Genomic DNA, 70,231 nt, shown 5'->3' on the forward strand with positions numbered 1-70,231 from the left:
TAGAACCTCGAGTGCAAAGGTAAATATTTTTAACTACTTGAACTACAAGCTCTTTTTATTAACTATATTTTTAAATTTATGATTCAAATGTAGTACAATTTTGTTTAAGTAATTTGATGCAGGATGGATGGGAGTCAAATATTTTGGCTTTGAAAGTGCATTGAATTATTGTTGTTATTCTATTTGTCTTAAATCACTTTTATTATGTTTAGGTGCAAATGTCATGCAAAAGCACGTATGCTTTCCAAATCGACAGCATGGGTTTTAACTTTTGACATGTTGTAAACTTTAGACATGGTTTGGGTACAAATTCTTGTTAGCTTTCCGGCTGCACTTTGGTTTTGGATAATTTGTACGGAATTTAATCAGTCCAAGTCAAAAATCTTCATGTTATTTTCAAAAGTAATTCACATTTTAAATTCATCGTGCCTTGCCTCAGATAAAATTCATTGAAAAATAAAGTGGTTATTTTTTTTGACTTTTTGTCAAAGTTTGAAAGGAATGGATGAGAAAAGTGATATTGAAGTTCGAACCTGAAACTATAGATATTCATACATACATGTTTTGACCACTGAACCATTGGGTCATAGACCCGTTATCGAAAATAAAGCGGTTGTTAGCATTACACAAGTCTTTGGGGATTTGTGAAATGGAAGTTATTTGTCAATGCCCAGATGCTATAGTTGGGTCACACACACAAAAAAAGTTAGGCCCAATTCTAGCTCAGTCTATAACCCTCTTTTTTATACAAGTTGGTCTCGCCTTCAAAGTCATGCTGCTAAAATGGTCTTGAAAATGTAACAAAATAATAAAATTTTCTATCACCTTCTAATGTATATAACCAAATAATAAAACAATTACATTAAGCCACCTCTGAATCTGATTGTATCCTAAGAGAGAGAGAGAGAGAGAGAGAGATATATATATATATATATATATATAATTTACAGCAGAGCTCGTTAATTCACACCTATTTTATACACCATTCATTCCTCATCAACAGAAAAATCAGGTTCTGCTGGCTTCTGCAATGAGGTTACAACCCCAGAATCTGACCCAGAATGCTTATTGGCACCTCTCCTAGTGCTTGCGGCCAGCCTTGCGGCATAAGTAACCAAGCTGGACACAGGTGGAGGTTTTGCAGGCTCAGCGGCTTTGTAGTTTTCTTTAGCCTTGAGTTCAGCTGCTTCCCTTCGTTTCTTACAGCGGCGCCATGCTGCCTGTATGAAACATGCAGACCATAATCTCCATTGGTGTGAATAGAACCGGAACTTATGTCTAAGTTGCTTGCTGTGAAGTCTTCTGAATTGGGATGCTACAAATTTCAAGTCCTCGGCTACTAGAGCAAATGCTTCTACTTCAGAAATGGATTTGACAGTGCGCGTTGAAGATGGCAGGATGACACTTGGACGAGGGTCCAAGGCCCATGTCAGCAGTTCCTCCCCGCAGAAGTCACCCGGGCCAATATGGCAAGAGTTGAAGAATCCAGTGCGGCCACCATTCGTGGTGTATGAATCAAGGTGGCCTCGAATTATGAAGAGCATTTCATTAACTGGGTCTCCTTCACGCACTAGATATGTGCCTTCGGTACACAGGGCTGGTTTAAGCCTCTCACATATTGCATCTAGCATCCTTTCATCCATTTGATCAAACAAAGGAACCTGTCCATTTAGTGACAAAAACAATGCACAAATTTAATAATAAGCATACCTTGCCACAAGTTAGGAACATCAGAAGTAGTATCAAAGTTATCTAATTGTAGTAACAGATTATTAAGTCATCCTCTTTATCCTTTACTAATATCCCCTGGACTGGTTACTGAACCAACCAAAAGAATTAACTATTGAAACTACAATATAGTTTCTGATAACTTACCCGACGAACAAGGTCAAGGCAAAGGTGACGCTTGATGTCTCTTCGAAGATCCATAGGTAGGCCTTTAAGAAGAGTTTCCTCATCAACTCCTCGTGTAGCCAACCATTTATATTGATCATACTTCCGCACAGAGAGTCTCAATTCCGGTGGCAACTGCCTATGACTCATCCATTCTTCTGTATCAGTTCTCTTAATCCTCCACTCTTCTAGTCTGACAGTTGTCGACTGCAAGTATGTCTGCCATTGTAATGTGTGATCAGAATTTAGAATTATATACTTTGGAACAATTCCAACCGCACAAACATGAGTCGGGTTTTCACTGCATAATTCTTCTGGATCTATGTTTTGGAAAGCAAAAATAATAATACAATAGTTGCAGGTAGAACTAGGATGATTGGTTGGCGTGCGAAACACAAAACAGGCCCCCACTTAGCTTGAACCTCATAAACTATGGCTTGAGGCGGAACCTAGCTAAAACACATTTCCTTATGGGAAATTTGTTCTTCAGGCTATCTAGTTGCTCATATTATAGATGCATGTAAAAGCCAATTTAAAGCATTGAGATGCTACTGATGGAGGACTTACTTGCATATTTCCAATCAGCAATGCGAAGAGAACCAGCCCAAGAGTCGCAATAATTATGGCAAACATTATTTCTCCAACGTAAGTGCTTGTTGAAAGATTTTGTCCTAAGGAACTGCAGACAGTATTCAGTGAATGAGTATGGCAGAGGATTCTTCAATGGAAACGAGATAGATCAAAAGCTTTTTCTTTTCCTTCTCACAGAAAACATCAAATTAAATTACTTTTCATGCGCTAAACATTGTTAGCCCAAAAAGTAAAAGATACAGAAGAAAAAAAATTGAGAAGATTTCAAAAACTTTACAGAAAGTTGTTCAAAATTCTACAAAGAAGAGAAGAAGGTAATCTTAAATTTTCATTCACAATGTGTAAATGCACATCATAAATGGATATTTGAAGAAACTAATTAGCTTACCTGAGGTTTCGTAGACCCCACCAGAGGCAGTAAAAGTATCTGTTGAAGAACGATGAGGTTGTAACATCGTATGTTACAGCATCGCCATACATACCAAACTGATAAGAGCTTTTATCTGGATTACATAGATTTGTGACATTACTTGACTGGAACCAGGAATTCCTTTTAGGGTCTCGACTCTGGTGACAATCAAAGTAATCATACTCGCAAAATGTCTTCTCAAGATCACACACACTTCTCCAGCATGCTTCTTGCCGCTCAATTGAAAGAAGGTACCAGCAAGCTCCTAAAACCTTTTCACAAGAAAAAATAAAAACTGAGCAAGGGGTTTACATTTGGTCTGACTGACACACTTGATTGTTAGAAGGATACAAAAGATGTGAAAAAATAAGCCATCAAATGTATATCAGATAGTTAGAAGATGAACAGAACAGTTAATAGGAACTGAGGAATTTTGATTTTGGTCATTATATGTCATGACAGATCATTGCTTCTTCAGGTTCTATTAACAAACTAAAACATTGATTGAAAAGACAGGTGCTCTTACGAAGGAAATGAATCTTCAGAGGAAGTTTTGCAGGTTTCAACTAAATAAATCTTAGACCAACAAAAGACTAAAATTCGTAAATTAATAAGGGTCAAAGAAATCCATGCATGAATTTCTGACAACTGAAAATAACTTGTCTTTTGTTAGGTTCAGTCCATGCGTTAGCTTCTAGCCCATTCTTAATCCAGCAAAGATTCACAGTCAATTACCCAACTTGGATGGATAGTCAATTTGCTATTAGTTATTGCCATGCATTCACCAAGAAAAAAAAAAGTATACACAATATGCCATAAAGTGTTATTCATGATCAAGCTGTAGCTGCACAATTATCTATCTTATTCAAAGTTCCAAAAGAAAAAGAAACAACAGTTTGCTTGTACTTACATGACTGGCCAACATGTATAGCATCAGATTGTATGCAGCCCCTGCCCATGCTGTCTCTGTCACAACACCAGTGGCCTTGACTATTTGTGATGAGAGTGGATATATAAGAAAGAGCCTTGGTATGTACTGAAAGATTATGATGAACCGAAGGACGTTTTTTGTGTTTGTCATTGTTGAACCCCCAAGTCTGGGGATTACGATCCAAATCAACACCTGAAAGGAAGAGGAAATGTAAGAACTAAGATTAGTGAATATTAGCTTTATCTCAATTGGCCCAGAGCAAGAAGATTCAAGTAGCATACCTGAGGAAGGGGCAGGGCAGCAATGAGGTCTATCCAGAAATCCAAGCGTAGATACCTCAATGAGATCTTTGAAGGTTCTATTACAAGCTCTCCTCTCCCAAATACACGAGAAGAAGGTGCAATATAAGCTTTACGAAATCTAATAAAAATTTGAATTATGTAAAATACATCAGCCACTGATCGAACAATTGTAAGAATGACTTCAAGTGGTTTTCCAATATCAATGCACAATTCATCTCTGACCGCTGGCAAGTAAAAGAATAGAGGGTCCACAAACAAAGAAACTAAACAAGTTATTAAGAAAATCTTGTTCCATCGTCGAATAGTAGGTCCTCGAGGATCTAATATCTTCTTCTGCACTCTCTCATAGTCCTCAGAAAAGACTCTGGACAGTACTTTAGCTCTTAAGGACTTTCCAGTCTTCCCAGGCACCTCCTTCTCACAAGACTCTGGTACTTGTGAACCATCAATCTTGTACTTAAACTTAACAACACCACCTCCATTGATTGTAGGTAGCTTTGCTAATTCAACATCATCCGGGAATCTGAAATACCATATGTGAATGCAAAATTTAGATTCACCTTATCATATCAAGCTCTATGATTAGACAACAAACTCTTAACATAAAATACGGTTCGATATATTGAAATATAAACTATGACAGCAGATATATTGTTTGAAATCAAAACAGAACTTAGAAAGGAGATATACCTTACAGATCTTGAATTATGATAACCCATGGCAATCTTCAAAAACAACCACTTTGTCTTCAGTTAACAGAACTGGTCTGTAGTAAAATAACACTGAATAATCGAACATATATTAGGCCATGAATCAACTGTATGTAAATATCAAGGCTCTTCAAAATACAACTGACAGTGACCCGGGATGAGTTCAAAGCCACAAGAGCCGGGAAGATCTTGCAGCCATGGTTTCATTCACCAGGATTCATGTGAACATGTGAAATAAAGATGACAGCAACTTGGGGATGAAGCTGTAAAGTCTCTGCCCCCTTCTAAGGCCCCAAAGTGCAAGTCAAACATGTGACCTGAACTGCATTCAGATTTTGAGTATGTAGCTTCAGGAAAAGAAAAATAAAACTTTTCTTTTAGTACATAATTACAATTAAATAAAGAAAGAAAGAAATCCCAAAAATCCCTATATAAATTTTCTTTGAAAGAATTGAATGTGTCAAAACTTTATGGCGCGTAGAATCTGAAAATCGTGACTCTTTCTCCCTTATCATGGATGGAACAATTGCCCAAATGAAACTGACCATTCACAGCATTAAGAAATTGGGTCGAGGCAAAGCATAAATAGAAGAATTGAACAAAAAGAATTAAAATAAACATTACAGTTGAAAACTGAATGCCATATCAATATTAAAATGAAGATTGAATAAATAAATGTAACAGATTCAGCATTCTGGCTCATGGGTTTTGTTTAAGCACAAGCAAGAGATTCCAACAATGAAAAAAAAAACAGCAGAGAGAGGAACTCACAAGCATTTCTCAGCCAAGTTTCACCAAACTCTGAACTCACCCTCTCTGGTTTCTGACTGATTTCAGCTCAAATCCCAATGACTAAAACTAAAAAAGAAGAGTAAAAAAAATTTGTGGGCTAATGAAATAATAAGAAATTAGTTGAGATTGGAAAATCAGTTATATGGGTGAGAAAAGCAATGCTCTGTTTCAGTACTTGAAGAGACGCTGCATTGTTCTTGTCGTCTAAAACATGGTACGAATTTTGAATTTTGAGAAAATGACTGAAATATTAACCTATTTAAGGAAATAAATACTTATTTTAATTTTGATTGGCATATTCCAAAATATAAAAAATATGGTTAGTAGTTATGTATATATCAATCTATCTATCCAATTGTCATTGATACCAAGAAAGACAGAGAGACAGAGCCACAAGAGTCTGTCCAAAACTTGCAAAGAAGAGAGAGAGGTAGAGAAGGTTTACAAAAAACAGACAGGAAGATGCTTCTGTTGCCTTGTTTGTTCAGGTTTTATTAGTCTACTTTCTTTCTTTTTTCCTCTTTTTGGAAGGGTCAGATGTTATTTATTTTACTTTTATTTATTTATTTAAAGATCCAAGGAGGAGTTGACTACGCTAGATATGCATGCCTTTGGAATCTTGACACGTGTTCTTTCTTTGTTTAATAGCGTGAAGTAGGGATTGAGTAGAGTAAATTTTATCTTCTTAGAAATGATAATCTAAACTACACAGGGGAAAGAGGTTTTTCACATGCACTATCATAGTGTTATGAAGATTAAGGTCACTTGTTTGTAAGTCAATGCCTTTTTTTAGCGGACTGAATCTCATTAACCTCATTAGATAATTTCATGTGTTATTAGATTGTCAATTTGAATGAAATTATTTATTTACATAGAGGTATGGAATCCAAATATCAGTTAACAATTTGTCCCAGTCAGCTTTAAAATTTAAAAATTGATATGAAAACATTAAAATTAAAAGTTTATAAAGCTTGCACGATTACAACAACAAAGAAGAAATATGTAGCAAGGGTGAAACTAGTGCACCATTTGTCAAGAATCTTTGATTTTAAGCATGTTTGTATAGCTAAGCAGTGACGGACCAAGGAGTTTGCCCACATGAAGGCGTGGTGGATTGTGAGCTCAATTACTGAAATCATTTTTTACTATTCTATACGAGACAAAATGGGGATTGAGACTGTTGAACAATTATTATGTTTGGCCGAATTGGTTATATATAAATTTGACAATTTTTAATTACGGAGAATTATGGAATTGTATTTATAATTCAGCAAGAAAAGTCACTAGTCACAAAGGGTCATTACAATAACGAAACGATCTGACATCAAAATTAAGACTTAAAAAAATTAGAATATAAATTTGACAATTAAAACTTAACAAAATTAAGGAAGTGTGAGCATATGTGGTTAGCATGGGTCCGCCAATGTAACTAAAAAATCAATTGGTTATTAGATTAGTGGTATTCTTCTTTTGATCATATGGTGCCTTAAATTCGAAGCTTTCTTTCTCTTCCATAAATAAATAAACTCTCGATGACTAATAATAGTGACTACTTAAAGACCTCACGGATGTCTCACCATACCATAGTCTTTAGGAAAGAGAATTTATGGTTCAAATTTAGTGTCTAAATACATTCTACGCTCATAATTATATCCAAGAATAACACCAAATTTGCCATCTTTTTCATTCAAAGTTGCGTCAGTCTATCTTCTTCTCCCCAAAGCCAAGACCCACACGCGACACTCGGAGCATTATGTACGGCACCGAAATATTTAAGAATCATTATGGGCTCAACATATGGCACTTTAACTTTGACCCCCTTGACGGTGACCCATTTGTTGACTTTTTTTGCCCTAATATGGCTTTCTAGAGAGAACGACCAACGAAAAGTTTAACAGCTTCAACTTGGACGAAATCAAATGAAGAAGACTACCTTCCACTTTGTGAGTAAAAAAAGGAAGAAAAGCAAGGCTTGGAATTGAACGGCCGTGTCCTGAGTGTCGTATTTATATGTGCCAAACACCTAACAAACTTGACTTTTGTGGTCGTATATATGTTATATTATATGTCTGTCTTTCTTTCTGCTTCCTGGCTGGAATTAACTGGACGGCAGCTCCAGTTGTGGATTCTCTTCAAAATTTGGTCGTAGGGTTTTGTGTGTAAAGTTCAACAAAGGAAAACTAGATTGACTCTCACGGTGTCTCACTCTTGATAAGATTATGTTTGAGTCTTTCTAGGGCACAAGTACTTCACAAGCCTCTATCAAATTACATTAACAATATATCGTTATATAATCCAGCTACCAAACAAATCCTAAATAAGGAGTTGAAGGCTAGCTAGTAATTTTTAGATAAATCATGTGAGCTAATACATCGAAAAGAAAAGAAAAGGAAAGAGTTACATGAAAAATTCAGTAGTATGTGGATAACAAATATTTTAAGGTAAATTTAATATACCTAAGATATACCACATTACATATCGAGCAAATTCAAGTGTTTTTGAACTTATAATTAAAGATCTGAATTTAGAACGTCTGAATTTACAGCTCATCTGATCATTTAATAATTGAATCATTCATGTCCTGTTAGTTTTATTCTCAAGTTTTTATTTCTCTCTCACATATGTACACTAGACACTAACAAAAATTCTCATAAGTTTCATCATGGTTTTGTGTGATTAAGATATAATTAAGTTAATATCTATACTTTTCCAGACAATTACGTACCAAATAATCTATATTTTCATTCTTTGAACTACATATTCAACTAAGAATTCACATAATCAATCATATTCAGATAAACAATATGACAAGAATATAACATTTTCCTTCTACAGTACATATCATTTGTATATATTTGACAACAACAAAAAAAACCTTTCAATATCATGTCTCCATTTCCCAGGAAAGAATACTACTTATCATATCCATGCAGTGCAGGCCATACAACTTGATGTGATGTGAAAATAGATTATTATAAAAGCTGAAAAAATTAAAAAAAGTATTGGGTAGTTAAAATATGAAATTTAAAGAGCTTAGTCGTCTTCAAGTTTTTGAAGTCACCACAGCATATACCGATCTATTTTATTTAAAACCTGGCCTGCCTACAACTTGACCACGTCTTGTTGTCCCTGGGAACTATTATACATGCTGCCGGTGGGACATATTCATAAATTCAAACAACTCTATGGGCTAATTTAAAAAAAAAAAACAGAAAATATTTGTTTAATTATGGATGATCAGAATTACCTAATCAGAAAAATTAGGTTATCAATTCAAGTTCAAGACTAATCCGACAAGCCAGCCAGATCTCGACCCGCACCAGAGACTGGCATGTAGTTAAGGCCTTGCACCATGCCACCCAACATGGAAATTAAACATGCCTTTTATTTTTAATTAAGTTTTATTTAATTAATTTTTACTTTTAATTTCATGTTGTATTTCTATAGATTTTATAGATGAGCACTGAAAGTACTGTGCGTACGAATTTGTAAAAACAGTTTGTCCTATAATGAAGTAAGCTATGTCATCTTTTAATTTAATTATTTTGAGATAATTAATGCATGATTTGTTTAGTTTTTTGGGATGGATGAGAGTAAGATATTGTTTCGCATATGTTTGGGAAGGGTGCTCGAAATAATGTATAGCATTGAGCATGCCAAATTTGCTAATAAGAGGGGAAAATCACATGCAGCTATATGGAAGTGTCGTGAAAGTACCAAAAAATGGTATTAGTAATCCGCGTCGAGGAATTTTGTGAATGGTTTTACTACTAATAATCTCAAATCGAGATATTTAGGTAACCTAAACTCTTGCTTTGTAATCCATATGATATAGCGAGCAGGGCATCTCAGTTGACTCCTGCTCGAAAGTCCATTTTAGTGGTATAGGGAGAATCAACCAATAACCATAATCATTCATGAAATGATGACGAGCCATGGATGCACTAAATTAGACAACAAGTGGGACTTATTAATTGTATACATATATTGTATACATATATTTAATACAAAGTGTAGATACATTGGCCAACTAATAATATATTCCAATTACCCTACATGCTTTCACATCACTTAATAAGAATTATTCCCCTCCGTAAGGAGATGTGTTGAGAGTATTCACATCGAATGATAAAAGGTTAGTTTTAATGTTTTAAAAGATATTAGAATTCTGCACCCATAATCAAGTGAGAACCAATTAATTTTGAATTGAACGGTCACATTCTAATTAGAAAATGTACCAAATTCGAATCTCAAATAAAAAGACCTGTGTAGTGTAGTGCAAAAATGATGAACAGTCCTTGTGCTAGTATTAATCATTCATAACTGGTAACTACTCAATGGTTGTGGATCATGTCCTTGGTGTTGGAATTATTAATACAGATTGGCTAGCAACACAGACTGGAACTCAACAACAACAATAATAGGAGGCACCAACAGGATTGAGAGGATGATCTCCGCTGCACGTGTGCATGACCCACTGGAAATTAGTACATATATAATTAAAACATGCACGGTTTAACATTTGTCTTCTGCTGGCACAAAAGCATTTCAACCCAATAATATCTTTAAACTTTTTCAATGGTGGCAAAAGATTTGTACCAAATTATTGCATTATTTTTACGAGAAGCCATGTTCATGCATGATTAAATCCCTCACACAAGTTATATATTACACGCACGAGGGGCACAAGAGAATATGACCTCATCCATTTACCTCACAATCGAACAATGCCTTCCAAAGTTGCTTCTTCCTCCTCTAGCTAGCACCCCTTGCTAATTCTCAACCAATATCTTGGCATCAGATTGAAGGAGTACACCAGTTTCTCTTAGCTAGGTGTTGAGGATATGAGAATGAAACTTACAACAAAAGTAAAAGGATATGAGAAATTTGGAATCTATCAAGGGCCAACCATCTTCACAACTAGATTTACTAGATTGAGTTTGATTGGTTTGTCGACTGAGGGATGAACTGTAAACTCAAACAGTAGTCAGTCAATTTTGTTGAGCCTACGGAACCTTGAATTAACCAATGCACGAATTGTGGGTCACATTGGTGTGCCTAGAGTTTTGCCTAGAGTTTTCCCTCGAGTTCAAGGTTACTTCAAGGCATAAGGTGCAGAGTAACTTCAGAGTTACTAGATTGAGTTATTTCCTCTCTTATACCAACTTCAAGGTTACTGAGGGTGCAGAGTAAGAAGAGAGGAGTTATCATTGATATGAACACAAAAGAAACTTCACCATTAGATAATAACATTTCAGTACACAACAGTAATATGGGAGAAAGAAAAAGGATGGCCAAAGAAGAGGATCCTATACGATGTCATTGTGCAGTTATAAAAGGAGGGGCCTAATCAAATCAGGAAGTGCTGCTATATGATGTGATGTACCATGGACTGCCAATCAAAGTTGGAAAAACAGCTAAATTTAAGACTAGATGAAGTAATATACAAGAAAAATCTGGCCCAACACTAACAAAAAGCTCTCAGATAACTCAGGATTAAATCTTTCTCCTATATAGTCAAAATTTGATTCATGTAATACAAAAATAATGATAATACCTAATCAACATTACTATCCTCTTCTTCCAAAGCAGAATCAAGTCCTTTCAAGCATGACTTCATGATCTGTGAAAACTTTGAGCAGGCATCCATACAAATCTTCATTCCCTGTTTGCAAAAACTATGTTAGTATCATAAGCCCCAGCTATCTTTGTCAAACCATATAAGAAACATGCCACCAATAGATAGTGAAAGGACCTTCCTATGGAGTTTAACAAAGAGTTGTATGAAAAAATCCTCGGTCTACAAAACCAATTTTGACAAGCATATCCACCTAGTTGACTTCAAATTAAAAGGTTTTATCAACTAGAAAAGATCATCTTTGCATCAAACCCGCAAAAATGTGCATGCAAGAACAACCAACCAAACTGGAACTCAAAGATGACCTTGGATGTACACTTAATGCTACTTGTTTAGATTATCCCTTGCAAAAATAATGGTTAGGAAGTAGATAAAATTCTTTTTTAAAAACAACAAATGATAGAACAAGGTATAAATCAATTGAGCGCATACCTCATTAATTTTTGGGGTAGACCATTCCCCGGTAATGGTTAGTTGAGTGACCTCGTCGCGAGAAGGCATACAAGTAAGTATTAAGCTTCCATCTTGGTGGCTTTCCTCCTCCAAAGTAGGATCAAGGACAAGGTTCTTTCCCAAATAAGACTAGGCACCACAAACAGAAAAACCATAAGTGAACAAAATAATAAAAAATGAAAAGAAACAACTTGATACATTTGCACAAGAGACCAATTGGATATTTAAGGAAAAGTGCCGTAGGAATTAATCCTAAGATTTCTTCTCCAAAATAAAAGCTTACAGTATATGGGAGAATAAAAATAAAAGGGAGACAACTTGGGAGTAATCTTGTTATTTAGTCAACTAGGCAAAAGCAAGTATGATGATCAACAATCATATGTGTTATCTATGGTGTAATGTCCTCAAGTTTTCAAAGTCTCAATTCTCTGCATATTTTGTACCGGGCTATTCAAGCGCAGACATCATGTTTGCATGATACAATGACACACGAATTTGACAAAGGGGTATAAAGGAAACCTTGAAATAAGGTAAGAGATATAATAACCAAAATCTTTGTTTTAAGCTTGATTATCAAGAGAGAGTTAAAAAGGGCACATGTCTAGTCCAGATGCATACCACTGAAACTGACGTAACAAGGTCATACATCATTATCCCTGCATCTGCTAGGGCAAGGCTAGCACATGATATCACTACAGGAAGATCACCTGCAACCAAAAGGAAAGGGCTTATCAACATGCACAAAAGCAATATTACTGCCTCGCATTCAGTTCAATATATTAGGATTTATAATGCACAAACAAAGAAAAAAATTAAAGGCACAAATGCATCGATAATACAACATTGAAATCATCCTTATATCTCCCTTCTATTCCAAAAATGACTTCTCCGTTTACTATAATTGGTTAGATCAAGTACAGTTCTCTTTTTATATAATTACATCATCACACTCTTTCTAACACAGAAAGTTACATAACTCATTGTGTCGATTACATGTCAGCTAGAGATGGTCCAACATTCAAATTTTCCCCCAAGAACAAATCTATGGTGCACAAAACAAAAATGTCACGGTGGACATCATGAGTAATGGAAAAATGCAGCACCTTTGAATTTAAGTGTCTTGTTAGTGGCCAGATTCTTGTACACAGGAGAAAATCTAAGCGAAAAGTAGTTAACACAATCACTGAAAGCAGCACCACTTGAACAAAGACATACACTTTGACATAGCAGGTGAATAATGTATTTTTTCCAATTGGAATTCCCTACTCTGTCATTTAAAAAAAAAAAACTTTTCTTCATTCTATTTCCGCCCCTCCACAAACAAAGACACAGTCAATTAATCAATAGCATAATTGCACAAATACTTCTACAACATCAAAATCATCTTTATATCTCCCTTCTATTCCCAAAAGGACTTCTGTATTACTACAATTGCTCATGATCAATTATACATCTTTTTCTATATAACTACATTATCACACTCATCCCAACACAAAGAAAGTTATGTAACTAATTAAGTGTCAATTATATATCAGCATGTGAGCTAAGTAACAGGTAATTGTCCAACAATTATATTTGCCCCAAAGAACAAACCCTTACTGGGCCAAACATGGGTCCAAGAAATACCAAAAAAAGGTGCCTGTGTGGACACCATGAGTCATGGACAAATGCAGGTACCTTTGTATTTATGTGTCTTGTTAGTGGAAAGATTCTTGTATGTTATAGAAATCTAAGTGAAAAGCAGTACATATTCACTGGAAGCAGCAACATTTGAACACAAACATATACATTGACATAGAAGGAGTGTAATCTTAATTGTTCTAATTTAATTTGTCTCTTCTGTATTTCTTGTCTTTCCTTTTCTTCATTCTATTTCTGTACTCGACCTAAACTAGCAATACCCGAAAGAACAGAAGTTTACATGTTAAAACTAATTGAATACTTACTGCCCCCAGATTCCAACACCAATGCAAAAACATCCACAGTAGTCTTGGGGAAAGTTTCCAATATTATTGCACCCTCCAAAGCTTTATGAAGCATTGAAGAAAACTCTTTGTGGTCCGACCCCTAAAAGAGGGGAGTTCAAATATTAGTTACAAGGATTTCAATAAGAAACGTGATTAAAAAGAAGGATTAGGAGGTACATTAGCACAAGGTCATATACCTGTCCACGAACTGGGGTAGCAAAAGTTGTATAGCTGACATGGCAACTTAAACGTCCTATATCACTGTACATCATTGCCTTCTTACTCTCTCTTGGCCCAAACCTAAACCAACCAAGACAAATAAAATGTAAAGCATTCGTTGTTGCATATATCTTTGCATCCAAAATTACAGGGTATTACTTACTTGAATCAATATATAACAACAAAAAAGAGTGCAAACAGTGAAAAAGCAATTCTATCAAATAATAACAAGAATGTTCGCCATGGTCATGGATTTATGATAGACATTCCCTTAGAAGAACTAGAAGCCAGAGAGAGAGTGAATTTCAAAAAGATACACTCACACAGAAACAATGACCTTGGTGCTTCCAAAATCTGCATAAGCAGATCCAGCAGTAGCAGCTACAACACCAATCTGGAAAACTGTCATTAACACAACCTTGAGTTTTTCTTATGAAAGCCATAATGTAAGCATACAATGGCATTACAGCCAGTAAAAAATTATAAATCAAAGCAAGGATCTCTACAATCCCGTTGACTTGTCTGCAAGCATCATTTTTTGAACATCAACCAGGTTAACCAGCTTAAAAGTATTAAGTTAGAATGTATAAGGCAGCATGAACAAGGTCCAAAAGCTCATTTCTGTAAAGAGATCATATCCTAGAATTCAATTTAAGTTTTGAACAACATATAGGCATGCATTGGAAATCAAAAGGCCATGCTACAAAAGAAGGTTGTTCCACATCATTTTTAGCGTATTGAAAGCACGATTTCAAACTCCAAACACGCATTACTATTTCTCTTTCTCTCCTAATCCACATGATTCAAGTAGACTATACATACGCTTATAATAGGTTTACCCAAGTACAAGTACATTTGATTACAGAACAAAAACACGTTCATGAAAACTCAACAACACCAAGCAGTATATTGCAGGAGACCAAACTAAAACGCATTCGACGCTTGTGTTTGTGACTGATTCAGTAACGAGACCAAAAGCAAATGCAGCAAAGCACAGGTCTTTGCACCCAAAACAATGAAAACCCACTTGCCACATTAAAATATAAGACCAGAAACAAGAGGAAAAATCTCACTTGAGCTGGTTAACCAATTGAGTAGCTTGACATGCAAAAGCAACAGAAACCACATTCCGTACATCATCAAATTACAACCAACCCACAGCAAAAAACAAAGAAAACGAAAGAATGGAACCCCAAAAAGAAGAACAAGAGTAAGGGAAGGAAATTTATATTAGATTAAGAGAAGAAAAAAAAGGCTTACAGGCAGGTCTGCATTGGTGCCATTCACGGTCATCGGGTCGGAGAACGTCGTCGTTTCCAAAGCTTAGTGATTTAGTCTTGTGGGTCGTCGGAGACGGCGAGTACGTGCTCGGAGTTGCTCCAGCTTTCCCGGCCATTGGCGGCGACAATCAAAATTCCCTCTCTTTTGTCTGTGTGCTCTGCTAACGCATGAATAGTTTGTGGAAAATGTTTTTAGTGTGGACATCGCATCATCCAAATTTAGTTTGTTTTCTTTATATATGATGTGACCTATACATCAGTAGAATTTAGTATTGAGAAATGATTTCACTATTGTCTCAAAACATTATAACACATCAAAGTGATGAGAGTCAATTGAGAAATTGGAGAAAACTATGATTAGGAAGAAAAATAATTGAGTATTATGATTAAGAAGAAAAAAACATTGTTAAATCTTCAACTCTCTGCCGTCTTTGATGACTTTCAAAATTTAATTTCACGTCAACTGGTCATGGAGCTGAAAACACTCCCCTTTCTTATTTTTAAATTTTCTTTATTGAATTTAAACAATTGGATGTGCCAAAATTGTATAACCTTATAATCTGAAAATTGGTGATTAACAATAACAAACTATTTCACTATTGTCTAAGAACATTATAGCACATCAAACTAATGGGACTCAATCTTGATATTGGAGAAGACGATAATTGAGAAGAATCAAATGTTAAAGTCGTTATCATGTACAATTAGCCAAAACTTTTATACTATTCTTCTAAGGTAGAATCAGGTCCTTTCAAGCACGCCCTCATGACTACTGCAAGTTTTGAGCAGGCATCCAAGCATATTTGCATTCCCTGCTCGTAAAAACTATGTTAGCATCACAAGCCTCATCCGAACCATATCAAAAGCAGAGTTATTGTGGAATGCTACTTTTTTTTCTTTTGGCATTCTCGTACGTAAACATTATAGTCAAAAGGTAGATAACATTCTTTGATGAACAACATACAATATTTCAAGGAACAAATCGGCTGACTGTCATACCTCATTAATTTTTGGGGTTGACCATTCCCCAGTAATAGTTAGCTGAGTGACCTCGTAGCGAGAAGGCATACAAGTAAGCATTAGGCTTCCATCTTGATAGCTTTCCTCCTCCAAAATAGGATCAATGACAAGGTTCTTTCCGAGACCAGACTAGGCACGACCACAAATGGGATAAGTGAATGAAAAAATCGAAAATGAAATGAAACAACTCTGACATGGAAGTCACTACGGCACACAAATTTGTTTGTAAATCTAAAGAAGACAAACCTATAGAACTTCCACAAATTTGTGCTAAATGATAGCTGACAGTAGAACGTACAACAAACTGCCCCCATGCTATAAACATTTAAATGGCAACCATCTTTCTTACAAGCAATGAGTTTAAAGAGAGAGTTTACCAGACTTTAAACCATGCAGTACCGAAAAGAAGAAAGATGTTCCAAGAAACCATGAAATAAGTGTTAATATGGTTATGGTATTTAATTTACAACAATTAATAAGTTCAACATTTGATAAAATGGCAGATCTACATACATTCACATGGGCGTGTGCATGCACACACAATACTTATCAATTGGATATTTAAGGAGAAAGTGCAGTATGAATTAATCATCAGATTTCTTCTCCAAAATAAAACTTACAGTACTATGTGAGAATAAGAAACAAAAGTGAGACAACTAATCAGTAAACTTGACATTTAGTCAACTACCCAAAAGAACGGAACAAATACAATATGATGATCAACAATCAGATTTTGCGTTATGTACAGCGTCATGTGATCAAGTTTTCGAAGTCTCAATTCTCTGCCTATTCTGAACTGGGCCTTTCGCGTACAAACATCACGTTTGCATGACAAGTTCTTATTTTATTTATTTAAAAAAAAAGGTAAAGGAAACTTGAAACAAGGTAAGAGATAGAATAACCAAAATTCTTGCTTTAAGCTTGATTATCAAGAGAGTTGAAAAGTCGAAGCATACCACAGAAACTGAGGTAACAAGGTCATACATCATTATCCCTGCATCTGCTAGGGCAAGGCTAGCACATGATATCACTACAGGAAGATCACCTGCAACAAAAATGAAAAAACTCATCAACATTCAAAAAAGCATTATTATTGTCTTGCATTCACTTAAATATATCAGGAATTATATGGCACAAATAAAAATAATAATCAAAGGCACAAATGCACCAAATAAGACTATAACATTAAAATCAATCCTTATATCTCCCTTCTATTCCAAAAGTGATTTATCTGTTTACTATAATTGGTTATGATCAAGTTTACTTCTTACAGTATCACCCTCTTTCTCACACAAAGAAAGTTCTGTAACTCATTGTGTCCATTACATGTCAGCTAAGTAAGAGATAATTATCTCTCACCAAAACCAACATTAAAATTCTACCCTAAGAACAAATCCATAGTGTCCCAACTTGAGTCCAAGGAAGTCATGGACAAACACAACACCTTTATTTAAGTTTCTTGTTAGTGGCAAAATTCTTGTACAAGATTTGTTAACATAATCACTGGAAGCAGCAGCACCGAATAAAAGCATCAACATTCACATAGCAGGAAAATAATCTATTTGTTCCAATTTAAATTCCCTTCTCTGTCATTTCTGGTCCTTCCTTTTCTTCATTCTATTTCCTTCTTGCAACAGCTGAAAAGTAAAGAAGTTTGCATTTTAAAACTAATTGAAAACTTACTGCCCCCAGATTCCAACACCAATGCAAAAACATCCACTGTAGTCTTTGGAAAAGTTTCCAATATTATTGCACCCTCCAAAGCTTTATGAAGCATTGAAGAAAACTCTTTGTGGTCTGACCCCTAAAAAAGAGGAGTTCAAATATTAATTACAATGATTTCAATAAGAAAAGTGGTACAGAAGATACATCAACACAAGGTCATATACCTGTCCACGAACTGGAGTAGCAAAAGTTGTATAGCCGACATTGCAATTTAAACGTCCTATATCACTGTACATCATTGCCTTCTTACTCTCTCTTGGCCCAAATCTAAATCAACCGAGAAAAATAAAATGTAAAACATGCTCCGTTGCATATATCTTTGGATCCAAAATTATATGGTAATATGCTTACCTGAATCAATATATAACTAAAATAAAAATAATTAAAAATAGTGAAAAAGCAACTCTATCAATAATACCAATAATGTTCGACATGATCATGGATTTTCATGATAGACATTCAGTTAGAAGAACAAAAGTGAGAGAGAGTACGAACATCCAAAAGATTTACTCACACAGAAACAATGACTTTGGTATTTCCAAATTCTGCATAAGCAGATCCTGCAGCAGCATTTACAGCACCAGTCTTGAAAACTGTCATTAACCCAAAACTTTTGAGTTTATTTTATGAAAGTCATGATGTAACCATACAATGAAATTACAATAAAGAGAATTTATAAATGACAACAAGGATCTGTACAAGCCCCTGGAATTTTCTATAAGCATTCATTTTTTAACATCTACCAGCTTAAACGTTTAGACGGACCATCTCTAGGTCAGAATGGATAAGGTAGAATGTACAAGGTCAAAAACTAACATTCTGTATATAGTTCTTAAGAGTAGAGAGATTATTGGAATTCAATTCAGGATTTGAACAACATATAGGCATGCATAACATAAACCAAACCAAGCAGAATACACATATTATAAACCAAGACCTCACAAAAAATGGCATGTCATTGGGCGCAAGGAAGCATACATTCATAGATGTGCTTTAAATGAGTACAAGTAAATTTGATTACAGAACGAAATTGTTTTTTGAATCCCATATACTCATTAACGGAAATGGATATTCCAACCATACCAACCAATATAACAGACTAATGAAAGCCAAACAACATCAAGCGTTATATAGTAATTTGTAAGAAATTAAGCTTTATACAGTTGATGAAGTTTAAATCAAACTAAAACACATTCATGCATTCACTAAAGAGTCCAAAAGCAATTGCATCAAAGCACAATTCTTTGCATCCAACAATGAAAATATTGAAAACCCACTTGCCACATTACAGTATAAGACGAGAAACAAGAGCAAAACTCTCACTTGATCTGATTAACCAACTGAATTCCCCCATTTTTTACACACATAAGCAATAGAAACCACATTCTGCAGACCATCAAATTAAAACCAACCCACAAAAAAAAAAACACACACACACACAATGAAAAACAAGAGTAAATATATGAAATTTGTATTAGATGAACAGAAAAAAAAAAAAACTTACAGGCAGGTCTGCATTGGTGGAATTCACGGCCATCGGATCGAACCCAATCGACGTCGTCGTTTCCGAAGATGCGTGATTTGGTTTTCTGGGTCGTCGGAGACGGAGAGTACGTGCTCAGAGCTGCTCCACCTTTTCCGGCCATTGGCGGCGACTACTCTTCTTCTTCTCTGTGTGTGTGCTGGCTGCTGCTTCGAGCTTTTCCGTGTCCTTACTTGTCGTTGTCCCTCCTATACGGTGCGTTTCGGATACTTGTGGTCTCCTGATAAATGGATCGGACCTAGAGAACCTTTGCCACGTGTTTGTTTTATTTTGGGCTTTTATGGAAGGCCCATTGGACTACATAGTTTAAAAGCTTGTCATCATTTTTTAAATAAAATTTTCAATTATATTCATAATTACACTTGCATATCAAATTTATTATTTTTAAAAAAGAAAAAAAAGAAATAAGTAACACTAAATATAAATAAAAAAATTCACCCATATTTTTCTCCCACTAATTTTTTCAGCAATAATTGCCTCCACATGATGCATGTGTAGAATTAGTAGTTTGCTTTTTAAGGATTCTATATGCACCCAAGCTTATCATTGGGACACCTAGGAATTCTATATGCAAATCCTTTTATAATAATAATAATAATAATAATAATCTGAATTTTTACGTCCATCTTTAGCCGTTAGCAAACACGCAATGTTTCAGATGACGATCATCTTATCCATCTTAACTTAGATTTCATTGTATTCAATTACTTTAATGTCCTATTTAATTAACTTGCAATCAACTTCATGAGAACTCTTCGTGAGTTTAGTATTTGAACAAATTTTCTGTGACTTTTTTTCGGGTTAGAAGTTTATGATATCTTCTGAACTCATGAAAACCTTGTGTAGGAAATATTTTATAATGGATATCTGGATATCTGTTTTCTTATGGAGGTTTGTGTACATTTGTTGTGACCTATATACATCAATAAAAACTTAGTATTAACAAATAATTCCACTATTGTCCAAATACTTTATGGCATATCAGAGTAACGTGGCTTAATCGAGATATTGGAGTAAACTATATTTTTGGGAAAGCATTGATCTCAAATTGAAATTGGGGTATATAAAATAACATCATCCCCACCATGGCCAATCAAACTTTAATAGCACCAATTACATAGATGGCGGATAACTGCCAAAAAAACTGCAAAGGACCGTCTCAGGATTGAGTTGATACAGGCGGAGGGCAAAGCAAACCATCGAGGGACAAAATGAAGATCAGGGCGATTGGAGGTCTATTGACCCACGCTTCAGCGCACAACCCCTTTTTAACCTGCGAAGCTACCCAATTAGCACCTAACCGAATCAAAGGAACAGGGACCAGTGGCGGAGCTAGAAACTTTGTATAGAGGGGACACCTCACATATTAATCCCTAAATTTGATTATTATACTCTATTATTTTACATATTACATGAACTATCTACTCATCATTAATGCTAGCAGAAGATATTGATTCAAATTTCATGTACTTTGTTAAATACACACTAAGAAATTCCAATTATAGTTTATTACTACAAAATTTAGAGTCAAAATAAGACAAAAATAGATATAAAAAGGATAGTAATAATAGTGAAAAGAGAGGAAAAAAAACATAAAAAGGCCCTCAATTAAATTTGATAAAAGATTGGTAATTGTGTTAAGAAAACAAAGGCCTCAATAAAATTGAAAGGGGGCATAGGACCCCCCTGCCTTAGCTTCCTCCGCCCCTGACAGGGACTAGAGCGGTTTATAGCTTTGAGCTTATTTTTTGTGTTTTTCTGGATCTCATCCGAAGCCATTGCAAATAAATTATGCATTTTTTATGCACCAAATTAAGCATATTTTCTGCAAATGTGATGGTTGTTTCCATTTCTAATTTAATTATCAATATGGTTGTGAGAGTATTCGTTTCATCAGGCATCTTCTTACTCTTTGGTGCAATATATATGATGAATTTGACTTGATTTTTATTGGGAGTTAAGTGTTTTAACTTTTAGTTTCTGTTACATTGGCGATATACTATATACCAATTAGTTAGTTTTATTAGTTTTGAGTTTTGTTTGTGTTGGATTCTTGACACGCATAGGGTCGGCAATATGGTGGCGGATAACTTGACAAAGCTGAGCTTCAATTTTGACATGGGAGTTCACAGTTTTGACACACACCTATCCCTTCCAATTAGTGCAGTTTTCTAAGATGATCTACTAGTCGTAGGTAGCACGGCCTAGGGCCCGTTTGTACTAAAGTCTAGTAATTAGACCATTGGTCTGATTTTTGGATCCGGATCATCTGTTATGATTTTCTCTATTATGATTTGCTTTACTTTTGTTCTCCACATGCCACCTCATTAAAATTTAATCTAAGGGACTTAAAAATTGACACATCATTCTTCAAGGAAAAACCCAATTTACTCCTAATTAAAAAAGAAAAATAATAACCTAAACCAACTAACGTCAAACTTAACGTCCTATCCCTTTCTTCTTCCTTTTTCTTCCTTCTTCATGTCTATAATCACAATCCATTCTAGTTGTTGCAGCGTTTGTTTAGTGATAGAGCTTTGGTTGTTTAATATTGTTAATATTGAACTCGATGCTACCAAGTATGCTCAAGTGTGTCCTTAGAGTGGACAAATATGAAGGAGCTCCTTCAATGGAATGAACTATATGGACAAGATGGATCCATAAAGAAAAAATCTCTCAACTATTTTATGTAAAATAGATTTTTTTTTTCTTTCTGTTTGTAGAAGTCCTCGTTTTCTTTATTCTTCTTCGTCCTGCTTAAAGGCGTGGCAAGATGGGATCTTACATATATCCATGGAAATCCCATTGTAGGTCATGTTCCCATCTATCAAAAGAACAAAAAGCAAACTTATTTCCCCATATCCTTTGATGTGACGAGGGTGGTTGAAGAAAAAAAATTTCCTTCCCTGTTTTCCTGGATAAAAGAGGAATTATGTTTCAAGACCTGTATATTGGGATTGTTTTGTAAGGTCTACTGACTAATGAGTTATGGTTATTTTCTCGAATCAATGGATATAAAAAGATATATATATATATTTTATTTTGATATAGGAAAGAAAAGGGATTGTGATTGCAGAATTTTGAAGAAAAGAAAGCTTGGTGGGAGATAAAATTTTTGGGGGCAGAGGCAGGAAGAAGACGTGCTAAGGGGGAGCCGATGTAAGAACCCAAAACAAAATATCTAAAAAAGAAGAAAATATCTAAAAAGTAAGGAAAATATCTTCTTGCAAAAAGACAAGTTTGCCCTCGCATATTTTAATGGGGGAAAATTTGACTTTTTGATCGAGAAAGAATTTGGGAATTTCGCTTACGCCATTGCGTAGAGCGCGGCGAAAGGAGTTCGTAGACACGAAGTAGACCTGAATCGGAGTCGTAACGAAGAAGTTATGGTCTAAAAACTGCGAAGGGCAAAACGGTAATTTGGTCAAAAAGTCAGATTTATATATCTCTCTCTCTCCTCTCCCCCGTCAGCTCTCTCTCTCTCCTCCCGAAGCTATCCCCGCCTGCGACCTTCTTCCCTTCCCGACGTCGCACCGGCCACCCTGCTTGGTGCTGATCTCCGAGACCGGTGCCAAACGAACCAGCACACGACGGCCGACATTTCCCGACCCACCTCCTCCGCTTCCGTGGTCGGAATCGGCCGGAATCCGCCATTGAAGCCGACGGTGCAGTTCGAACTTCCAGTTCAGATTTCTCCTCCGTTTCTCCACCAAATCTATCGAGTAAGGTATGGTTTCTCAGCTATTTTACACGTTCTAGCTGATGGTTGTATGGGCTTCGATCGATTTTAGCTCTAAGGGGTTCGATTTTCGAATTGAAATCTGGCCGAAACTTCGGCCGCTCGAAACTACCATTTCCGGCCATTTTTTGGGGGTGGTCCAAGAACAAAAGTGACTCCAAATGGGGTGTTTTACCTAGGGTAGGAGTTTGGAGTCTCGGTTCCAAGATTTTTCGGCGCACCCAAATCGCTTTGGACACCCGATCTGCCCGAGCGTGTGGCGGCGCGTGGGCCAGGTGGTGGCATGGCTCTGGCCAGTTTTGAGGTCCTCGTGTCGTCACGAGCGCGTGGGATTTCGCGGATCTCGATTCGGAATCCGTTTGAGCCTCGAACGGATTTTCCATATCGCGCGATCCGTGGGTGCAGTGTCGTGTAATCGTTGGATCGCGCTGAATTTTGGATATGTCGGTCTACGTGATTTCAGGAGCACGTAGGATTTGACGGATTGCGAATCGGAGTCCCGGATACTCCGGAATCGCGAACCCTGGGGCTAGGGTTTGGATTTTAAGCGATAACGCAATTTTAGCTAATCCGACCGTCCATTTCAAGCCAAATTCGCAGAACATGGTTCCCTCTTTGTAAGGAACCCTCAGGGAAGCCCAGATTGGCCATCAGAGATCGTGGACCCACGGGGTCCCGGGTCGGCCGATCGGGCAGTGTATCGCTTAGTTGAGCATCGGACCTTTTAAAACTGGTCCAAGTGTCTGAAAAGGCTAATATGGGTTCAGGAGTAACTTGGATTTGAACGCACGTATTTCTAGGAGCCGGGGGCAGGGTGTTTAATTGAAATTCTTTTATTCAACAGTTTATTAATTTATTATTCATGGATAATCAGGCATCAGAGGTCCAGCCGACCAGCAGGAGAAACCTTCAAATGGTCAATTTAGCTCGGACCATCTGTGAGTGGACTTTCTTTCACGAATTATTTTATATAAATGAGTTATATAGAGAACTTTCTATAAGTAAGATTTCATAAGTGATTTTATATTGATTTTATATAAATGAGTTTTATAAATGAGTTTATTTGAATAAAGTTCTTTATTTGATCTTGAGTAAACTTGATTGTGGTTTTGAACATGATTAGTACAGTAATAGTTTTATAAATCTGTGCTGCTTATTTACCAGTTATAGAAACAGAGTTTGAGATTGGAATCAGTTGAAATAGCAGCACAATTTGAGATTTCAGTTATTAATGAGATTTTCTTTTTCTAAAGGAATTTATTTTAAACCCACCTCGTACCCATTTTCTTTGGTGATTACCCAGAGTTGGGCCGATGTCTACGGACATCCGGCCCGATTTCAGTTTATGTCAGTGCACTCGACTTTGCCTCACGAGTTTCGGGGACGCTCGGACCGTGAGTGCCAGGATTTGCGGCTCGGCAAACTTGGTGTCCCGAGACCTGCCAGGATTGCGGCTCGGCTGACTCTGTGTCCCCGAGACCTGCCAGGATTGCGGATCAGGCTGACTACGGTCCCCTGCATCCTGCCAGGGCGACTCGAGCTGACTTGGTGTCATCGAGGAATCTGCCGGCGGGACAGGCTGATCATAGTCCCCTGATTTCGCCAGTTTGCGGCTCGGGTGGACTGTGTGGCGCCTGAGACCTGCCAGGGAATTGACGGATATAACAGGGGTACAAATAGGTGGTATTTTCAAAGGATTTTGAGTTTTCTTTTATTCAAGGATGATTTTCAGCCATTTTATATTGGTTTCTCAGTAATTGCACATTTATATTTTTGTATTTTTATTCAGTTATGCCAGTTCTTTGATTTCTCCAGGCAGTGATATTTTTATATATCTGATCGATTATGTAAGTTTATGCATCAGCATACTGATTCATGCTTATAGAATCTCTTATATTAAGATATAGTTAAATTATTGATATATATATATATCCTTAGTTATTTCAAAACGGGGGTATTATATTCTGACTTGTTCTTAAGAACTTCATTTTTGTCCACTCACAGTTTAAAACTTGTTTTTCGCCCCCAGGCCGTAGAAGTACGCGGGATCCACCACCGGGCCACTCATAGCTTCCGTGCCTCAAAGCCAGGTATAATGTTGTAAGAAATCCTCACAACCCTGAAGGACCTAGAAAACGCTCGGATATCTAGTTGAAAATTTAGTGATTAGAGTTGAAATTGATTACTGGAAACATTCTGGTAGTTGGGAGGAAATATTTGAAATTGTTTGACAGGTGAAAATTTTTGGGATTAGTCAAAAATACAGGAGAGACTCTGCCGAATTTTCGGCAGAAGTCTAAGGAAATTTTAAAGAGGAATTGAAGTAAGAAGGGTAAAAAGGTCTTTTGTGCCCGACCTTCGCCAGGTGTCGGACACGCACAGGACTTGGCTCGAATTCCAAAGTGGAAATTGGGTCGGGTCCTGTCAGCCGATGTTAAGTTTGATGTTAGTTGGGTTAGGGTATTGTTTTTCTTTTTTGTTTGAAGAATGATGTGTCAATTTTGAAGTCCTTTAGGGTTCATTTGGTACACCTCCCTAACTTGGACTGGCTTGGATAAAAAATTATCCCATGTTTGTGTCATATGGTTCTAGTTATAAATGTGATTAATAATTTGGGGCCCACCAATTACACCTTCTTAACTAGGCTTAGTGAGACCCGTCTGTCAAGGGGGGGGGGACAAATAATCCCTACCTCATTGCTCGCGACTTCCTCCCCTCTCCACGCCTTCGTCTTTGCCATCAGTTCCCACCCCACCACACACCTCGTCACAACCATCACCTCCCACCTAAGCACACACCTCGTCACAGCCATGGCCTCCAACCCTCATCCATGTCAGCTGCTCTCTCTCTCTCTCTCTCTCTCTCTCTCTCTCTCTCTCTCTCTCTCTAAGTCTGCTACAAAACCCAAATGGAGGAAATAAATCAATTAATTCAAATCGCTTTTTCTTTTTATGAAATTGGGGAAGAATCTCACAAAACAATAGCTAACCATCAAGCAATTCATCATCAAAGAATCCACCTAGACAGAAGCCTCCTCAAAGAAGCAAATTCCCAAATTTAGATTGTGGGGTTTGGGCATGTGGCTATTGAAGAAAGAGGAGGGTGAAGAGAGAAATAGTGAAATAGGAAAATGAGAGAATATAAAATTTTCAATTAAGAAGCAGAGAGACAAATAGATTGAGAAGAAGTGGAGAAGGAGAGAGGAGGGAGAAGAAAAAGATGTAGTCGCAGGTTGGAAGAAGAAGATGAAGTTGCAGAGGAACGAAAGAAGAAAAGTTAAAAAAACAAAACAAATAAATCAACTTGCCTTTTTTTTAAAATTAAAAATAAAAAAGTCAAAAAATTTTGTCCTCGTCCAGTCGCATACCAAACACAGTACAAGTCTTATCCAGCTTATGCAAAGCCAAGCTAATTCAAGACAATTCTAATATTTAGTCTAGTTCATGACAATCCCGCTTACCAAACGAGCTCTTAGATTAAATGTTAATGAGGTGGCCTGTGAAAGACAAAAGTCAAGCAAATAATGATAGAGAAAATCAAAATAGAGAATCCGAGTCCCTAATTTTTTGTGTTCTTTTGGCTTTTAGCCAAGCATGGATGGAACTACATACAATATAAGGCTACATTGGGCTGTAGTCTAAGAAGCTTTTTGAATAAGAAAAAACAAAATTAAATAGCCCACCAACTTGCCATTTCTGTTAGGGCCCTCGTTTTGTGGGCTTTTTGGTGGTTGACCCACTATTTCTATGAAAACATATAATAAATTAATAAATAAATTCAATAATTGAGAAATATTATTTTTCTAGAGTGCTGCTAAACAAACCATAAAATTAACTGAGTACACTCTACTATAAAAGTATATATTGAATTACTGATTTACCATAATATAAAATGACCAAAAAGGATATATGGAATTGTGAAACAAATATAATTTTAATAAGTACACCCTACTAACCATATTCAACCCTAATCAAGAGATTGCTTGTCCTATTGTGTTTTTAATGAAAGATGTTGTGATTGCAAGAAATTAAAATTTTAAAAAAAGTGTGAGATCCCACATCGACCAAACGGATAGGGGGTGACGTGCTATATATGGCACACCTCGCATCCATCTAACGCGAGGCCTTTTGGGAGCTCACTGACTTCGGATTCTTAGGAACTCCGAAGTTAAGCGAGTGGAAGGCTGGAGCAATCCCAGGATGGGTGACCACCCTGGGAAGTTGTTCCGTGAGCTCCCAGAAACAAAACCGTGCGGGCTGGTGAGAACGTAGCCAGGCCCAAAGCGGACAATATCGCGTTGCGGCGGAGCCGGTCTGGGGTGTGACAAAAAGTGTCAACAGTTTTAGTAGAACATAAATCCATATGAAAAGTCAAAGATTTATAAACACTATTAAAAAAATCAAGCTGAAAATCAACTATAAAATAATGCTACAAGTATTAGGGTGTATCAGGGGTATTTTTGGTAGTTTTATAGGGTGTGCTTAGTTAATTTTATATTTTAATTAAAATATTAGGGTGTACTTAGATCATAGGGTGTACTCAGTTAATTTTAAGGTTCATTTAGCAGAACTCTTTTTCTAAAGTATGTTTTGTGGTTTTCTCCATTATTCTTGTGTTAGCCCTTTTGTTGCATTTAATTTGTATTCTTTTTATGCTAAATTTATTGAAAATTAGTTCATAGGGCTATGAACTAGCATGATTTATATAATTTAATATATGCTTTCATTTCTAGAAAAAAAATATAGAAATTGTAAGTTAAAAAATATCATTAAATTTTAAGCTAAAATTTTTAGCTAGCCCACTCATCGAAAAATTTCTAGTTCTGCCCTTGCCAGTCCTTGCAGCCAAGATCATTGCAAATAAATTTTCTATCAGCCATAACACACATTTCATTTTTCATGCACCATTTGGCTGTGTTTTTCTGGTCATAGTTTGTTTTTCTAATTTTTGGTGTTCTTCTGGCTTTCAGCCAAGACAATTGGGCTGAATCTTTTTTTCTTTTTTGGTTTTTCTGGCTTTTAGCCGAGACTATTGCAAACAAATTTCCTATCTGTCATAACATATTTCATTTTTGATACACCAAATTAAGTCTGTTTCTGGAAATGTGACGGTGTTTCCATTTTCTGGGGAAAAAAAGAAAACATCCATTCTCCTTTTTCCAAAAGATAAAAATGAAAAATAGTAGAAAAAGACATCTAAAGAAGCCAAATCGTTGGCACTAGTTGAGCAGGAACAATGATAAAATTTACAACGTTACAAACTGCAGGAGTGACGTACAAAATACAGAGATATTCAAGAACACCTATAAATGTGCTAACATAGAAGACCATTTAGCCAAATTGGAATATCGATATCAAATAAATACTAGACTCTACCTCCCACACAAAACGAACACACAAAGTGGGCTTAATAGGGAAAAAAATGCAGCATTAGGGTGGAGGAGGACCAGGCTCGAAGAGTGGAGGGCAGCAGCATCTACATAGCCCGCAGCAGCACAGCATCCACAAACTGCAGAATGAGAACCAAATTAAAATTGAAAATTCAAGAAAAAAAGATTGTCAAAGCTCAGCTTCCAGAACATTGAAGTGAAAAAGTCTTACAATAATTCTAAGCATCCTCCTTGATCATAGGGAGGAGGAGCCGGGGCCGGGGCTGGGGCCAGCAGCGGCGAGTTAGGCGGTGGTGGCGGATCCATCTCTGGCAGGTAATTGGCAGGTGAGGGGACTAGTCTAAAGAAAAGTGTATATTTATATATATTTATATCTGTGATCCAACACAGCATGCTATCCCCAAGTCATACACAGCCCCCAACAACCATTCAAAGGAAGTTCCAAGGCTTTGTATGATGTTGCCCAACTAACAACACATGGAAGTTTAAGTGTGCTCTGGACAAACTACTCCTTGCTAATGGACGAACTTACCAAAACTAACAACATTTTTTTGGACATGCATGATAAATCAGTCAAGTTTCAGTGGATCTTGTACCACAGATGGACAGAATATTCCTACGCAATTAAGGATAGACTGTCCAGTCTAGGCTAAAAACTTGAAGGAAATTGGCATAATTTTTTGCATTCAATTAGTTGTAAAAATTACCGAAAAGTGCTTGGAATTGCCCACGCATGTGAGTGACTTTCAGCCATTAATGGAGTGGGACATACTTGCATCAATGGTTGGCAATACAAGTAAAGTGCTTGCTATTTTCGGCCATTAATTGAGCGCCACATTCTTGTCTTTTCCTCTTCGCATTTCCCTTTAAATTTGGGACTAGGAAGTAAAGTTTCAATCTTATTGAGACATATTAGAGATTTGTGCTACAAGGATCTTTAGAGTGTTCAAATGAAAAATCATTTTCCATACATAATCTATCACAAGAGTTCCTTCCCTCATTTTAGTTTTCAGTGTTTCTCTCAAATCTAATTGTTTAGAGCATCTCCAGGAGACTCTCCAAATTTTACCTAAATTCTAGCTAAAATAGCTAACCACTTAAAAGTTGGTTTCTCTAGCAATGCTCTCTATTCTAACTAACTTCAAATATTTTATTATTTTAAATTCATTAAAAAATTTTAAAAAAATGAACCCAAAACCTAATTGTCTCCACCCCACCCTACCTTTCTTTTTCTTCTCTCTTTCCCTCTCTCTCTTCCAGCTTTTTCTTCTCTCTCTCTCTCTCTTGCGCAGCTTTCAGTTGACGAACCTGAATTTCTCTCTCCCCCTCACTACATGTTGCGAGCCAAAATAGCAATCTCCAAAATAGCGAGAGGTAGCGACTCTACTGGAGGGTAGTTTTTCCTTCTTTTTCGCTAAAATGACTAGGAATAAGGGAGTAGTGATGTCGCTGGAGATGCTCTTAGTGTGTTTGACCAGACTGCTATAATTACGGGCATAGAAAAATGTTCTAGTGACCATGTGAGAGCAATTATGGGGTTGACTTGATTGATGTGAGAAAAAAGAATGATTAAATTGTGAACAGAGCTGACTGTTATGCCAAGCATTCCATGTTTTTCTTCTCTACCTTGCTGATTATATAAATGTAAATTGAACCATGGTACTTCCAAAACTATACTTTCGCATGACTGGAATTACAAGCAGCATACCATCCGTTTCATCTTCTAACATAATTTTCTATGATTTATGTTCTGTACAACAACCAAAGAACATACATGAATACAACAAACTAATTTGTATGATCAGAGAATAATATCCTATGATTTTTCTTCCCTAATCTTCTCCAAAGAAAAAAAGTGTAGAGAGGAACAAGTCTTCACAAACCTGCTTGCTTCCTCATGACTTCTCTGAGCAACCAATATTGAAGAAGTAAGCTGGTACCATATCCATGTTACCAACGCTAGATTCACTCAAGTTGCGTATTTTTGTTTTTTGTCATAGGGGCTTGGCATTTGCTAGGCAAAATGACTCGAACCTGGGTTCCGTTAAGTCCACTGTCTCATCATCAGAGGCCCGCCAACTCCTAGCGTTTGAAGTCAAGAGGATCAATCTCTCCATATAGTTATCTGAAACAGTGTCTGTACGTCTTTCGGCGCAGAGATTACGATCAATATCTAGTGGCAGTGAACACCGAACTGAACCTTTACTGGATCTGGCTCGCCTTAGTTCCTCAGCATCTTTATGACCATCCGTGCCCATGTGCTGTCCAGAATGAGTACTCAGATCAGGTCTTTATTTTTATTGTTTAAAATTGTACATTATGAGGAGATGACCTCCAGAGGACACATGAAAAGTTAAAAAGTTGACTGTTTACTGATCAAGTAAATGATTTATCAAAATTTAGATTTAATGTAATTACAAGTAAAAGAACAGTAAAGGAGAAAATTAGTTTACCTTCCTACGGTTTTTACAAGACTACAGCAGAAAATGGATGACTTATCAACCAGAGAGACGTGTAAAATCTCAGCACTACGTACTACGAATTAGGACATGGTTGATGAAAAATAATTACCTGAAAAAGATTCACAGGAAAGTTTCTCCTTTTAGATCTCTCTGGGACAATAGTTGACAGGATTTGGACGACCTCACTCATGTTTGGTCTAGCATCAGGATCCAACAATAGGCATTCTTTTGCTAAGAAAGCCATTATCTGCATCTCTTCTTCTGGGAAGTTTCCAGCCAGATCTGGATCGGCCAACTCTGTGATTACTCGCCTACTATCCTGTAAACGAGGTGTAGCCTAAAACAAAGACAAAAATGCTACATCAATTTTTATATTTTTATTACCCCATCGATTTTTTCTTGAACTGATTCATGTTAATATTTCAGATGAAGTTTACATTATTTATATTAGTTATTCAAAACCTACAGGGCACCATATGTACTTTTTTCCTAGGGCCTCAAGTTGTAGGGGGCCACCCTTGAAACTTAGCAAACATGCAAAGTGTATTTGGGAAATTTAGACTTTTGGTAATAAAAGGAAAACTACCATGCAACAACATGCATGATGGTAAGAGGTTCCTTACCCATATGACAAGGCTTTCTTCTCCCTTGCTGCTTGATTTGTGAATGGGCTTCCGACCAGTGATAAGCTCAAGAAGAACTACACCAAAACTGAAAACATCTGACTTAAGAGAAGCTCTTCCAACAATCGCATACTCTGGTGCAAAATAACCAAAAGTCCCCTGCATTCTTGCTGGAGAACTAGAAGCGCTAGGGAGACCATCGGCTTTCAAGCGTTTTGCCATACCAAGATCAGTTATCTGCACAGTACATATAAAAGTACTTTAAAAATAAGAGATGTGTGCCAAATATGCACTACAAAATTAGACTTATCTTTGAGTTCCTAACAGCAAATTAAACTGTGTTTGTAGCTAAATCCAGTGCCAATATATATTTCTTCCTCTTCTTTCTTCATAGAATTGAGGATTTCAATGGAAGTCTCAAATAACCAAATCTTACTTTTGCTTGCCAATTTTCATCCAGAAGAATGTTTGTGGATTTGACATCTCTATGTAGAATTCTTGGAGCAGCTGCTTCATGGAGATATTCCAAACCTCTTGCAGCTCCAATGGCAATTGCAACTCGAGTACCCCAATCCATGTTTTTTCCTTCATCTCCATCCAAACAATCTCTTAGGTTACCATTATTCATGTATTCAAATACCAATAGTCTCTCAGCATTTTTTCCATGGGTTTCAAAGCAGTAGCCAAGCAAAGGCACCACATGATAATGATGAAGTCTGGATAACATTTCAATCTGAGGAAAAGAACAGATTAGTAAACTTATTTCTTCTATTAAGAAACCAACAGGATCTTGATATATTTCGGCAAACTCACTGCAGGATGAGGTATTACCTCTGTTATAAAGACAGAGTCCGAATCAGGCCCTTGCTGAGCTTTTAGACGCTTAACTGCCACGATTCTGCCACCTTTGAGCTGACCACGATATACATAGCTACTTCCACCAAGTCCTATTAGATTGGAATTTGAAAACTTATCGGTAGCACTTTCCAGTTCAAAGTACGAAAATTGAATAATTGCTCCAGGTGTAGCTCGTATTTTGCTCTTAAATAAGCAAGAGGTAAAGCACCCTGTGAATGGAAACAGAATAGTTATAGTAATTCCCATGCCAAAGCTCAATATGGAGAAAACTAAAAGCACATGTTGGGAGAAACACAAAGAAAAATATACAAATAAAAAGCAGATCGGGTTTAAAGGTATGAATTAAGAAATGAACAGGTATATTGTTCTTTTCTTTTGGTTGAAAGATGAACAGACATATAAAGATTAAGAAAACATGCTTTGTTATAAATTTTTTTTAAAAAAAAATCCTCAGACTAAATTACCTGTACCTTTATTGATGGGCGAATCCATATTAATTTTGGTCTCAAACACTGAGGAACTCTTATGGCTAATTAAGTTGGTAGCACTGTTGCAACTTGTTTCCTTGTCTGATGAAAATAATGGTGGTTGAATAGGGAACTTGTTCCTTCGACAGAAGTAGCATGCCACCGAGGCAAGAAAAGCAAGAGTTGTCAGTATGACACATACCAAAAGAATAATCACAACAACTTTGCTTGGAATGTGGTTTTTTGAAGATTTTGCTGCATTGAGAGATCCTGTTAAGAAGCAATAAAAAGGCAGAACAATCAAATGACTTCAGATAAACAAGCAACGTCTATACGGAACATATTATTGGCGCATCAATACTTAAAAGTCAAAAAGATATAGCACAACGTGGGATGTGTGTAAACAAGAATATCTGGAGTGATTTCTTTCTATTTAAAACAAGTTATGGATCAATAAATAAGTCAGAGATATAACAAAACATGGGATGTGCGTCAATGGGATTCTCACAGTAATCCAAAATCCATGGTCACAAAAAGCAATCAGCTTTTAAAGAATAGCATGATTTACCATTATTCTCTGTAAAGTGTATCAGTTGAAATAAAATTATGTTTAATTTTTCTGGTAAGGTGACAACTTATAATTATAGAGTTATTTAAAAGAAACATTCGTGGGTGTGAGTGTGTGTACGTGTGCTAGAGAGAGAGAGAGAGAGAGAGAGAGTACCATAAGTGCAATTGCAGGCCGTAAAACAATTAGTATCATGACTGTCAGCAGCCACTTTAGGAAGCTGATCAGCAGCACATATACACGTCCATCTAGTACTACTTCCAGCATCTATATCAGAAGCAAATTCAGTTTAGCATGTCATATACCATATAAGGTCATCCTCATCACAAAAAAGAAGGTATATAAGAATAGACCAACCGGGGAAAGAAAAAGGATATTTCTTAATCACCACAATGAACTTGCAAAAAGCAAGGATTTAAAGTATTTCTTGATTTATGAAATCAGCTTCAAAAGACATTCTACCTAAACATTGAGCACAAAAATAAATTGGTTCTTCAAAGCCCTTATTCTTTCAATTTGAACAACATCTGAAGAATCTTCTATATACATAAAAATTAGTATTTTTTAAAAATAAATAAAAAATTATGAAAGTGCATTCATGAGCACTAAACACAGACAGACATGAAGCGATGACAGAATGAACAATTTGTTAAACGTTTATCAGCAGAAATGTTATATCAAAAGAAGTGGAAAGATTTTGGGTAATTATACCATAAAGATCAGCGGCATACCCTGACTGCAATTACAGGATGCTGAACAGTAAGGTTCTAGAGTGTAGCTCTGGTTTCCTTGATATGACAAAGAGCATCTGCATGTCCAGTCTGTTGCATTAGAAGTACTGGAAACCTCATCTGCCACAATAATTCGGAAAATAAAATTCACAGATATTATTTAAACGATATTGATACTATGAAGAAATTTCATGGATAACCTTATCTAATATGGAAAAGCTCAAGGCCCTGTAAAAAAGGGAAACACTAATTGCTGCTTATTTGGCTGTTGTAAAAGTATAGGTATCACATATCACAAATCAACATGCTTAATTACAGTTTTCAAGGCAAGGAAATAAGCCAAATAAAGACTCCAGAAGCCTGTCGATGCAATGCACCAGAGTAAGGAATTGCAATATCAATAACCTTTTTTATAAATATATCAATAACAAGAAAATCAATACTACTAACCACAAAGGCTTTGCTGAATCCAGATCAAGCTTATGACGCAAGCAAGGGCAACTTCCACTTGGAACTTCATTTACTCTACCTGAACATTATAAAAATGAAAATCACGTGTAAAATAAGAATAAAGACTAAGAACACATTTTCAGATCTTGCTGATGGAAGACATAAAAGGAACAATCAGGTAAGGAGCGACTAAAAATGATTCTCATAACGATGGTGTAAATATGAACAGCAGCTATGACAACTTTTGTATTTTACAAAAAACTCAATATATTGTTAAGAATCTAATCGCATAGAAGTCTCAATATACCAAAGCAGGAAAAAAAAATATATATATATATATATATCACGATAATAAACCTTCATTAGGTTGGGGAGGAAAAAGGTTTACTCTTCAAACGTCTTTGGTCTGAAACCCTCTGGAAGTTTGAACACAACCATAGACATTCAAACAAATTTCTAATATGATTTTAAAATAATTTTGTTAAAGTTTTTTTTCCATGAATGAAAGGAAACCAAGATGATGACAACAATGTGAAATTATACAATTAGAAAATTTCAACTATGATTCAAAACCTTTATATTAGAAAAATAATAATTTTAAAAGATTCCAGGGAAGAGAAAGACACTAAACTCAGACCAGAGTTTAGACATGATATTCTCATGAATCTGAAATGCACAAAACATCTTGAACAAAAACAATAGAAAGTTAGCCAAGCATATAAAGGTAAAATATGGCAGGTAGGATTGGCTAAATTCATGGTTGGCCAACAAATTTGAAGCTAACAAGTGATTGCAATCTACTGTACTCTATATTCAAGCAAGATAAAACAGTATAACATGAAGTCCGTCTACACCAGCTCAGGGTATTGTCAAGTTTTCAACACAAAATTTTGGATTAAACAACCCCACAAAATAATTGCTGACTCACGGTTACAAATAGCTTTACCCAGTCTGATAATTATACACAACTATAAACATAAATGCAGAAATGACCATTAAGACAACCACAGTGCATTAGTTATCAAAAGCTGTGACTGCAGTATAGTTACATCAAAATAAATCAAAGATGGAAAATTCAAGGCTTGGCCGGTTGGGGACCAAGCAGAAATTGGCCCAACGAACGAGCCCACTGCCCCCATCTATCATCAATGCAGTACTTCTTCTAGCAGTCCTACATGTCGTATTTTAAACTAATAGCTCTTTTAAACTGCCTCCCCAAACAAAATTATACTTTCTTCAAAGTAACTACACAACACGTTGCTTCTTTATTTGGTCAAAAGAAAAAAAGTAGAAAACTGACATTGCTTTTAAATAGAAAGAAAGCAGAAACTTAGAAAATTAAGGACAATCAACACACCTGATAAGGTAAAGAACAACAGCAGAACGCAAACTATGAGCTTGAGTCTTAACAAAGTACAAAGTGAATAGTAACAAGCATCCAGCTCAAAGCTCTCAAAATGGTGAAAATTGATGCCCCTAATCTACTCCCTCAGAGTCTAAACATGAGTATAAGTAAGCAAATTGGAGCTTAGCAAACCCAATATAACAAATACCGGATAAGTCTAATGTACGCAAACCCATCAGAAATGATGGTGTGAATCTAGAAAATGGACAATGCAGAAAGGACCAGGTGACAGAAAATACAGGGGAAAGAGACCAACGGGGTTCTTGAAAAAACGATTGAGAAATAAGGAAAATGGCTCAAAACAAGCCCATCATCCACCTATCTGAGAGCTACCCTTCTGCAAATCAGAAAGAGACCCCTCAGCTGTAGCTATATCTAATCCACATTATAGATTGAAACCCCAAAATCTGTTTACTTTTTTAAGTGTCATAGAAACGTGGGTCATTCAATAATTGAACTTTCTAAACTTTTCAAAAATTCAGACACCCAACGGTTAAAAATTTTAAAAAACTTTGCTTTTTAAATCATTTTGGGAAATAACGGTTATAAGTTTATATAGACTTCGCTTCAAAGACAGATATCAGACATACATTGTATTGTTGGGTCCGTAAAGCGACCAAACCTCTGACGTCACATTGGGCCCCACGTATCTGTCGGCTGTCGGAGGTGGGCCCAGTAATGGGTCGTAATGAGCCAGGCTTAATAGGACAACGTGAATGGGTGACAGTATGACATACACAACAGTTGAGAAATACTACAAAGCCTCTTCACCAACCAAATTTTTTTCCCAAAATCAAAACTTTTGTAAACTTCTGGTCACCAACCCTAGCATATGGCATCTTAACTTTTCATTTGTTAAATCAAAATCAAACCAAGTTCCAAATTCAAATATAAACAAACGAAATTCAAAAAATTTGGGTTTGATTTGTTGGGTAATCTTCTATTTCTATGTTATATTGTGAGAGAGCACATGAGGGGTAGGAAATTTTCCCTAGATTTGGTATATATGTAACCTAACTAGAAAAGATCAAAGCTTTGGAGGAAAAATGGGATGTAATGCAACCTAATAATGACGTGGCATTGACTTCAACAAAAAGAAAAAAAATAATAATAATGGGTTCATCACTATTATACTTAATTACTAAAGTGCCCATGATAATGGCCTTAACTACAATAGTGTCCAAATAAGCAGCGGTTTCCTCTTCAGCCGCAAGCTAGAATTAGTCTACCAGATCCGTACTGAAGAAAATCAAAAAGCTAAAAAGCAGGGAACCAACCAAAAAACCGCGGGAAGTGATATTTCGGATTTTACCTTGAATGAATAGAATTTATCGACAAATATGGCTTCTGTGAGACTGTGACTCTGTGTTGTCTCCTCGGCGGTGCTAGAGAAGCCAGAAAAGAACAACAGCTGAAGAAGCACTTTTGAAAAACTGAGACGGCTTTTTGAGCTTAGGCATTTCTCACTGCGATTCGGATCCGATTTACATTAGCTTCAACAGTCATATTGGAGAAATTTTATGTGAGAGAGAGAGAGAGAGAGAGAGAGAGAGAGAGAGAGCCTCCATTTTCAGATTTTCAGTGGGTTAGAAGCTCGAAATGCCTCTTCTTCAGCTGAAGAGATGAGAGTGAGTGAGAGTTTCGGTGAGAGGGACGCATAATAATGAGAGCTGATGCTGTAGCGCTGAGGTGGGGCCCTCTCGCTTTCGGAGGTGGTCCTCCGTGGGACCCACTAATAGTGTTATTTATTTATTTTCCTTATGAAAAGAATTCAAGTCTTACGTGGCAGTCCATGTGGGGCTCAGATCTTACCAGTCACTTATCCTCGAAATGATGAATATCTTTTTTAATTATTATTTTATAATCTCGGAATGATGATTTTAAAGATGTAGAATATTGTTCACAAAATAAAGGAAAGTAGAATATCATTGTGAATTTGTGATATGTTTATATTTTTATAATGAAAAGTTAATTTTCATCACTTTGTGTTTTAGACCAATCACTTTAATTTTGAATTTTCACAGAAGAAACACAAAATTACATGCTCAGAAACACAATCCCAAGCCTTGAAAGATGGATTTTCACTCCAGACCACAGCTCGGCTAAACAAACCGAACCTTAAGCAAAGCCCCAAAGGATAAAGACTATAGAGGTGCATTCTGGCCCGGCACATCGGTCAAACTGAGCCTAAAAGTCCAAAGATGGACTACAGGTGTGCCGGACCAACTCATATGGACTGAGTCTTAAAAAATAAGCTTAAAAGAATAAGATGAGATTGGATTCATACATCGACTCCAATGATCAAGTTTAAACGATTCGATTGGGTTGACCCGACATTGTGCCCACCCTCACTCCAAGGATATGTGGCAGTGATGGATTTCTCACCAACCACCCAGATTCCCAAGAAAGCTATGATCCCCCGAGTATGGGTGGAATTGTCAAAACTATTGGGCATTAGGACTCGGAACCAACAAAAACACCATAAGGAAGTACTTCATATATGACTACTGTAACGCCAACCCTCCACCCCCCGTATGCATGACAACCATAGGAAACATGTTTGGATTGCGCCTAATTATGTACTTAAATTTAGATTGGTTGTGAGTTAGGCCGGTTAATCAAGGCAATCTACCAACCTCTTTGCACTCGAATTCAATCCTTCTTCAAAAATTAGAGTAGTTTTCGAGTAATTTAGACTGAATAATTGCTAAATAGATAAAGTTTCCTTGTATACGTTATAAAATCATTAACATAAGTTCAATTCGTATTAGTATATTGCATGCATGGAGATAATATGTTGCAACTTAGTCAACTTTTATGAAAATTAATCTTACTACTTTTTTGCTCCTTTGTCCAATGATAACTAGTGAAAAGAATCAGGAGTAGAATACCATATCACATATTCAAGTGAATAATTCACCCCAAGTATCCCCACAATTACAAAGGCTATACCCCCCTTCTCTTCTCAGAATTGGAAAAAATAAAACAAAAAAACAAAAGAAAACCCCCTCCTACATGTACATCACCCAAAATCACAATATATAGATCCTAACTCCCAACACCTCTTGTTCACAGTTGTTCTCATCCCCATTTACCCAATTCTTATTAATGTACATGACAAAACAACCAAATATACTCCCCCTAGTTAAAACACCCAAAATTCCTCTGTATCCCAGTTATCCCAACTCCCCAAAACCACAAAAAGAAAAATATTAAGAAAGAAACAAAAAGGTCCATTAATGAAGAATATATGTAGGGTGAGGAGACTGCCACTTTTGATGATTAACGTGGCTGTGATTTGGCGGGAAATGACTGAGTAGTGCTGAGGGTTCGTCGAGGCGATGGGTTCCCTAATAACATGGTCTGAGACCGTGTCACCATGTCAATCATCGACGGGGTTTGGTAAGATTGAACAAGGCTAGTGCTATCTGTAGAATCACCTCGTGCAGTTGCCCTCTGCCATGAGTGTGAGCTCAATCCTGATAAAACATAAGCCCTTCCCGATTCCTCGTATGCACGGCGGTTTCCCATCCTTTCTTGCATCTCCTTTAACTCAGCAGAAAGTGAAGCACAAAGGCGGTCACCAGCTCGTGCAGAGGCACTTTCAGACAATGCCCTACGACAGCTCTCCAGGACAGAGACTGCACCAACCAAATCACCATTCTCAGCTGCAACTCTAGCCTCAGACATTGCTTCTGCTGCATGAAGTCTATTCCGCTGCCTGTCTACTTCCATGGACACTATCAGTTCTCCTACTACTTCAGGCCTTTGGATCATGACTTCACTGGCTTCTTCCACATTCACCATTTCTTTTGTAATGGGGTCTCTGTAAACACATCTAACCTTTACCAGCGACATCTCATAACTGGAGGCAACAACTGGAATATTGATTGTCACCAAAAAATCCCTTTCTTCTTCAGCATACAGGTCCCCAACGGAAATAGAACCCATTCTTGCATCAGCCATCATGCTGGTTCTGTAACTCCCTGCTTTAATTGAACCAAGTTGCAAACTCGGGTGAACACACTCGATTCTGACCAGCAGCTCTTGCACTACCACACTCAAAAGGCCACCAATACACTGTGCAAATGCATCCTGAATCACACCCTCAGCTTCTATGAAAGAAAATGTTCCTCCAGAAATCTCAGAGATTGAATGCATTGAGGCAGCATCATGATCTGCACCAAATCCAAATGCGTGAACTGGAATCTGCAAGCCTGCTCCATTATTGCGACGGATAGAGACTGGGAGAAGTAATTGGTAATCTGTTCGGGGATGGACCCCACCAGGACTAGTGACAGTGTATGTATCCTGCCCATCAGATAGTAGTATGATACTGCAAACTGGGTTCTTCCACTTGCGGTCTACTAACACCTTGGTACCTTTCCTAAGAGCCTCGGCAATGTTTGTCCCACCATTTGAAACCAGAGAATTTACAGCCTGCAATGCCTGTTGCCGTCCAGTTTCAGTCATCCGACGAAGGGGGAAAAGCCGGCGGGCTGTAGAGGAGAAGGCAATGACAGAGAGCCGGTCAGAAGGACCAAGGTTCTGTACCACAAATCCCATGGCTCGTTTCAGCAAAGCAAGCTTCGTACCTGCCATGCTGCCACTGACATCAAGCACTGTCACAAGATCTACTGGAACACGAGAATTTTGAAATACTGGCAGCAGTGTCTGGTTTCTGCTGCTATTATGTCTTCCACTTGTAAGAGGAGCCTTAAGATGGATTAGAACATTGAAGTTATCATGAGAGGCTGATCTTTGAACCGCCGGAACTTCAGGAAATGTTTTGACCTCTATCATTCCAATGGAATTGTTATCACAAGAATCCTCAACGGATGCACTTTTCTTAGAAACCTCAGGTTGGTGATCTAAGCTTTCATCATCATCAAAGATAACCGGTTCAGGAGTGTGAAAGAGTGATGAAATTGGCCGATTTGCATCTATGCGTGGGGGAGGAATTTGTCGTAAAACAGTCATCCATGCATCATCTTGAGCCCAACCAACAGGGTTAATTCTTGAAATACCACGTGAAAGATCAGAAGCAGGGCTCTGAAAGGGGATTTCTTTCCACTTTGCTCTGCAAACTGGACAAACTTGGTTTCCATGTTTTACATTAGAAGTAATGCAGTGGAAATGGAAAGAGTGGGAGCACTCGGCAGTAAAAATGGCATGGCCCTGTCCTGTTTTCATGGTGGTCAAGCATATTGCGCACGTTCTCTGCAGTCAAGGACAAGCTGGTTTGAACAACGTAGGTTGGTAACAGTACCAAATTCAGATACGAATGTCAAATATTTTAGGCGCACACAAACAAGATAGTAAAGTCATGGAAGCACCTCCATTAACCAAAGTAATCCTTAAATTAACTACAAGCACTTCATATAACCCTACTATTAGAGAAGAAAGTCTAACATAAATTCTAAATACCAACTCTATTTTACTGTCTCATTGACATCTCATTTAAAACACTTATGAAAAATAAAACAACACCGCAAAGACATTAGCATTAGCAAACTAGGGTTTCACTGAATTGGCTTAAAAAATACTTGAGCACATTGATGATGTTTCTTTCCTCCGGCTAAGTACCATGCTTCATAAAGCTTTCTACTCAAGAAACTTACAATTGATTACCCTCTCTCCAATTCACTGTAACTGAAAAGTAACTTCAATAACAAATATACCTCTGGAAAATGTACGTTCAAGCACCCTTATTTAAGAACTCCACTTATCATATGGTTAAAGCATAAAATTCACGCAGGACTACTCGTTTAGAGTCAATCACTTGCTGAAAAGACTTTCTTCTACAATTCTTAAAACTTAAAAAGAAAACATTTGATTTGACACATTAAAATTGATGATTTAACTTTTTATCAAATTTATTTAAACATAATCATCTATCTTCCTTCATGAGTTTGAAAACCTGCAACTATCAAAAAACTTCTAGAGCTACCAATATGAGCTATGAAGATAGTAATTTAAATACCATTAATTAATGAATGAGTACTATGGACTACAAGAATTATGCATGCATGTCCATGTCTGTCTGTACAATGAGCAGGCATTTCTCCTATCAAATAATAATAATATAATAAGCACGCATTTTAACATCTAGATTTGGTCTTGGGACATGACTTCGTAGTTTTGAGGTCCCCTGGATTTTTAAAATAGTACCCTCCCAGCTTTAATTCAAAAAACTCTATTTGTACTTGAACAAAATTAAAACCAGCATTTTCAAACTCTCCCTAAACGTAGATTTGCATTTGGGGACTTGTATCCAAATCCAACCCTTTAATTTTAGAGAATCTGACCACTGGCTTATAATATTCAGGGCTCTTTGATACATGTGAAGATTTCGAAGGGTCACTACAACACTGTAGAATTTAAGCTGACACTTCTTTAACCATGTAGCTCCTCTTGTGAGACTAGTGCATAAAAAGATGAAATAGATTGCACCGTATCTACTGTACAATACAGTTGCCAATTTCGAGATTCCTTTTATACAATTAATTAAGTATGATTAAAGCGTCCCTAGTAAATCAGCTGGCCAACAAAAGAAAGAAGTCCATGAAAAATGGTCAAAAACATTGTGGAGGACATAATGGGAAATTTACATCAATCAACGGGATGACTTTTCAAAAGTAAGAATAATAAAGCAACTTGCAGACTAACGATGGAACCTTTCAAGATGGTAAGAAAAATTTCATGAAAAAGAAAAAAACTCGAAGCTCATCAAAAGAAGAATGATGAATTGCTCTAAGACTTCCATGTCTTAATTCCCTCTTCAATGCTCCTTTGTTTTCTTTTGTTGATGCTCATTGCAGGAAAGCTCACAATCAAGGGTCCACAATCTTTTTCCAGAACTAACATGAGAGAGAGAGAGAGAGAGAGAGAGAGAGAGAGAGAGAGAGGTGTATGGGGGTGTGTGTGTTTGTGGAATAGTGCACTTGGTGCTGACCAGACAAAGCACTTTCCCTTGGAGGAAAGGAAAGGTACAGTGAAGTGTATTCCTTTACAAATAATCCAAAGGATAATGGTCCTTAAAGGGGCTGGCTAGTCCACTTTCTCTATCCCCACAACCATAAGCTCTTCACATAGCTAGCTGAAAACAACCTGACAACCAATATAGCCATACTCACAAAATAAACATACATCACATTATCACACCACCCCCCACCCCACCTACACCACCAACATCATCTACCCCACATTAACAGATAGACAAAGAGAGCTCCAAAACAAAAACAAAAACAAAAAACAAAATCTGCCATGATTGATTAAGAGTTGGTATCACCAGTAAATTATGATAATAATATCACAATAATGTTACTTATACTGTTGTACAGTGCATGTAAATAAATAAAATTACTGTTCAAAGAAAAAGATGTTATTTGCATTCTTTCACTGTTTCACAAAGAATCTACCATGGATATCCACCAAATAGCAGAGACATTTCAGACGCCAAATGACACAACAAATAACAATAAATCAACCCAATAAGAAAAAATTGCGCAAAATCAAACAATTTTTGCAAAGTCTAGCATAAATGGCAAAAATTTCAATAGCCAAAAGCTCAACATGCAAATGGGTTTTAATCATAAAAATGACAAACCAAACCTTGGAGGACTTGGTGCCAGTTTTGGGCAACCGGAGGCCCGAGGAGGACGGGGTGGGCGTGGTGGGTCGGCAATCAGAGCCAAGACCAGTCGGCGAAATCATAGAGGAGGACGAAACGGCGTCGGAGAACCTAGATGCAGCGACGTCGTTTGAAGAGGGAGACGATTCCTCTCCGGTTTCTCTAGTTTGAGGAACATAAAGACAAGTATTCAACCCAAGAGCAAGCTTGGCTTTCCTCCATTTGCTTCCCATTTTCTTTTGGTTTTTCTGACTCACTTTTTTTTTAAAGATCCAAACTTGGCTTCTAGATCTTGAAGAAGCTGTGAGCCATGCCCATGATATAAGCTATGGAGTGTGGAGGTGTTGTCATGTTGTGGTGGTTTCGAGCTCAACAACAAGAAATGGAATAATAAAGAGGCAATAAGTGTTGAAGTTTAGAGAGAAATTGTTTTTATATGGACCGTGAAGAAAATTGAAAGGAGAGAAATGGGTTTTTGGGTTGAATTGTCCTTTAATGGGTGGATGGGTTGGGTGGGATTAGAGTGGTCAGAGAGGCTCCACAGCAGCCTTTTCTTTATTTAACTTCTTGCACAAAGATATACACGTATACAAATCGTAAAGTGGTTTGAAGCAATTGAACCGAGTTTGAGATTTATATATATATATATATATAATAAAAATATTTTATTTTCTTGTAAAACTAAATTACAAAGAAGCCTAATTAAAAAAATACCTAATAACTCTCAATAATTTTTGGATAAAATATCCAAAATAAGAGAACTTTTCCTTTTCAAAATTTGGAAAATTAACTGTTGCTTATTGGAAAATAGTACTGTGCCTTTTTTGTTTGGGTTGCGAACTTGATTGAGATATGTCAAGAGGTTAATGGTCTTTTTCTTATCCATGTGATTAGTTTTCTAGGTTGAAAGAAGAAAACGATTGTATTGTAATTTCGACTTTTTATCATTTGACCATAAAACATAAATTCAACTGGATGCAGTTGCCATTTCTTGTTTATCTTGTATATCAGCTATTTATGTTGAACATATGTTATTCACCTTGCATCTTGGATGGAAGCTTGGAAAAATTCCATATGTTATTGTGTTCGCTTGTTTCTCGAAAAAATTTCATTGTTGCGTTGCCTATTCAGAATTATCTCTTAAAATTTAGATTTTATTAGAGTAGTTAGTGCATGTTGATGGCGTTTCAACCCAATAAATCCACGTTGTAGTTCAAATTCCATCAACATTGATTAGCAACAAGATATAAAATATATTCAAATTTAATTCAGGATACATCAAATCTGCATATGAAATAGGTGAAAGAAAATTAGAACAATCATACGAAAGATTTACTATTTTTATTGCACAAATGAACAAGTAGAACTTGGCCATATTTTTGAGAAGCAAACGAACACAATAACATATGAATTTTCGTCATGCTTTTCAAGAAACAAACTTAATAAGATATGTTCAACATAAATAAGATATGAAGTTTCGTCATTTTTTTATTTGCAAATATAATTCTTTCTGTTTTTTTTAACACATTTATTCAAAGATAATGTGATGTGGGAAATTTGAATTTCATTATCTCAAATAGATCCTTGAGTAGCAATAATGAACCGATTCCGACCTAAAATGGAGGCGCAAGTGAATGAAAGTAGTGTATGGATGAAGTCATTAATTTTAATTCTCCTGCCCATATTCAATTCCTAATTGTTTTATTTTTATCAAACCAATTTTTAGAGCATCTCCAAGAGAGATGTCAAATATCAAACATTAAATTTAAATTTGATGGCTGATGTGGCAATTTGACATCTTGCATAGCTTTACACACTCGATATGTCAAATTAAATTATTATTTATTACATTTTAGTGTTGATTTATTTTAAATTAAAAAGAAAATAAAAGAAATAATAATAAAATATTCATTTGACATCTTGCTTTTGGGATGTCAAAAATAACATCTCAACTTCCAGCCTTCATTCCACATCAGCTTTGACACATTGGTTGGAGTGATGTGAGATGTTATTTCTAGCTGTTAAATGTCTATGTGACACTTTTGACATATCGGTTGGAGATGCTCTAACTGTTAAGTTGTACAATTTTTATCGACGATCACCACGCTTCGTTTGGTGTAAAATACTTACCTAAATCTCTAGACATGATCTGGTTTTGTACTTGTTACTCCTTTTCCTTATTAATAAATTACTATCGTTATTGCATAATTCTATGTTAACCAAAATGAATACTTCCTTTATGAGACCGAATATACTGTTCTCATTTTTCATTTTTTTTTTGTCAAACATTTTCCATGTCCACTATGTGTCTCTTTTCAAATGGCCAGCATATTCATAATCCTCTTTTTTCAAATTAATATAAAGAAGCATGACAATAATTAATTAGTTAGGATATTATGCTAATTTGTTTTCTATCTTTTATGGTGGCCTTCAATTTATCACCACGAATTATAAAATTCCTTAGCAAAAAAAAAAAAATCATTAAATTCCTCTATGAATAAAATTTGAGAGGAGGTGTTAATAAAATCCCTTTATTATTTCTTTTGTATTTCAGCGAAAAAATATGCACCTCTTTTTTTGCTAGCCTTTATTTATGTACTTTTTTCCCCTTAATTAATGTACTTAACCCTAACAAAATATGATGTGTATTTACATAGAGCAAAAATGTTGTGGTGGTTATAAAGTTTCTTAATACAAGCGATAGTCTAAATTATAAGGGGATGAGGGTTTTTCACACACACACACGCTACCAAAATGTTATGAGAGTTTGACCTTGAGACCATACTGGTGTGCAAATCAATACCCTTTCTATCGGACTAGACCTATTTAGCATGAAGCAAATTTATTAAGCATATGTCGTTTGGAAACTTATATGTATCTAGAAAAAACATTATTTGTGACTTCCTAACGTGTTACTTGCACGGAATAAACGGACTCATTATCATCGACTCATAATCAAGTCATATAAAAGGCCACATTTTTATACAACTTTGAATTCAACCATCAAAATTCAAAATTTCTAGTGGTATTTAAAGGATTTTTCTGTCTTTAGAATTTATAATATTTTGTACGGCCAGAGAATTATAAGAATGGTATAATACTCTTCTTCTATACTTGACCGACTCAAGTATAATCCATATATTCCACACAGCCGGCAGCAGAATACATTTACTGTAGATTTGATATATACGATATTTTGGGAGACAAGAAGAAGTGTAAAAAATTCACAATGAGCTTTTAATTTCATGTAACGAGCAGCTCAACCCACTCCAACAAAAAGCTTTAAGGGTTCCATTAGTCAAAGCACTTTGATTAAACATCATGTCCCATTAAGCCCTAGCTATAGAGGTATGGCCAAACCACCAGTCATTTTCTTTAAGTTAAACCATTCAACTCCCATGCGTGGAGTTAGTACTTAGTACCCATTTCCATTTTTAATACTCCATAGAATACTGCATTGTCCTTATTACTTCAAAGAATCTTGGCCGTTAGTCAAAGACATCGCCATCCAAGATTGTCCCGTGCACGACAATGAATTCCAACCATTAATTTATTATAGACTTCACATACATTTACGGTCAGAAATTGCATGTAAACCTAATCCTACCACATCTAATATTTGCTTAGGTTTGCCTCTTTTGATTAGTCAATTGAATTCATGCTTCTAGTAGTCCAATCACAGCTGGTAGATAAGCATAATTTATTTCATATTATTCATGTGTGATGCATTCTTGAGGGGTTGAATAGGAAATACCAGAATATTGAGAAACATTATAATTAAAACAAATGGTCAAATGGCAGAACGGGTTAGTTTAGGAATAAAATATGTGACATACTCTCAAAACCGGAATAATTGACTATGAATTCTTAGAAGATTAAGCTGCCATCGTTTTCTGAAAATTACAATAATCCTTTAGAATAATATAGTAGTTGGTGGCTCTTTGCAAGCTGGTTGGACAAAGACCCCATAACTCCATCATAATCAAGAATTCTTTGACCTGAATAAAGAGTGGGATTTTCCACATCTTGTATAATTTTCTTCCAAGAGATGTAAGCTGATAAGTGTTTAACTCAAGGATCAGCAACATTTGTTGGAGAAAAATTACTTCCACGACCGTTTTTTTAAAAATCTTTTCTCGTCACGTCACATTGTTATATATTAATAAAAATAAATACGTATATTTTTAGACTATATAGTCGAAGGCCATTTTGTCTGTGTGTACGGCTATTTCTACAATAGTATCTATATATGCATAACCAAATTGAACATTTAGATACTCCATATTAAGAATGAAGGAAAATATACTTTAGACACAGCTTGCCTTGGTTTGAAGCTCTTCCAGATAAGTATAATGTACTGTCTGCATACTTATTGTTTTTGACCAAGCTAGCAGGCTCCACATGGATAGTTCAATGTGCTCATCAGCGCCTGATTCTGAGATGTGGATCATCCAAGGCACATTAGCATGGCGTATTTCTCATGTTGTCAAAGAGTTGAACAATGGTTTTTCGTGTTGTCAAAGAGTTGAATCACTTGTCACATTTTGGAAGTTGTCCTCTTCCTTTGGATCCCTATTATTTGGGTGTTTGCCTAGCGTTGCCGGCATCCACATAAACACAACCACTTCTTTTAAATTGCATGAATCAGTCAGAAAAGAGAAAAACAAATTATCTAATTGTTTTTATTTCTTTTTTCTCAATTTTATATTTAAACTTTAGGCAGTGTGATGATTTTTTCTTTTAGTTTTGCCGGTGAGATGTCGTTGTTTTTTCATTTTAAGGGTACTTATGATAGATTGATTTTTAGTGAAATTTATAACACTTTTGGACGGACTTTATAACAATAGAGACATGCACAATCCGCAATATAATGTTAATGCTTTTAAGTCACTGTGGCATAAACTTGTACATCAGCTTTACTTCACATGGTGCCCTGCAGACGATCATGTTACATCGCCTTCTTTCATTGGCTTAATTCAGATTTTAGGCACACCAAGTAGGATTTTGTCACCCCTTGAAGACTTTGAGGCAATGAAAATGGTTTTAGTTGGCCCCCAACAGGATAAGTCATTGTCTTTTTGGTCCTTATATGGAGCTATGATTCGTGAAGGACATTTTTACCTTGTACGTACCCAAGATAATGGCCACTCATAATAAGTCATAAATCCACTAGACCATGCCTTCACTCATACATACAACAATTTGTAACACCTATCATATTCCTTTCGCTAAGGTTAGCCAAGTGGGGTTGACATGTACCCATTCGATATAATATCATAACGAGTAATGTTTTCTTATTAGATTTTTATATACCGACGAATGTTTATATTATTAAAATGTAAATATAAAATATATTTTATTAATTATGATTTAAATCCACAGTTTAACAAGATAGAACTCTCTAATTGTGTCAAATCCTTGTCAGACTCTAAAAAATCTGTGTGTATAGAAATTGTAGGTCCCAGCTGAGACAGCCCATGACCTGTGAAACCAAAACCCGAAGATATGCTCATCTTTAACGCAACCAGATAGAAATTAAAGGGCTTGTTGCTCAATCATTGAGTGAGTCACGTCAGCAAATGACTAATTTGCCACTGTGCACTTTCTTGACATCTTATACTACCGTAAAACTTACAAAATTGAAAATTCATCGAATGTTGGATATACTTTTAAAAAAGTTAGATTTGTAGAGTTACTAATTTTATTCACAAAAATCTGGTCACCGAAGACTCGATCTAAAATTAGTAATTTTATATCACAGCACCGGCCTAGCTCTGGTAAGAAAAAACATGCGTGTAACAGACACACCACAAAATTAGGTTTGACTATCTTCTTCAGCTTCATGCTCTCATGGGTGACGTGCACCCATGGCGCTCTCACTTTCTATATTTATATATGGTATTTTTTTAGAAATGTCACTTGAACTTATACATCAGTCACCTTAAATAAATTTTAAGAGAAATGTCATATTAATTTGTCATAATTCATGATTTTTTAATTCATTTTCAAAGATATTTTAGTCTTTCCATTTTCAAGAATATTTTAAAAATAGAAAAATCATTATAAGAAATATCACCTTTTCCCATCCCATGTGTGCCACCTTGCCCCTTCCTCCATTCCCCTTTCCCTCTTACCCTTCCTCTTTCTCTCTCTACTATGGAACGCGCACACAAAATTTATGGAGAGAGAGAGAGAGAGAGAGGGAGAGAAGGGGGGTCATGTGCAATGTGTTTTGAGGACGGCCGGGGGTGTTAGGGTGGGGGAGAAAGGGAGAGAGAGGTTTATTTTTTCTCTCTTTGTTTTTCTTGAAAATGGAAAGACTAAAATACCCTTAAAATTGACGGAAAATTGGATGGTGTTAAAATCAGATGACATTTTATAAATTTTTAAAAACTAAGGTGACATTTCTTTTAAATTTTTCTTTGAAGTAACAAATTAAAATTGTGGTATAAATTCATCTGACATTTCTAGAAAATATGACTAATCAAATGAAGCGAAGGTCATGGTCAACTAAACCAAGAAAGAAAACGTAAGAATTGATAGAAAACCATGCGGCCATTAATATCATTCAACTGAAAACAGAACACGCAAGCAATTACAGCCCATCTCTCTCTTTCTCTCTCTCTCTCTCTCTCTCTCACATAAGTCATATGAAGGAAGGGAGAAAGCCAGCTAGCTAGCTAGGGTTTCTTTTTTTGTTAAGCAATGGGGTTTATAGTTGGGTTTGACTCTTTATTGCTTCGTTTCTTTGATGATTTTCTAGCGGTGTTCAGCCGATTGCTTTACAATACTCCACAAGGAAAGTGAGAGAAATAATAATGGACATTAATGGATAATGGATGGTGGCCTAAAGTTGACTTCTCTATACTGCATGCATGTTCCATTATTCTCTTGTTGATATGTAGGTACACTTCACATGCATTCAACAATTAATTTCAAACGCTAAAAACTCAGAGTAAATATTTTTTTGATGCTTTATTTAGAAATTAGGCATATAAGTTAACTACACTTCTCAACTTCTTTTTTCTTCCCAAACTAAACTAACATGGCACCTGTACATAATTTACGACATAATTTGTTGTTGAATGCAATGATGTAGCGTTTACATAAAAACCACATCTCTACATTATTGGGTAATTTCGATTTAGAACCGAAATTAGGTAAATGGTTGAGTCCGATATAAGAAATATTAGTACATTAACGATCCCTCTAGGTGCATCCTCATCAGTGTCTTAAGAAGAAACAAGTCTTCAATGGGGCTGTTGTATTGTGACGACGGCCTCTCACATTGTGGATGAACCTGCAAACATTTCTAGATCCCACATCATTTATGTGAAGGTGGGCACAATAGGCAGAGTTAGCCTTCATATTGGGAACTAGATGATGGGTTTGTCATTCAAAAGGTTTTTGATGAGCTTTACAAGAGCTCATGCCAATTATGCCCCTAGATTTTAGTATTGGAACCTGTTTAATATTGGCTTTTGTTAATTAATTATCTGGAATTTGGATAATCTATGTGCCTAATCCCTATTTACTCATCAAGCGACACAATAAGAGGGGATGTTCCCTGGGAAAAGCCTTCTTTTCCACCTTTTCTGTTGACTTGCACCAGAAAGTCCAGCAAATTTAAGGGCAGGGAGATCAAAAAAGCTTTTAAGTACCCCACACAAAGGAGATAGCCCCAGTAATATTCTTTGCTTAATGGCACATTGCTCTGTCCAACAACCATAATTAAAATTTATTCTCCATCTCTTTCTTTAAGGGAATCAATATGGAAGTGTTTGTGGCCTCAAAAGGAGTAAAAAGCTCTACTGTCCTGGGTCCATATTCTCTTGTGGGAAAAACTTTTGCATGTGAAAGATAGTGCCATCTTTCTTTCTTTCGTTTTTAGGGACCCCTACAATGTGTCAAATGTGAAGTGCCCTACTAGGGCAGAGTATGATGGCTTGTCGTTTTAAAATGCATAAATGTGTGATGGCTTAGTGGGTTTTGTTCAAATGTTCAATCCGAGTAGGTGAGGTGCCTGATTAAGCTGCGTTTCTTCAACAGTCATTTTATGTGCCTTTTCAAAGTTCTTTCAATCTACCAGACCATCAAAATGTTTGAATTCCTCAGCCACAATGGAGCCACCGTCATGCATGAACTAGGGAACTAAGGTAGCAAAAATGTATTTGATGTTGTGCTAGTTGTCAAAATTACTTGCTGATTTAGTATCCAAAAAGGAGGGTGAAGTAGTGAAAGGTATTGAAATAGAGGGAAGGAGTTCAAGGAAGTCAAAGGTATTGATGATGGGGTTATTCTGTCATCGTATGACTGTCTACCTTTCATGTCTCGGTTGCACTGTTCATTTTTATTTGTCTTTCTTTTCAAATGATCACGTGAAGAAAGATAAAAAATGAGAAAAAAAAACGCAGCCGTGAATGAGAAGTTTCGCTTGTATTGTTGGCCGTTAGTAAATAAAAGTGATTATATAGGTACAATTTCATGTTAGGGCAAGGACCTAAGTGCTTATAGGTGTGAGAGTAGAACTTTGACTGCCTAAAAGTTTAGCCAAAAAGATGTTTTATTACCTACTCCAACCAATTGGTTCTGTTTAGACTGAAAAAAAGATTATATAATGCAAAAAATTCCTAGCGAACAAAGGAAATTTTTTCGGGACAAAAAAAAGGAAAATACTTTCCTTCTTATTATGTAAATAAAAACTCCTGCATTCCTACAAATAGCAATATAACATGTGTATAGAATTTTTTATTTATGTGTTTTTAATGAATTATTTTTGCATATATGTAAATTTGCAATAAGGAGAAGAGAAGGAGATCGGTTTGTCTTGACAACGACGGGCTGGGCCTTGAATTTGAGATCGGTTGGTCACTGTGGTTAGGGCTACTATGCATACAGTGCTGTCCAAATTTATGATGTGGGCTGATCAGGTCCCTTTTGTGTTGTTGCCCAACAAAAGTAGAATTATATTATCTAAATCTAAAAATAAACATACCAAATATTTAGCAAGAGTTAATTCCTCTCTATTTTTTATTTTAATCCACACTGATGTAGATTACTTTATAAATAAATAAAAATTAAATAAAAATATCATAATTGTTTTGTCAATAAATACAATCAAATGTGGTGGTGAATGGAGCTTGCTTTGCAGCCTCTCACCTTTGGCAATGGCACATCTCATCTCATGTTTGTTACAAAAGAGGGCACATGACATGACCTTATCCAGAAGAGGCCAGCATCACCTCTCATTGAACTTTATTGCAAAGATTTGAATGGATCGAATTTGTTAATCAACTAATGTACGGATATACGTTGTCAAACTCTTACATCCAATGAGTCTGCCACCAAAATCCAGAGGTGGCCCTCCTCCTAAGGTTTTAGACGCATTAGGAGGACTATAAAAATGTAACACTCTATCCTTTATATGTATTATGTGATTTGTGAATTGGCGCTTTGTGGCTAAAAAAAACTTTGTATTTTATATGATATGATGAGTTCGAACATATATATGTTGTCCATAAAATTCTTATCAACTATAGTGAATAAGGATATGGGCATTGAGTACCCGCCGAGCACCGGTTTATTTTGGCTATAATTCTAGTAAGGTTTTCATCCTCACCATCACCGCTACAACTATTCAGTGCCCATTATTTTGGCTACAACTCTAATAAGGTTTTCACCAAAATGCTTATGTGTGCGTAATTACTATTTTAAAGTACTAATAATAACTCTCATAAGAATAGCAATCTTAGGGTAGGCTCTGGGTTCGAGTCTTAGCACTTGTGTAATGTGTGTGAGTTTAGCATACTATTGCCCTTCTCAATAAGAAATGCCTTAAAAAAAAAAGGAATATATACCAATCTTATACGGAATGGTTGTATATTAAAACATTCAAGAGGTAGGAAAGTTGCATATACTCAGCTTAAAATTATAGTACTGTAGTAGTGCCACTTCAGCTTAAAATTATTAATGGAGTAATAAAATAAAAGTTCACCGTTAATTATCACTCTTTCCAAATCCTCATTTGTTAGACTTGCCTTCTCCAGAGTCCATTAAATATAAAGTGTGCCTTATAAATAAAGTAATCATTAAATTTATAATTTTTTATCAACTAATTAATTTTATTAAAATTATAGCATTTATTGTTTTACAACATGAGCCTTCCCATTTTTTATTGTTTGATGATAATAATTTGAGGAAAAATGTCATCGTGTTCATCCATAGGGAATTTGCAATTAGTTTCTCTTACATGAAACTTTTCTAAAAGTAAATCTGCCATTTTTGCATCATAAATTTTCAATTCTTTTTCATTTTCTACTTATTCTTCCAAATGAATATGAACAATTCATTTGGTAAATCTTCAAATAAATCTTCATGTTTAAACGAGGTAATCCATTATAGAACTCACGTTCTCCCTGCAAAATAGATTAAGACCTGAGAAAAATAATTTTTGTTGCTTATTTGGGTCTGCACTTGAAACACATCTCAATTCTCAATGAATAAGTTCTCAATTGGCGACCTTTGGAAAACAATAACGCTACGGACACCAACTTGTTTACCAACTTTTGGATACCAACACATGTGGCACATGACATGGCAACCTATATCATCTGCCATCTCATCTATTTAATTACATAATTTGTTATATAAATAAAAGAATTTCTCACCGAAAAAAGATATAATTTAAAATAAATAAATAAAAAACCCCCATTTAATATTTAGGTCCCTTTCGTCTTCCTCCTTGCCCCTCCCCCCCTTCTTGGAAAACCCTAGAAATTCAACAGTCCTTCATGATAGCCAATATTTCTAAGGTGGATATCAGTATGGGAATCAAAGTCAGAATTCAAGTCAAAATATATGTTTGCAAGATAATCTAGGTGCAAGTGTCGTGGATGTGGGTTTTTCATATTGTAACTATAGTTGGGTGAACAATTCCAATCAAAGCATTTAGCTCCTTCCTTTCAACCGCCACTAGTTGAAACTTCTCAAATTCAAAGCTCCAAGCCTATGTATGGGCCATCTCTCATTAATGAGCAGTCTAATGAAATTGTTAATGTCAGTTTGGACAGTCAATTTGAAGCCTCGGTACTGGAAAACCAATCTGTTCCAGCAGTAACAAAAGGGTTTTTTTTTTTTTTACATGGAGGACTGTTGAATTTCTAGGGTTTTTCAAGAAAAAAGGGGGGGGGGGGGCAACGAGGAAGACGGAAGGGACCTAAATATTAAATGTGTTTTTTAATATTTTAATTATACAGTGAGAAATTCTTTTATTTTTATAACAAATTATGTAATTAAAATAGATGACATAGGTTGCCATGTCATGTGCCGCATGTGTTGGGTATCCAAAAGTTGGTAAACAAGTTGGTGCACGTAGCGTTATTGTTTGCCATGGATAGACAAAGAGAAAGGACTAACAGCTCTGTTGACTTCGTCTCGTTTGCCATGGAGAGGAAAGGAAAGGATAAGGAAATAGAGAGGTGATGAAGAGGAGAGAGGCTGAGGTGTGACTCTGTGAGTGAGGGATGATAGGTAGGTATATAAGAAAATTGACAAGAATCTAAACCCTAATATGGTCTGGTTTTGTTTTGTTTTTTTTTTTTGAGGGCTATGATAAAATTAAAAAACAACATATTTGTTAGCATATATGGGTTAGCACGTGCTTTTGTGAAGGGAGGATTAAACAAATATGCACGCCTGGTTATTTTTTATTTTTTTCTGAGGACTTTTAGTTTTTTATTTGTTTTGTTATATACATATATATGGCTTAACTAGATTTTTTTGTGCCCCTTTCAATTATGGGCCCTGGGCCCAGGCCCCAGTTGCCCTGGCCAAGGGTCAGCTCTGATTATAAAAGGCTCTTTTTATCTTCACATTCTCACACGCTCCACGCATGTGGTGAATTTTCAAGCCTAGCACGTGGACAACACATATTGGGTGACGTGGAGCACATGTGGCCGTTAGGCTTTCACACGTGGGCTAACCTGCTCTGATACCATGAAGGAAGTTGAGATTCCACCAAAAAACTAATTGGCAATGGGGGGAGTAACCAAACTCCTTATAAGTCATTGCTAGGTTTTTCAACTTTCCAATGTGGGACTTTTTACCTTCACATTCTCACAATGAAAGCTTTCCTCTAGGACTCCATTAAAGAGCTCAATCAAGCTTAGAAATCACAAAAGGTAAAAGAGAGAGTTCGAGAGAGATATTTGATATTGAAGGAATGTTTTTCATTATTTCTCAAAGTAACAGTACCAGCTTATATATATACATGTAGATCAGTTTAGCTTAATTAATACTAACTAGCTGATTAACTTAAAGACTGCTAACTAACTAGTAATTGTAACTAACACGCCAGCTCACAATATACAACTAACAGCACATGGGCATAAGAGCTTTAATCAGGTGGTCTGAGTTGTAGGCTAACATCCCCCTCGCAAGCTAATGGTAGGAGAACTCAGCATTAAGTTGTCACGAAGATAAGAGAATTGAGAAGTGTGTAAGCCCTTAGTAAAGATATTCGCAAGTTGATTGCTGCTTGGAATATGAGATACCACCATATCACCACGAGTGACACGTTCACGAATAAAGTAAAAGTTAATTTCAATGTGTTTTGTGCGTGCATGAAAGACAGGGTTACTAGCAAGAGCAAGAGCTGAAATGTTATCACACCAAAGAATAGGGGTTCAATTAAGAAACAAATGGAAATCACAGAGAAGTTGTCGAAGCCAGGACATCTCAGCTGCAATAATCACAAGAGCTTGATATTCTGCTTCTGTTGAAGAACGAGACACGGTGCTTTGTTTCTTGGCACACCAAGAGATGGGGTTATTGCCCAGAAAAATAACATATCCAGTCTTGGAACGCCTATCATTCACATCACCGGCCCAGTCAGCGTCAGAATAGACCTGAAGATGAACATCACCAAAAGTGAAATGAATCCCATGAGTGAGGGTACCAGCAAGATAACGTAGAACACGCTTCACAACAGCAAAATGAGGCTCAGTGGGAGTGTGCATAAACTAACAGAGAGTGTTTACTGCAAAATAAATATCAGGTCTGCTAAAAGTTAGATATTAAAGCCCTCCCACTAGACTTCGATAAAGGGTAGGATATGAGAGAAGAACATCATCAAACTTGAGTAATTTTGTAGTAGGTAAGCAAGGAGTAGGACAGGGCCTGCAGTGTGTCATGCCAGCTTTAGCTAGAAGATCAATAGCATATTTAGATTGAAACACATGAATACCAGAAGAAGTATATTGCACCTAAAGGCCCAAAAAATAGGTTAATTTGCCAAGGTCTTTCATATCAAACTCACGACCAAGAGCTGTAATAGTTTGCTGAATCAAAAGCATATTGTTCCCAGTCAAGATAATATCATCTACGTATAAAAGAAGGATGGGAAGATCACTGCCAGATGCTCGAACAAACAAGGATGTATCTGCTAAGGACTGAACAAACCGGGCGGCTATACTCCTTAAATACAATAATTTAAGAGTATAGCCGCACGGCTATACGCTATAAGTTTATATTTTTAAAGTACAGCCGCGCGGCTATCCTCTTAAATTATTGTCTGAGAAAAACATTCTACAAGCACAAAAAGCATTCTACAAGCACATTCATACAATAAGTTTAAAGCTGGTTAACCGTTTCTACAATAATTAATGGGTTGCCTTCAAACCTCTCTGGTGGTCAGGATCCAAGCTTGGACTATGGGTTTAAGGGGTCGAGTTAGCAATGGCAGCTTACTGTTCAGAACTTCAGTATCTTGCAAACCCTGTAACCTACAAAGTGCAGAGCAGCACAACCAAGATGTGAAGTCATTGGGTTTAATTTCATCGACAAAAACAGCTGAAGCAGTTGAAGTCTTAAAGCTAATGGCCTCAAACTATTTGGTTGCACTTTGCCAGGCTATAGACTTGAGAAATTTGGAGGAGAACTCGAAGAACAGTGTTGAGAGTGCAATTAGCCAAGTGGCTAAAAGGGTTCTAACTTTTGGAGTGACTGGGGAGCTTCAGCCGTCAAGGTTTTGTGAGAAAGATTTGCTCGAAGTTATCGACGATGAATATGTTTTTGCCTACATTGATGATCCATGTAGTGCAGGCTCTCTCCTTATGCAGAAACTGAGGCACGTCTTGGTTGATCATGCACTGGCAAACAATGATGACTTGACAAATCCAAATGCTTCAATCTTCTTGAAGATAGGTGCTTTTGAGCAAGAATTGAAGACTCTTTTGCCTAAAGAAGTTGAAGAGGCTAGTTTTATTTTTCATAATGGTTATGCATCCATTCCAGGATCAAGAGCTGCAGGTCCTTTCCATTGTATAAGTTTGTGAGGGAAGAGCTGGGAACTGAGTTTCTAACAGAAGAGAGAACATCGGGCCACCAGGAGAGGACTGTGACAAAGTGTTTTCGGCAATTTGCGGACGGTAAGGTCATCGATTCACTCCTGCATTATCTTGAGGAATGGGATGGCAGTCCTCTTCCAATATGTTAAGAACCCTCGCCCTGTTAGAATGTCCAGACATCTTTTTATGTCTCTTTTAAGATGAATAAATAAGTGCTCAGTTAGTATTTGTTGTTTCTTTTGCAATGTGTTTTTGGAGCACCATATAGGAAATGTTACCAGCCCTCTCATTTTGCAATTTCCTAATATTTCACAATTTCAAGGTTTTTAAGTACCCATGGCGCCAATGGGATCTAAGCCAGTGGAAAAAGGATATTGACTTGCAGACAAGAGGTCTCAGGTTCGAATTCCCATGGCATCATAGATGTGTGTGTAAAATCCCAACACCACCACCTCACCTCTGCCCGTAGTTTAGACTATCACTTGTACTAAAAAAAACAAGTACACATGTTTCTTGATATTTACTATGCATCAAGGCAGACAACGCACAACCAAAAATAACTTGTTCCCCCTTTAGTTCATATATTTTTCTTTTTGTTCTTTTGAACGCCAATCATTCTGGAAATTGCATGCTCTGATAGTTACAAGGGCAACGTCCAAGTCGTGGCAAAACATGAGTACGAATAAAAGAATTTGAATTTACATTACAACAGTTAGAACATAAGACATCTAATAATATACACCTAGAAAGTCCTAACAGCAAGGAGAGCATTACAACTGCTGCTTCTCCTAGGCCATGTCACAACCGCACTCCATAACTCAGAGCAGCAATGACACATTGTAAAACGATGTTAAAAAAATTGAGAACCCAAATATTGTAACTGGTTAGTCATCATCCGATAAACAAACTATGTCAGTGGATCCACTTGTATGTACTGGGTTTACACACGCACCACTCGTATTGGGGGGTTCAGAAAGGCTCGACTGGTGGTTCGAGACCAAATTTGGTTGTGAGGGCAAACTACCTGGTGGATTTGCACCAGCCCGACTGTTCATATTCATAAGCAACCCCAATGCAGATAAACTACGAAGAGCTGCCAAATCTCCTCCCGCACTTTCAGGATGGTGGGCCCTATTATGAGGAACAGATTGCTGTGTGGGGGATGGTAGTCGTGGAATATGAGTAAAAGAAGGAGATGTTGCAAGGAGGTTGCTATGCAACTGCTGGTTTGACATGGATGTTGAAGGTCTAAAAGGTTGAAGATGTGGGGCTGGAGCACGAATCTCACCTGCACCTTGGGGGATTCCTGGGGAAGAGATGGAACTGATGTGGGGGGGTCTTGTTGGAATGCTCGGCAAAAGAGCAGGTGCAAGAGGAACAGTCTGCATAGGTGGAGCTGTACAATTTGGATTGGATAAAGATGCAGGAGCGATCGTCTGCGGGCTGGGTAATGGTGCAATAGAAGTCTGCAGGCCAACTGCAGGAGGGCCGGCCAAAGATGAACTGGTAACGGGAGAATATCTTTGTGCATCTTGCATAGATAGATGGACCAGCTGCTGGGAGAAACTGGAAATCCCATCTGCCAGGGAAATAAGAGGACCTTAAGAGCAATGACAAAAAAACACACAAAGAAATCAATGATGCATAAATGCACAAGTTGCGATAAGTGATATATAGGATACATAGTGTGTTGATGAGCTGTGTGCCGTGAGACTATAAAAAGCATAAGATGAAGACATGCAGACATGTTTTAAATTTACAACAATCTTATATTTATAATTGCCAATTAAATTTTAAGAAATGCCATGTCTCTCATTGCACTTTGGGATGGAAAAATATTACAAATGTAAGAGATGTACAGATAGGCAAGTCAAGATTGTGACATAATCTACAAGAAATAAGGGGCTTCGGCTCCCCATTCACCGAAAAAAAATATTACCCAAATTAAAATAAAATCTTGAACAAATAGGCAAATTCAGTTTGACAGAGTTTAACCATAAGGCACAGTTCATGCTAAAGAAGGTGCTAATTTGAAGCCTTTAGAATCAAACTGCATTCAGAATTCAGATCACCTACACCTTAATTCAGATTCTATACCATCAAAATCAGATTCAAACAATAAAATCTACTCGGTTTGGTTCAAATCTTGAAACTAAATATATAAACAAGATGAATTTTCTCTCAGCTCTCACCCCACGCCCACCTTTTCTTTTCTGTCTGTTCTCCCTTGTTGGAGAGTGGATTGCATGTGTGAATTTTTCTATGCAAAGGAAGAGGATCCTTTTTTTATTAATCCTTCACCTTAATCCTTATTGATTGTTCAACTAACATGCCCTTTTCTTCTTTTTGTACTTTTCCCTATTCGAAGGACTTTAATGATGGGACTATCTTACATTCAGAGCCAAGCTATCCCTGGGTAAAAAATCTTCATGGTAGCTTTGCACTTCCTCCAAGCAGCTTACAGAATCTGAACTTTGAGTTTTACATCTAAAATCTTTTTCACCACCCTTAACTTCGAATGGTCGAAACCAGGGTTGTTTATCAAACAATTTTGACAATATCCAATAAGCCTGTGGGTACCCTATTGGTAGTCGCAAAAGATCCAGTTTCTACTTATCCTCTTCTCCCCAATTTTCCTGTATATACCACAGCCGACCGCCTACGCTCTATTACTTCAATTTTTTGAACACTTTGCTTGTACATATATTAATTGTTGAACATTTTGTTTCATTACTTCAAATCTTTACACTCTAATTAGATGAAACTAATATGTTATGTATTCTGCAAAACAAAATCCGAAGAAAAGCCCAATGATGATCCTTCTCATTGAATATGAATGAACAAATAAAACTCAAAGTTGCAACTAAGAAGTGTCGCACCTTGCTGTGCTCCAGATGCACCTGATGCCCTAAGATCCATGCATTTAGACCTGAAAGCCTCGGCCAAAATCTTATTCATCAAAACTTTGTTGTGAATTGAATCCAATTCCTTCTTTTTAAGGAGAAATTCCGCCTCAATCTCCTGAAATCTTATCTCATACTTTCGACGAATTTCAGCAACAGCCTCCTCTATCTCCTTGTCGCAATCAGTTTTCAGGCGCAGCTTCTGTTCAGGACAAAGATGACCTTAGTAGAATTTTTGCTTTTAAAAGTAAATACACTTAAAGATACTCAATTCAAAACTAACCGTATCTTCATGAGACTTAACGATATGATCTGTTTGTTTATTTAATCTTTCCAATTCATTTTGAAGCGGGTCATGGTATACAGGCAGAGGCGTTCGAGATGCTCCCTGTGGTGCAGCATTTATAGGACGACTATTAAGTGCAGAAGTAACAGGTGTAGCTCTTGTGTCTGAAAACGGCAGTCCAAATCCGCTAGTAGACCATGCCACAGACCTAGAAACGGTGTGATTTGAAATATCAAGAAGGTTTTCAACAAGTGGCATTGGAGCATGAGCAACTTGGTTAAAGGTCCGGTTTTCAGGACTTGGCTGAATTTCAACTCCACCAGCTGAAGATAACTCAGGAGCACTATGATCAGGTGTATTAGAGGATGGTAACAGCGGCTGTTGTACTACAGGCTCAATGTCTGGCATTTCATGATTAGACAGATTGGATGAAACTACCGGAACAGATTCGGGTGCGAGATTTTCAATTGGTTGGCAAGTATTCTGCTTTTCCCTGGCTTCTGCGTCACTTTCTTGTACTGCAGTTGATGTTTCTAACAGAGTACCTTTGTCTTGTTGTGCCTGGACAGGTATGAATTTGTCAGCAAGAGAACGACTAAATCACTGTTCTCATTCTGATTTTATTTTCTTGTACAATAAATTTATAACAATCTTGAATCCTAACATGAAGAAAGAATCAAGCCAAAACAATATCATAGACTAGTGAACCACTTATATTATATGCTGTGGTGCACAGTAACAATACATAAAAATCTTACAAATCTAACATCGTCATAATTCTCAGGATAGTAAAAAATCGAAATAGTGCAGAAAAGGTCCTCAGACAAAGCACAGTCATCTTCGTAGAATGAGAATAATGATTAAAACAACATCACTACTATATAGATTGACAATTTCCAACAATCAAATACCTGTTCTTGTGTCACTGAACCACCAGGAGCCAGGGCCACAGGCTGCAATCCAGGTGAATTTACCAGGGGCATTTCTTGATACGAGCTTCCATTGACTGCAGTATCAACTCCATTCTGCTGGTAGACCCCTGTTGCACTGTCAGATGCCATAACACATCCTTCACTGTTCTCTTTTTCAGTGGCTTTTTCAGAGATTTTCTCATCAGATGAAGGTGGATTCACAGAGGCAAGATTCCCTGGTCCATCATCTGAACAAACAGTCTGCAGCACTGCCAAATCAACCTCTTTATCTGGCAAGGTTACTGTCACTGCATGGACTTGCTCTTCAGATGAAGGTACGCACACAGGCACAACATTTTGGAAACCATGACTTGAACTGACAGTCTCATGTTCTGTGGAATTTTCATGGATATCTTCTCCAGATGAAGGTGGATGCACAGTAACAAGATTTGCTATGCCATCATTCGAACTGACGGTCTCAAGCACTCCCAGTTCGACCTCTTTATCTGGTGTGGTTACCTTCACTACATGGATTTCTTCTTCTGATGAAGGTGGACTCACAGAGACAACGTTATGCAAATCATGACTGGAACTGACAGTCTCAAGCACTCCTAATTCGACCTCTTTATCTGGCATAGCTCCCTTCACTACATGGATTTGTTCAGATGAAGGTGCCCTAACAGAAACAACATTTTGCAAACCACGAAGTGAACTAAGAGTCTCATGCAATCCCACTGGAGCCTCTCTGTCAGGCACGCTTAATGTAGCCCCATCAGGATTCTGTTGCAAAGAAGACAGATTCAAGGGATGGGAACCGTGTTGACCATCAGTTGAACAGAGAGTTTCGGGAACTTCCACTCTGACCTCCCCATCAGAAATGGGTAATGTGTCAGCATTGTGGTTCCATTCTTCAAACGAAGGAAGACTGGAGGTGACAACTTTCTGTGAATCAGAGCAGGCAACTTCTTGAACTTCAAGCAGAAAATCCCCATTGGCACAATCAGTAATTCCAGCTTTCGGACAAGGATTCACAGACGCAGTGTTCTCTTGATCATCACCAGAAGTTCTATTTAATGCACCATTTGCACCAAGTGGCCTAGCTGTGGTCATCTCTGTTCTAATGGGACCACTACATGTTTCAGCTTCATCTGGACCACTATCTGGAGTTTGAGACAGTGCTGTCACTCTTCCTGTCATACTATGCACAACACAATCAATATCATGATCTCTTAAAGTGGCAAAATCTTTGCAACCTTCACTAATTCTAAGACATTCACTAGTCCTTGAGCATTCCAACCAAGGCTCAGGTGTATTTGAAGGTGATCTATTTAACAATTCAACACAAGCCCAGGATTGCACTTCCTCTGCCCATCGTTTCCCCATCTCCTTCAACTTATCCTGTGCTTCCTGCTGCGATGCCTCAAGACGCTTAAGACGTAGGTTGGTCTGGTTTTTATTTTCTTCAATTTTTTTTCCCAACATCTTTAGCTTTTCTGTTCTCATTGATGTATTATTTAGGAAACAAGACCGAATAACAACTGATTCTGCTTCTAGATGCGCCTTTTCTTCCTGGCAAGTTCTCAAAACTTCACTTCTCTCTGTGATTTGCTTCTCAATAAGTTTTGTCAATTGCTTCTTGATCTTTTTCTGAATATCTTTAATACTTTTTGAGACATCTTTTTGTGCTAATTTTTCTTGCTTCAGTGACAAGTCTTTAACATCTGATTTGACCTGCTGAAAGTTAGAAGTTGTTGACCGTGAAACCTTTGGATGTGAATTCTTCAAAACATCTTTAGTTGATAATTTAGCTAACTTTGGAGATTCTGCAGCCTTAAAAATCCCTGTACGGTATAAAAATGTTTTTTTCAGGCACCGCAGCATTGAATAAACATAGTCAGCCTCTTCCTTTTTGCAATTGAAGTTAAGATGCTTCTTTGCAAGTTGAATAGATTCTTTGTGGTCGACTTTCTGCTTCAGAAATGAAGCTGCAGTCCAGCACTGGAATTTATAGATATCAGCAAGTCAGTTAAAAAAATAAGTTAAAGTAGCATTATAGTACATGCACATGCACCCAGAAAGAAGCATTATAGATATCAGGAGGTGATGTATGCCTAAATTAAAGTGTCACTATTACATATTCAGTGGCAGCTTGTCAGAGTAAAAGGAAATGAACAAATCATCAAAAATCATTTCAGAACCAGAAAGAAATATGATTGTTGAAGGAATGTAAAATTAAAGAAAGCATGCATGCAAGAACTTCGCAATTCAACATGCCAATAACAAGTAGATTTTATTTCCTTCTTGACATGTGAAAAAGGTTAATGGACTAAAACACGAGTGCATGAAAGAGCAAGACGATTCTAACCAGAGATATCTGAAATGCCTGCAGTATTGTTGCTGGTTCTCTATTAACATGGTGATTACTCATTACATATTGAAGAAACTTTTCGACCATGACCTTGACAGCATCCTGCATTAGAGGAAGTAGTAACATCAACCAAGATATCATTACAAGAGAGAACCGTGTTGTACTGAACGTATTAATGGAATATCGAGTTAATAACAGCAGCACATATTTTGCTTACTGAGCTTGTTTTATTTGACATTTTTTGAGTTGTACTTTATTGTTTTTACTGGTTTCTTTCCCAGATTGTGGATTCCTTATCCACTCTTTGTAATTAGCTTTCCTTCCTTAATAAAACTATGTTTCTTTTCAAAAGAAAAAGAAAGAGGCAGGGCATATGAACAAAAACAGAAAGCTAATGTTTTTAGCACGAAAATCAAATTCATAACAGAAAGCTAATGTTTTTAGCAGGAAAATCAAATTCATACAGAGACTTGTAGGATTCCACATAGTTTTAATATCTCTGGCTTCAAAAGTTGATGAAGACTCTTCTGGGCATCACGTAATTTTCTTCTCTCCTCAGACTCAAACATGCTACTTTCTGGATTTTCTAAGACATTTATATCCACAGACAATACTGCAAAAGCAAAGCTTATTTCAGAAACTAAAAGTGGGAATCCAGCAAATCTACAACACCCTGACATTGCACCAAGACAGAACTCCTGGGGAAATGCCATGAGAAAAATGAAATAATCCACAATATCAGCTAGCCATTTACCTTCCTTGCATCCAGGAACTGATTTCCCCTCTGATCCAGGCTTCGGATAGGGTGCATCTTCATTACCATTTACCACCTTCTTGCGCTTTTTTACAACTTCATCACTACCACCTTCTGGTTTCTTTGATAACTCATCAAGATGTTGTGCCCGTTTCCGGTTCCTCTGAGACAAACCAGAACAATATTTCCACGGAGGATGCTTTCCTACCAACAGTTTTGTCCAAAAATCAAGTGGCTGCCCTTCACCAGTATGTTGATTTTTCAGCTCATTAAGCAATGGAACCTCTGCACTGTAAGCTCCTCCAGTTTGTTGAACTTTTGAAATGATAGAGAAATCGCATAAGACATTGTTGTTGCCATCCTGAGGAAGTATGGACAAGAACTCCCGGATGACATCATTCAGAAGTGATTCCTCAGGCAAGATATTTGCAGTGGAGGCTGGGGTGTTGCAGCAGTGGAACTCATCTAATTTATCAAATTGGTAAGGTGCCCCCCACAGAAGCATACTACTGCTTATATTCTGTACATTGCTATCATGAATCTTCCCCTGCTTTGCACGAACTAGAAGTTTCTCCTCCACGGTACACGTTGAATATAGACGAAATACTTTTATTTCCTCAAATTGTGAATCAAGTGATATTTTTTGCAGGGCTCTTATATCATTATGTGGATTCCGGTCACTACCAAATATGATTACAGTATCAACTGATGACAGTTTGATGCTGGGAAGACAGGCATGAGCCTCCAATAAGAACACAAATCTACCATTCTCCTTATTGTTGAACATGTTCATGGCAACATCTTTCTTAGAACGGAGAACACCAAACTCAACGCGTTCATAGGAATTTTCACCATACCTTTGACGCAGGAAGTCATCCAAAATATCTCCAAGAGAATAAGCACTTCCTGAACCACTGATTGACTGGTAATAAAATGAAGGGGCAAAAACAAAAAGGGTTAGATTAGAACAGCATCCAAAGGTGCAGATATTGGCAGGACTGGTGGCATGTGACAGAGTGAATACAAGTGATCGCATCCAAAAGCAGAAGCCATATACGTGATTATCACCAAGGATGAAAATATCGACAGTTAAATTTATGAAAATATTCATGAATATTTATATCAATATCAGTGACCGTCACAGAAATTTGTGGTATTGGTTCAAAAGCACAAATTTTTTAAGTGAAACTTCAGAAAATATTACATCAAACCAAAATGCTTGTATGTATATTGTAATTATTCTTTTAAAAAAAATGTAAATTGTAATTATCAAAAAGAAGGGGATACAATTACTAAACTTATAACAGACATGAACATAACATAAAAGTATAAAATGATACGTTTAGCATAAAATATCCTCCCTGTAATATTTGGTACTAAGAGACTTATTTTTCTTGGTAACTTTCTGCAAAGTATTTAATTTTGTATTTATTTAGTTTTAGTAATTTTTGGAAACCAGTAATTGTTTAGTATCTAGTTTCTACTAGGTTTTCTTTAAGTGGGGTTGTATATATATTTTGCAATAGCCACAAATATTTTTATTTGGAATGTAGTACCTAAAAAATATGTGTCGTGTCATCTAAAATAACCCCAAACCAAAAGTTACCAAACTCGCAGTGGTTTTGTTTTGTAGGATAGATATGTAGTTAATTGATCATATCGGATAGGATTATATGGAAACTCTGATAGTTTGTATCATGGACCCACCATTGTCCACATTGTCCCTAATATGTATAAATAAGACGAAATTCTTTTTCCCTTTCTCAGCCACCAAAAAGCATATCAAACAGAAATACTCTGAAATGGGGAGCTAATCCTCAATCAACAACTTATCTTATTCCACATGTATGGAAAGAACCTCCCAAACAAGTGAAGATCAAAACTTTTATATTCTATTTATATAACAGAAGATACTAAAACAGCTGTTCTAATAAGAATTATCGTAACACTACCAAATCTTGTACCTGGAAAAGGATGAGTACTCTTAAACTTCGATTCTTTATCTCTTTAAGCATCATGTCAAGAAGCCGAAGCTTGCCACTTGCTTTGACTCCTACATCCAAATACTCAACTGCTTGAAGGTCTTTAGTAAGCAAGGTTTGCAAGGGTGGATGCACAATGTAGGGATGATCACAGCACTGTCAACAAATACCATACAAGCAACTTACTTAAAATTTAAGCGGATGGCCGAGCATGGGGGAAGAAAATATACAACCATTAGGAAGATCATTTCATTTCACTACCCATTGCAAACAGTATCTTCCTTTGTTCAAATTATCAAAAACATAGAGGACAGAAAGCAAAGGTTGAAAATACAATAATAACAATAAGAAAACAAACATCCAATTAACTTAATACAAGAGAAAGTTGAAAATAACAGATGAAAACATGTCATTACAGATCTCTTCTAGTTCCAATATCTGTACTGCTATACAAACAATTTGAAATAACTAAATACATGAAACTAAATTTTCACAAAGATCACTAAATTACTAGTAGTAACTTTTAAAGGTGTAAAGTGTTGACCACAATATCAATGTAAAAGGGATAACTTAATATTTACAACAATGTCCATATCCAGGCCAACACAAACTGTCATGCAATAACATACTGAAGAAAACAACTGGATGATACAATGGTGTCATCAAACCAAATAAAAACTTTGACAACCTATGACAACATAGGATTCAAAAGTTAGAGTAGATTATGAAAAGACACAGATGTCATGTAATCGTTAACCGTCACACTGAGACAAAAGTGCAACCAACCAACCTTCCGGGCAGATAGAACTATATCATGGAGTGCTCCAACACGATCTTTTTTTGCTGATGAGAGAATCAACGTGGAGTTCGACAGTAGATTTTCGCAATATTGTTCTAGCTGGACAGTTGATATACGTACAGGAACCCAGTACTCAATAAACCTGGAAGAGTCAGGTTTGGGTTTACCAATAATACCTCCATATGCAATATACCTTGAGAACCTCTCCTTTAGTTTACCAATAATATCACCAGAACTGGTTAGCAAATGATCACCGTTTTGTGAATCGCCATGAGAGTCAAGGACAGACAGCAAACTAAGGTACTCAGCAGCACTACTCTCCTGCAATATTTAGCATTGCATAAGTCGACCAGTAGAAAAGACATTCCCAAACAGAAAAATACAATAATAACAAAAAGGAAAACAGAAAAATACCAATAAAGGAGAATAAAATACAAACCTTAGATATTCCATTGACCAGGAGAAGCCAATTATAAGTATGTAGCATCTTAATCTGCGCCAGCTGTTTAGAGATTGTAGGGCGCTGGCACTCATCAATTATGATAGTTTCCCATTGTATGCACTCGAACACATTTTTATCCTACACAATAGAGAGAGAATTTAACAACTAAGTCACTATTGTCTAAGGGACTATTTGTTTAAAAGAGAGCTAAGCACTCTTACAATCCACTAAAAAATTTCTAATGCTAACGAATCCTACAAGCAGAGAAAGAGATACCTCAATAATAGCCTCTGGTGAGGTAACAAGTACTTGAAACATCATACAACCACCAACCCCATCAAACTCTATTGTCCTAATACTTCTCCGTAAATCTTTATTTCCACTGTAAACCACAACATCGATAGATGGTGCCAAATGGAAGAACTCATTATCCCAACAACAAAGTGTAGGAGGAGTTGAGATGATGAGAAAAGGTCGATGGAAATCAGACTGCAAAGATAGAATAAATGCAACCACCTTCGCAATTCGTTCCTGCAAAAACAGAATTTCTTTAGACCAGACCCGCATGAAACTTTACTGGATTTAGTCTTAAAGAAACTCATTTTTTTTAGTTTTCCCCCTTAAGCACCAGCTTGACCATAATAGGAGAGGTTAAAGCAAATAGTAAATCGATTTAAGGTCTCTAATCAAACATTTTTGAGTTAAAGGTACAATAACATATTTCAGAGGAGAAGAATTAAAGTGGTAAACCTGTTTACCCTCATCATATTTCAAGAAATTATGTGAAAATCCTTCTCTTTCCTTATCCAACTATTTCCTATAAGTTGGAAGGTTAGAGTACCACCTAATACTTGAACAATCAGAGGGGAAGAACTCAAGTGTCTTCTTCAAAATGTGTATAATGTATAAAGGAGGGAGTGAATGTCTGATGCTTTGTTCCTCTATTTCCCTATTGTATTTTACTTGGTTCCTCTGACGCCCAACTGCATAGATCTTCTTAGTCAGAGGCACAAGAATTTTGGTGGGATGAGGAAGGCAAAAGCTTTATGGATTTGAAGTGTGTTAACGGTGGCTTGGGTGATTTTGTCGGCCCCTGTCTCCCCTCCTCTTTTCAAGTCCCACTCTTTTTCCAGTTAACAACGGGGGGACCCTCTTAGTTATGTTAGAGTCCCATACAAGGGAACAGAACTCTTTAGTATCAAAAAGTAAAAAAACAAAAGGAGTTTAGAAACTATAGTGGGGAGGTGGTTGAGATTTTATGGGACAAAGTCAGATTTTGTTAGGAGTCTAAAGTGTTTATAATCACATTTTGCTCTTTGATGGAAAGGGTTGTCTTATTTTCATAGATATATTGATGAAGTGAACATCTTGCAACCACCGTGATTGTACTCTATTTGCTTAGTAATAAAAAAAAATTGAAAAAAGAAGAAAAAAGAAACAGAACATCTGTATATGAACATATCTCCAACATCGGATAAACTCCACACCAAGATAATCATTGCACCAAAATGCTATGAAACGAACCAGAAAAGTTAATTAAGCTCACCTGATCATAAACAACAGCATTCTCACCCTTATGCCAGAGCTCGCGTAGCTTGTTAATGTTGTCTAGACAAGTATTATCAAATCCAGATATTTCTCCA

At 36.7% G+C, this 70,231-nt stretch overlaps 6 protein-coding genes, 1 long non-coding RNA gene and 1 pseudogene across 15 annotated transcripts in view; 1 reads left to right on the forward strand and 7 right to left on the reverse strand.

The window, feature by feature from the left end:
• Positions 1 to 902: 902 nt before the first annotated feature.
• On the reverse strand, positions 903 to 5,747 carry LOC117631240 (protein CNGC15b). 2 transcript variants are annotated; one of them, XM_034364279.1, is made up of 8 exons: positions 5,608 to 5,747; positions 4,817 to 4,908; positions 4,106 to 4,649; positions 3,804 to 4,016; positions 2,873 to 3,165; positions 2,461 to 2,572; positions 1,876 to 2,112; positions 903 to 1,661 (listed from the first exon to the last, which is right to left on the reverse strand). In XM_034364279.1, the coding sequence occupies exons 2-8, from the start codon at positions 4,843 to 4,845 to the stop codon at positions 987 to 989; spliced, it is 2,103 nt and encodes a 700-aa protein (XP_034220170.1). In that variant the 5' UTR covers positions 4,846 to 4,908; positions 5,608 to 5,747; the 3' UTR covers positions 903 to 986. The 2 variants fall into 2 exon arrangements, with proteins under 2 accessions (XP_034220170.1, XP_034220171.1); XM_034364280.1 differs by lacking the exon at positions 5,608 to 5,747 and having other exon boundaries at positions 4,817 to 5,140.
• A 5,371-nt stretch (positions 5,748 to 11,118) lies between these two features.
• On the reverse strand, positions 11,119 to 15,869 carry LOC117632209 (exosome complex component RRP41-like). Of its 2 annotated transcripts, XM_034365636.1 has the most exons (7): positions 15,166 to 15,869; positions 14,229 to 14,307; positions 13,884 to 13,986; positions 13,666 to 13,786; positions 12,338 to 12,426; positions 11,699 to 11,848; positions 11,119 to 11,293 (listed from the first exon to the last, which is right to left on the reverse strand). In XM_034365636.1, exons 1-7 carry the CDS (start codon positions 15,299 to 15,301, stop codon positions 11,186 to 11,188), a joined length of 786 nt encoding a protein of 261 aa, XP_034221527.1. In that variant the 5' UTR covers positions 15,302 to 15,869; the 3' UTR covers positions 11,119 to 11,185. The 2 variants fall into 2 exon arrangements, with proteins under 2 accessions (XP_034221527.1, XP_034221528.1); XM_034365637.1 differs by lacking the exon at positions 14,229 to 14,307 and having other exon boundaries at positions 15,166 to 15,292.
• LOC117632211 (exosome complex component RRP41-like) lies at positions 15,829 to 19,750 on the reverse strand. The gene is made up of 7 exons (XM_034365638.1): positions 19,435 to 19,750; positions 18,445 to 18,523; positions 18,095 to 18,197; positions 17,889 to 18,009; positions 17,162 to 17,250; positions 16,185 to 16,334; positions 15,829 to 15,997 (listed from the first exon to the last, which is right to left on the reverse strand). The coding sequence occupies exons 1-7, from the start codon at positions 19,574 to 19,576 to the stop codon at positions 15,908 to 15,910; spliced, it is 774 nt and encodes a 257-aa protein (XP_034221529.1). The 5' UTR covers positions 19,577 to 19,750; the 3' UTR covers positions 15,829 to 15,907.
• Positions 19,751 to 28,408: 8,658 nt separating this feature from the next.
• Positions 28,409 to 29,048, reverse strand: LOC117632496. The gene is made up of 2 exons (XR_004586476.1): positions 28,813 to 29,048; positions 28,409 to 28,720 (listed from the first exon to the last, which is right to left on the reverse strand). It is a non-coding gene; the product is annotated as an uncharacterized LOC117632496 (long non-coding RNA).
• Positions 29,049 to 30,261: 1,213 nt separating this feature from the next.
• Positions 30,262 to 37,710, reverse strand: LOC117632541 (receptor-like serine/threonine-protein kinase NCRK). Of its 3 annotated transcripts, none has more exons than XM_034366045.1 (10): positions 37,478 to 37,710; positions 34,761 to 34,839; positions 34,311 to 34,430; positions 33,736 to 33,846; positions 33,009 to 33,281; positions 32,518 to 32,753; positions 32,123 to 32,419; positions 31,687 to 31,923; positions 31,173 to 31,400; positions 30,262 to 30,862 (listed from the first exon to the last, which is right to left on the reverse strand). In XM_034366045.1, exons 2-10 carry the CDS (start codon positions 34,828 to 34,830, stop codon positions 30,596 to 30,598), a joined length of 1,839 nt encoding a protein of 612 aa, XP_034221936.1. In that variant the 5' UTR covers positions 34,831 to 34,839; positions 37,478 to 37,710; the 3' UTR covers positions 30,262 to 30,595. The 3 variants fall into 3 exon arrangements, with proteins under 3 accessions (XP_034221936.1, XP_034221939.1, XP_034221937.1); XM_034366048.1 differs by having other exon boundaries at positions 33,015 to 33,281; positions 37,478 to 37,702; XM_034366046.1 differs by lacking the exon at positions 37,478 to 37,710 and adding an exon at positions 36,118 to 36,648.
• A 1,315-nt stretch (positions 37,711 to 39,025) lies between these two features.
• LOC117630863 (E3 ubiquitin-protein ligase WAV3) lies at positions 39,026 to 44,322 on the reverse strand. Of its 2 annotated transcripts, none has more exons than XM_034363686.1 (2): positions 43,780 to 44,322; positions 39,026 to 41,385 (listed from the first exon to the last, which is right to left on the reverse strand). In XM_034363686.1, the coding sequence occupies exons 1-2, from the start codon at positions 44,029 to 44,031 to the stop codon at positions 39,448 to 39,450; spliced, it is 2,190 nt and encodes a 729-aa protein (XP_034219577.1). In that variant the 5' UTR covers positions 44,032 to 44,322; the 3' UTR covers positions 39,026 to 39,447. The 2 variants fall into 2 exon arrangements, with proteins under 2 accessions (XP_034219577.1, XP_034219578.1); XM_034363687.1 differs by having other exon boundaries at positions 39,026 to 41,402; positions 43,780 to 43,887.
• A 12,871-nt stretch (positions 44,323 to 57,193) lies between these two features.
• LOC117630191 lies at positions 57,194 to 58,523 on the forward strand (annotated as a pseudogene).
• A 173-nt stretch (positions 58,524 to 58,696) lies between these two features.
• Positions 58,697 to 70,231, reverse strand: part of LOC117629860 (helicase protein MOM1-like) — a 19,481-nt gene continuing 7,946 nt past the window's right edge. For 2 of the 4 annotated variants that reach the window (XM_034362505.1, XM_034362509.1), the window contains 12 exons: positions 70,135 to 70,231; positions 68,865 to 69,119; positions 68,586 to 68,726; positions 68,138 to 68,467; positions 67,330 to 67,503; positions 65,366 to 66,287; positions 65,076 to 65,224; positions 64,609 to 64,713; positions 62,244 to 64,241; positions 61,330 to 61,893; positions 61,023 to 61,248; positions 58,697 to 59,743 (listed from right to left, as the gene is read on the reverse strand). The exon at positions 70,135 to 70,231 is cut by the window's right edge and continues 50 nt beyond it. In XM_034362505.1, the coding sequence (XP_034218396.1) occupies positions 59,028 to 59,743; positions 61,023 to 61,248; positions 61,330 to 61,893; positions 62,244 to 64,241; positions 64,609 to 64,713; positions 65,076 to 65,224; positions 65,366 to 66,287; positions 67,330 to 67,503; positions 68,138 to 68,467; positions 68,586 to 68,726; positions 68,865 to 69,119; positions 70,135 to 70,231 (5,677 nt within the window). In that variant the 3' untranslated portion in view covers positions 58,697 to 59,027. The remainder of the gene's footprint in view (positions 59,744 to 61,022; positions 61,249 to 61,329; positions 61,894 to 62,243; positions 64,242 to 64,608; positions 64,714 to 65,075; positions 65,225 to 65,365; positions 66,288 to 67,329; positions 67,504 to 68,137; positions 68,468 to 68,585; positions 68,727 to 68,864; positions 69,120 to 70,134) is intronic. The other 2 variants (XM_034362506.1, XM_034362507.1) reach the window with 2 other exon arrangements.

The sequence above is a fragment of the Prunus dulcis genome, chromosome 6, assembly GCF_902201215.1.
Source record: "Prunus dulcis chromosome 6, ALMONDv2, whole genome shotgun sequence".
NCBI classification, from domain to species: domain Eukaryota; kingdom Viridiplantae; phylum Streptophyta; class Magnoliopsida; order Rosales; family Rosaceae; genus Prunus; species Prunus dulcis.

Excerpts from the sequence above, each read along its gene's own strand:
- LOC117630863 (XM_034363686.1), bottom strand. The coding sequence starts at position 44,031 with ATGGGAAGCAAATGGAGGAAAGCCAAGCTTGCTCTTGGGTTGAATACT. Across the intron at positions 41,386-43,779 it reads CTGGCACCAAGTCCTCCAAG|AGAACGTGCGCAATATGCTT; the intron begins GTTTGGTTTGTC and ends CCTTGACTGCAG.
- LOC117632211 (XM_034365638.1), bottom strand. The coding sequence starts at position 19,576 with ATGGCCGGAAAAGGTGGAGCAGCTCTGAGCACGTACTCTCCGTCTCCG. Across the intron at positions 17,251-17,888 it reads GGTGTTGGAATCTGGGGGCA|GTGATCTTCCTGTAGTGATA; the intron begins GTAAGTTTTCAA and ends TTTTTGTTGCAG. Across the intron at positions 16,335-17,161 it reads TTGTTACCTCAGTTTCTGTG|TCTGGTCTCGGAAAGAACCT; the intron begins GTATGCTTCGAC and ends GGTCGTGCCTAG.
- LOC117632541 (XM_034366045.1), bottom strand. The coding sequence starts at position 34,830 with ATGAAGTTCCAAGTGGAAGTTGCCCTTGCTTGCGTCATAAGCTTGATC. Across the intron at positions 33,282-33,735 it reads GGCCTGCAATTGCACTTATG|GATCTCTCAATGCAGCAAAA; the intron begins GTACTCTCTCTC and ends GCTTCTTAACAG. Across the intron at positions 31,401-31,686 it reads AAGAAAGCCTTGTCATATGG|GCTACACCTCGTTTACAGGA; the intron begins GTAAGGAACCTC and ends TCTTTGTTTTAG.
- LOC117632209 (XM_034365636.1), bottom strand. The coding sequence starts at position 15,301 with ATGGCCGGGAAAGCTGGAGCAACTCCGAGCACGTACTCGCCGTCTCCG. Across the intron at positions 12,427-13,665 it reads GGTGTTGGAATCTGGGGGCA|GTGATCTTCCTGTAGTGATA; the intron begins GTAAGTATTCAA and ends TTTTGGTTGCAG. Across the intron at positions 11,849-12,337 it reads TTGTTACGTCAGTTTCAGTG|TCTTATTTGGGAAAGAACCT; the intron begins GTATGCATCTGG and ends TGTGGTGCCTAG.
- LOC117631240 (XM_034364279.1), bottom strand. The coding sequence starts at position 4,845 with ATGGGTTATCATAATTCAAGATCTGTAAG. Across the intron at positions 2,113-2,460 it reads TGCTGATTGGAAATATGCAA|ACATACTTGCAGTCGACAAC; the intron begins GTAAGTCCTCCA and ends TTACAATGGCAG. Across the intron at positions 1,662-1,875 it reads GCCTTGACCTTGTTCGTCGG|GTTCCTTTGTTTGATCAAAT; the intron begins GTAAGTTATCAG and ends CTAAATGGACAG.